Source organism: Astatotilapia calliptera, chromosome 22 (assembly GCF_964374335.1).
Source record: "Astatotilapia calliptera chromosome 22, fAstCal68.1, whole genome shotgun sequence".
In the NCBI taxonomy this organism is placed as follows: domain Eukaryota; kingdom Metazoa; phylum Chordata; class Actinopteri; order Cichliformes; family Cichlidae; genus Astatotilapia; species Astatotilapia calliptera.
Window position 1 is genome coordinate 7,918,631 of NC_137442.1, and position 72,089 is coordinate 7,990,719.

At 36.8% G+C, this 72,089-nt stretch overlaps 2 long non-coding RNA genes and 1 pseudogene across 3 annotated transcripts; 2 read left to right on the forward strand and 1 right to left on the reverse strand.

The window, feature by feature from the left end:
- Positions 1–11,801: 11,801 nt before the first annotated feature.
- Positions 11,802–23,463, forward strand: LOC145423622 (uncharacterized). The gene is made up of 4 exons (XR_013904677.1): positions 11,802–13,424; positions 14,384–14,415; positions 20,208–20,234; positions 22,810–23,463. It is a non-coding gene; the product is annotated as an uncharacterized LOC145423622 (long non-coding RNA).
- LOC145423623 (uncharacterized) lies at positions 22,288–26,435 on the reverse strand. The gene is made up of 2 exons (XR_013904678.1): positions 24,302–26,435; positions 22,288–23,633 (listed from the first exon to the last, which is right to left on the reverse strand). It is a non-coding gene; the product is annotated as an uncharacterized LOC145423623 (long non-coding RNA).
- A 1,535-nt stretch (positions 26,436–27,970) lies between these two features.
- LOC145423730 (uncharacterized) lies at positions 27,971–36,335 on the forward strand (annotated as a pseudogene). Its single transcript, XR_013904768.1, has 5 exons — positions 27,971–28,113; positions 28,834–29,215; positions 29,942–30,380; positions 30,510–30,664; positions 33,310–36,335. The product of XR_013904768.1 is annotated as an uncharacterized LOC145423730 (transcript).
- The last annotated feature ends 35,754 nt before the right edge of the window (positions 36,336–72,089 follow it).

The window sequence follows — 72,089 nt, forward strand, 5'->3', positions numbered from 1 at the left end:
CAATATATTTAGACTGGTTGACTGAATTGGATCTTGTGTGTGTGTGTGAGAGAGAGAGAGAGAGAGAGAGAGACCCTCTTTAGGGCAGCATCTCATTGTTGGAAAAAATATAATATATTCAGACTGGTTGACTGGCATAGACCCTCTGTGTGTGTCTCTCTCTCTGTGCATTTGTGTATACATATTTGATTTTGTGTGTATCTGTTGGCTGTTCCTTCTTGTTTTTTAAATTTATTTTTATTTCTTTATTTTTTTTTCACAGGTGAATAACAATTAGTTTTGAGGGAACTTAACCATGTTCCGTTTTTTTTTTCAGCTTGTCATCTTACATTTTCCAGTATTTTCACTTAAGTTATTACTATTCTGTTCAATCATAGTATTTGTTCTAAATCATTGTTATTATGCTATATTGTAGTATTTCTGCTAAATCATACTATTTCTACTATACTATATTTTTCTTTCTAAATATAGCATTTCTGCTATATAATTGTATTTCTGCTATGTTATAATATTTGTGCTAAACCAGAGTATTTGTGCTGAAACATGGTATTTCTGCCAAATTATAGTATTTCTGTCAAATTATAGTATTTGTGCTGAAACATAGTATTGATTTAAAATTACAATATTCATAGTTCAACACAGTGTCTCTGGTAAATCACAGTATTTCTGCTCTGTTGTACTATTTTTCTAAATCATAGTGTTTCTGTAATGCTTAAGTATTTTTGGCTAAATACATTCTTTCTGTTATCTTATATTATTTCTCCTAAATTCTTGTATTTTTGAGAAGTTATCATGTTTCTGGTAAGTTACAATATTTCTGCTAAGTTCTGGTATGCTATTGTATTTCTGCCAAGTATTATGTTTCCTCTAAGATATTGCAGTTCTGCTAAGTTATTCCATTTTAGCAAAGTTCCTTTGCTTCTGCAAAGTTTTTACAATTTCTGCAACTTTTCAGCCTTTTCAGCTAGTTTTTGCATACAGCTTCAGCTTTAAAGCATCCACACTGCATTTTCGCAGGAAATGCTAATTTTTCTAGTTATTATTATTCTTAGGACTTCCGTACACTTTTCGCCGTTTAACTACTTCCACAATTTTCAGCCGATTTTCACCGTTCAAATTTTAAACTATTCAGCTATTTTTGCTCTTTCCTGCTATATCTTTTGCTATTTTTAACTATTATACTTTTTAAAATATTCCACTTTTTTCCTTTAATTTGTCCCATTGAAATGAATGGGAAACTTCAGCAATTCTGCTAAAATTTGCTTGTTTTTGAAACTTAACTACTTCCTCATACTTTCACCTAGAACAACCATTCAAATTTTAAAATGTTCACAAATTATTGGGCTATTCAGGTATAATTCAGCTTTTTCAAATCTTTTACTGTTTTACTTTTATGCCTCTTAAAGTTTTGAGTTGCAAAATTGTGATTTTTCACAAAATACATGCGTTGTTATGGTTGCTATGCTCTTGGCTTCCAGTGTGCCACTGAAGGTTTTGCAATTTTCACTTCATGTCCGAACAACTGTTTGCTACTTGCTCAATTTTCACTCAACTTCCACAAATTATACATCAAAACGTAGGTATTTTTGCTGGCTTTCAGAAAATGTCACCATCATTGTTGTGGGATTTATAGAATTTTTGCAAATCTCCTCAGACTAACACAAGGTCAGAAAACTCTCCATATAAAGTGAATGGAGAGCTTGTTCAAAATCACCGCTGGATTTCTGTAATGAGAGGCATATTCGAATCGTCATATCTCCTTAACGAAGCAAAGTTAAGACATGAGGCTTGTCCCCGAATATCTTCAGACACCCCTGACGCTCACAATTCAAGAATTTCTTTCTCACCTATTACCGTTCTGAAATGAGTTGGACTTGTTTGAGGGTAGGAAATTCGTCCTTCGCTCAGATTTCTTCAGATTTCAAACTGTGGAAATGAACCACTTTTTTCTCTCGTCATAACTTTTTGTTGGATTTCCACAGAGACCTGAAAATTTCCATGATTGTTCACCAAAGCCTGCTGTCTCTTACGGTGAAAGAATGATATCGATACTCCAAATAGATTTCAAGTCACAAAGCGTTGTTTGAGGGCAAGTCAAGGCAGTTTTTGCTTCGCTCTACTCAGTTATGGTGCATTACAAGTCAAATATCTTTAATAATTCATATTTTAATGATAAATTGTAAACACTGGAAGATTCCCCCATCTCTTCTGAACAAAACGGTGTAAGAATGACCGCTCTAGCCCCTACTGTTTGGAAATTATGGTCATTTGTTTGAGGGGAGTCCTCACTATGAGAAATAGGCTGCAATAATCCTGTGCCTCTCTGTGCTGCGTGTGTAAAAAGAGGCACATGTTTTGGCGGGAAAAAGTACACAGGCTCTCTGATTGGTGGATTCAAATTCAGCAGCTCCCAGGCTGACCTAGAAACTTACTTCTCTCTCCCTGTGCATTTTTTTGCTGATTTTTTTCATTTAACAAGTATATTTGAGGGACCCTCAGCATGTTCAGCATTTTTTCAGCTGTCCATTTTGCTTTTCCAATTTTTCTGTTTAACTTATTACTATTGTGCTAAATCATACTGTTTCTGCTATTTTATAAGATTTGTGCTTAATATAGTATTTCTGCTTTTAATAGGATTTGTGTTTAATATAGTATTTCTGCTTTTTATAGGATTTGTGCTTAATATAGTATTTCTGCTTTTTATAGAATTTGTGCTTAATATTGTATTTCTGCTTTTTATAGGATTTGTGCTTAATACAGTATTTGTGCTAAATTATAGTATTTCTGCTTTTTATAGTATTTGTGCTAAAACATAGTATTTCTACTAAATGTAGTATTTATGCTTAATCATAGTATTTCTATATATTTCTGCCTGGTCCCCAGGCAGCCAATCCTCTGTGAGGACTTAGACATTCAAATTTTCAAATCAGGTCCTGCACGGTTTCCCAGCCAATCATATATGTGTCCTGAGGCATTCAAATTTGCATTTTGGGGACTTCATGGCTTCTAAGCCAGCCAATCATATCTGAGGGCTGAGGAATTCAAATCCACAAATCAGGGCCTGCACAGCTTCCCAGCCAGCCAATCATGTATGTGGGCTCCAGGTATTCAAATTTGCATATTGGGGAATTCGTGGCTTCTAAGTCAACAAGTCATCGGTGTCATATATCTCTAAAAATTCATATTTTAATGATAAATTGTAAACACTGGAAGATTCCCCCATCTCTTCTGAACAAAACGGTGTAAGAATGACCGTTCTAGCTCCTACGGTTAGGAAATTATGGTCATTTGTTTGAGGGGAGTCGTCATTATGAGAAATAGACTGCAATGATCCTGTGTCTCTCTGTGCTGCGTGTGTAAAATGGATGCACCTGTTTTGGAGGGAAAGAGTGCACAGGCTCTCTGATTGGTGGATTCAAATTCAGCAGCTCCCAGGCTGACCTACAAACTCACTTTTCTCTCCCTGTGTGTGTGTGTGTGTGTGTGTGTGTGTGTGTGTGTGTGTGTGTGTGTGTGTGTGTGTGTGTGTGTGTGTGTGTGACAGAGAGAGAGAGAGAGAGAGACCAACTTTAGGGCAGCATCTCATTGTTGGAAAAACATATAATATATTTAGACTGGTTGACTGGCATAGACCCTCTGTGTGTCTCTCTCTCTGTGCATTTGTGTATACATATTTGATTTTATGTGTAATTGTTGGCTGTTCCTTCTTGTTTTTTAATTTATTTTTATTTCGTTTTTTTCCACATGTGAACAACAATTAGTTTTGAGGGAACTTAACCATATTCTGTTTTTTTTTTCATCTTGTCATTTAACTTTTCCAATATTTCTACTTCAGTTATTGCTATTCTGCTCAATCATAGTATTTGTTCTAAATCATTGTTATTATGCTATATTGTAGTATTTCTGCTAAATCATTGTATTTCTACTATATTATATTTTTCTTTCTAAATATAGCATTTCTGCTATATAATTGTATTTCTGCCAAATTATAATATTTGTGCTAAAACATAGTCTTAATTTAAAATTACAATATTCATAGGTCATCACAGTGTCTCTGGTAAATCACAATATTTCTGCTATGTTGTACTATTTTTCTAAATCATAGTGTTTCTGTAATGTTTAAGTATTTTTGGCTAAATATATTCTTTCTGTTATCTTATACTATTTCTCCTAAATTCTTGTATTTTTGAGAAGTTATCATGTTTCTGGTAAGTTACAATATTTCTGCTAAGTTCTGCTATGCTATTGTATTTCTGCCAAGTATTATGTTTCCTCTAAGATATTGCAGTTCTGCTAAATTATTCCATTTTAGCAATGTTCCTTTGCTTCTGCAAAGTTTTTACAATTTCTGCAACTTTTCAGCTTTTTCAGCTACTTTTTGCATACAGCTTCAGCTTTAAGCATCCACACTGCATTTTCGCAGGAAATGCAAATTTTTCTAGTTATTGTGTGGATGCTTTAAGCATCCACACTATTGAGTTCCTGTTTCTCTTTATTCTTTATTATTATTATTATTATTCTAGTTGCTTCCGTACACTTTTCGCCGTTAAACTACTTCCACAATTTTCAGCCGATTTTCACCGTTCCAATTTTAAACTATTCAGCTATTTTTGCTCTTTCCTGCTATGATTTTTGCTATTTTTAACTATTATACTTTTTAAAATATTCCACTTTTTTCCTTTAATTTGTCCCATTGAAATGAATGGGAAACTTCAGCAATTCTGCTAAAATTTGCTTGTTTTTGAAACTTAACTACTTCCTCATATTTTCACCTAGAACAACCATTCAAACTTTAAAATGTTCACAAATTATTGGGCTATTCAGGTATGATTCAGCGTTTTCAAATCTTTTACTGTTTTACTTTTATGCCTCTTAAAGTTTTGAGTTGCAAAATTGTGATTTTTCACAAAATACATGTGTTGTTATGGTTGCTATGCTCTTGGCTTCCAGTGTGCCACTGAAGCTTTTGCAGTCTTCTCTTCATGTCCGAACAACTGTTTGCTACTTGCTCAATTTTCACTCAACTTCCACAAATTATACATCAAAACGTAGGTATTTTTTCTGGCTTTCAGAAAATGTCACTATCATTGTTGTGGTATTCATAGAACTTTCGCAAATCTCCTCAGACTAACACAAGTTCAGAAAACTCTCCATATAAAGTCAATGGAGAGTTTGTTCAAAATCATCGCTGGATTTCTGTAATGAGAGGCATATTCGAATCGTCATATCTCCTTAACGAAGCAAAGTTAAGACATGAGGCTTGTCCCGGCATATCTTCAGACACTCCTGACGCTCACAATTCAAGAATTTCTTTCTCAACTATTACCGTTCTGAAATGAGTTGGACTTGTTTGAGGGTAGGAAATTCGTCCTTCGCTCAGATTTCTTCAGATTTCAAAGTCTGGAAATGAACCACTTTTTTCTCTCGTCATAACTTTTTGTTGGATTTCCACAGAGACCTGAAAATTTCCATGATTGTTCACCAAAGCCTGCTGTCTCTTACGGTGAAAGAATGATATTGATACTCCAAATAGATTTCAAGTTACAAAGCATTGTTTGAGGGCAAGTCAAGGCAGTTTTTGCTTCGCTCTACTCAGTTATGGTGCATTACAAGTCAAATATCTTTAATAATTCATATTTTAATGATAAATTGTAAACACTGGAAGATTCCCCCATGTCTTCTGAACAAAACGGTGTAAGAATGACCGTTCTAGCCCCTACGGTTAGGAAATTATGGTCATTTGTTTGAGGGGAGTCGTCACTATGAGAAATAGACTGCAATAATCCTGTGCCTCTCTCTGCTGCGTGTGTAAAAAGATGCACCTTTTTTGGCGGGAAAACGTAAACAGCCACTCTGATTGGTGGATTTAAATTCGGCAGCTCTCTCCCTCTGTGTCTGTCTGTGTGTGTGTGTGTGTGTGTGTGTGTGTGTGTGTGTGTGTGTGTGTGTGTGTGTGTGTGTGTGTGTGTGTGTGTTTAGTGGGAGAGAGAGAACCCTACCCTTATTTGGCAGCATGTCATTGTAGGATTTAAATTGAATATAGTTAGACTGATTGACTGGATTAGAGCCTGTGTTTGTGTGTCCCTCTCTGCATTTCTGTTTCAATATGCCTCCATATTTGTAATTTTGTAAGTTATTGCTATTCTGCTAAATCATACTATTTCTGGTACTTTTCGGTACTTGTGCTAAATACAGTATTTCTGCTAAATTATAGTATTTCTGCTTTATTATACTATTTGTGCTAAAATATAGTATTTCTACTAAATGTAGTATTTCTGCTTTTTATACTATTTGTGCTAAATTATAATATTTCTGCTTTTTATACTATTTGTGCTAAATTATAATATTTCTGCTTTTTATACTATTTGTGCTAAAACATAGTATTTCTACTAAATGTAGTATTTATGCTTAATCATACTATTTCTGCTTTTTATAGGATTTGTGCCTAATATAGTATTTCTGCTTTTTATAGGATTTGTGCTTAATATAGTATTTCTGCTAAATTATAGTATTTCTGCTTTTTATAGTATTTGTGCTAAAACATAGTATTTCTACTAAATGTAGTATTTATGCTTAATAATAGTATTTCTATATATTTCTGCCAGGTCCCCAGGCAGCCAATCCTCTGTGAGGACTTAGACATTCAAATTTTCAAATCAGGGCCTGCACGGTTTCCCAGCCAATCATATATGTGTCCTGAGGCATTCAAATTTGCATATTGGGGCCTTCATGGCTTCTAAGCCAGCCAATCATATCTGAGGGCTGAGGAATTCAAATCCACAAATCAGGGCCTGCACGGCTTCCCAGGCAGCCAATCATATATGTGGCCTCGGGCATTCAAATTTGCATATTGGGGGAATTCGTGGCTTCTAAGTCAACAAGTCATCCATGTCGTATATCTCTAAAAATTCACATTTTAATGATAAATTGTTAACACTGGAAGATTCCCCCATCTCTTCTGAACAAAACGGTGTAAGAATGACCGCTCTAGCCCCTACGGTTTGGAAATTATGGTCATTTGTTTGAGGGGAGTCCTCACTATGAGAAATAGGCTGCAATAATCCTGTGCCTCTCTCTGCTGCGTGTGTAAAAAGATGCACCTGTTTTGGCGGGAAAAAGTACACAGGCTCTCTGATTGGTGGATTCAAATTCAGCAGCTCCCAGGCTGACCTAGAAACTTATTTCTCTCTCCCTGTGCATTTTTTTGCTGATTTTTTCATTTAACAAGTATATTTGAGGGACCCTCAGCATGTTCAGCATTTTTTCAGCTGTCCATTTTGCTTTTCCAATTTTTCTGTTTAACTTATTACTATTGTGCTAAATCATACTGTTTCTGCTATTTCATAAGATTTGTGCTTAATATAGTATTTCTGCTTTTAATAGGATTTGTGCTTAATATAGTATTTCTGCTTTTTATAGAATTTGTGCTTAATATAGTATTTCTGCTTTTTATAGGATTTGTGCTTAATATAGTATTTCTGCTAAATTATAGTATTTCTGCTTTTTATAGTATTTGTGCTAAAACATAGTATTTCTACTAAATGTAGTATTTATGCTTAATCATAGTATTTCTATATATTTCTGCCAGGTCCCCAGGCAGCCAATCCTCTGTGAGGACTTAGACATTCAAATTTTCAAATCAGGGCCTGCACGGTTTCCCAGCCAATCATATATGTGTCCTGAGGCATTCAAATTTGCATATTGGGGCCTTCATGGCTTCTAAGCCAGCCAATCATATCTGAGGGCTGAGGAATTCAAATCCACAAATCAGGGCCTGCACGGCTTCCCAGATAGCCAATCATATATGTGGCCTCAGGCATTCAAATTTGCATATTGGGGGAATTCGTGGCTTCTAAGTCAACAAGTCATCCATGTCGTATATCTCTAAAAATTCACATTTTAATGATAAATTGTTAACACTGGAAGATTCCCCCATCTCTTCTGAACAAAATGGTGTAAGAATGACCGCTCTAGCCCCTACGGTTAGGAAATTATGGTCATTTGTTTGAGGGGAGTCCTCACTATGAGAAATAGGCTGCAATAATCCTGTGCCTCTCTCTGCTGCGTGTGTAAAAAGATGCACCTGTTTTGGCGGGAAAAAGTACACAGGCTCTCTGATTGGTGGATTCAAATTCAGCAGCTCCCAGGCTGACCTAGAAACTTACTTCTCTCTCCCTGTGCATTTTTTTGCTGATTTTTTCATTTAACAAGTATATTTGAGGGATCCTCAGCATGTTCAGCATTTTTTCAGCTGTCCATTTTGCTTTTCCAATTTTTCTGTTTAACTTATTACTATTGTGCTAAATCATACTGTTTCTGCTATTTCATAAGATTTGTGCTTAATATAGTATTTCTGCTTTTAATAGGATTTGTGCTTAATATAGTATTTCTGCTTTTTATAGAATTTGTGCTTAATATAGTATTTCTGCTTTTTATATGATTTGTGCTTAATATGGTATTTCTGCTAAATTATAGTATTTCTGCTTTTTATAGTATTTGTGCTAAAACATAGTATTTCTACTAAATGTAGTATTTATGCTTAATCATACTATTTCTATATATTTCTGCCAGGTCCCCAGGCAGCCAATCCTCTGTGAGGACTGAGACATTCAAATTTTCAAATCAGGGCCTGCACGGTTTCCCAGCCAATCATATAAGTGTCCTGAGGCATTCAAATTTGCATATTGGGGCCTTCATGGCTTCTAAGCCAGCCAATCATATCTGAGGGCTGAGGAATTCAAATCCACAAATCAGGGCCTGCACAGCTTCCCAGCCAGCCAATCATATATGTGGCCTCAGGCATTCAAATTTGCATATTGGGGAATTCGTGGCTTCTAAGTCAACAAGTCATCCATGTCATATATCTCTAAAAATACATATTTTAATGATAAATTGTCAACACTTGAAGATTCCCCCATCTCTTCTGAACAAAACGGTGTAAGAATGACCGTTCTAGCCCCTACGGTTAGGAAACTATGGTCATTTGTTTGAGGGGAGTCGTCACTATGAGAAATAGACTGCAATAATCCAGTGTCTCTCTCTGTGCTGCGTGCACCTGTTTTGCTGGGAAAAAGTACACAGCCTCTCTGATTGGTGGATTCAAATTCAGCAGCTCACAGGCTGCTTGACTGAAAACTTGCTTCTCTCTCCCTGTGTGTGTGTGTGTGTGTGTGTGTGTGTGTGTGTGTGTGTGTGTGTGTGTGTGCGTGTGTGTGACAGAGAGAGAGAGAGAGAGAAAGCTTCTTTAATGGGATGATCTCATTCTAAGATTCAAATTCAATATATTTAGACTGGCCGACTGAATTGGATCTTGTGTGTGTGTCTCTCTGTGCATGTGTGTTTCCTTATGTGTACATATTTGTGATTGTGTGGCTATTATATTTTTTTTTGCTGATTTTTTTCATTTAACAAGTATATTTGACGGACCCTCAGCATGTTCAGCATTTTTTCAGCTGTCAATTTTGCTTTTCCATTTTGTCTGTTTAAGTTATTACTATTGTGCTTAATTTACTATTTCTGCTTTTTATAGGATTTCTGCTTAATATAGTATTTCTGCTAAATGTAGTATTTATGCTTAATCATACTATTTCTATACATTTCTTCTCTTCTGAACAAAACGGTGTAAGAATTAAGAATGACCGTTCAAGCCCTTACGGTTAGGAAATTATGGTCATTTGTTTGAGGGGAATCCTTACTGGATAAGGTTTATATATATATATATATATATATATATATATATATGTATATATATATATATATATATATATGTGGTAGCACAAGTTACCATCAAGTGCGGGATCTACCAAGGAGATGCTCTGTCCCCACTGCTGTTCTGCATAGGCCTGAACCCCCTCAGTGAGATCATTAACAAGACTGGCTACGGATACCGACTACGGAACGGAGCAGTTGTCAGCCACCTCCTGTACATGGATGACATCAAGCTGTATGCCAAGAGTGAACGAGACATCGATTCACTGATCCACACTACCAGGCTATACAGCAATGACATTGGAATGTCGTTCGGACTGGAGAAGTGTAGTCGGATGGTAACAAAGAGAGGGAAGGTAGTCAGAACTGAGGGGATTGAACTACCAGAAGGCAACATTGCAGACATAGAGGACAGTTACAAGTACCTGGGGATCCCGCAGGCAAATGGGAACCATGAAGAGGCCGCTAGAAAAGCTGCAACCACCAAGTACCTGCAGAGGGTCAGGCAAGTCCTGAGGAGTCAGCTGAATGGTAAGAACAAGATCCGGGCCATCAACACATACGCCCTGCCCGTGATCAGGTACCCTGCTGGGGTAATAAGCTGGCCAAAGGAGGAGATAGAAGCCACTGACATAAAGACAAGAAAGCTCCTGACCATGCATGGAGGGTTTCACCCCAAGTCCAGCACCCTGAGGCTGTACGCTAAGCGGAAGGAAGGGGGCCGGGGACTGGTGAGTGTCAGCACCACAGTCCAGGATGAGACAACGAACATCCAAGAATACATTGGGAAGATGGCCCCAACTGACCGAGTGCTCAGTGAATACCTCAGGCAGCAGAAACCCAAGAAAGAGGAGGGAGACGAGGAACCATCATGGAAGGACAGGCCCCTGCACGGTATGTACCACCGGCAGATAGAGGAGGTGGCTGATATCCAGAAATCCTACCAGTGGCTGGACAAAGCTGGACTGAAAGACAGCACAGAGGCACTAATCATGGCAGCACAAGAACAAGCTCTGAGTACAAGATCCATAGAGGCTGGGGTCTATCACACCAGGCAAGACCCCAGGTGCAGGCTGTGTAAAGATGCCCCAGAAACAATCCAGCACATAACAGCAGGGTGCAAGATGCTAGCAGGCAAGGCATACATGGAACGCCATAACCAAGTGGCCGGCATAGTGTACAGGAACATCTGTGCCGAGTATAACCTGGAAGTCCCGAGGTCAAAATGGGAGATGCCCCCAAGGGTGGTGGAGAATGACCAAGCTAAGATCCTGTGGGACTTCCAGATACAGACGGACAAAATGGTGGTGGCTAACCAACCGGACATAGTGGTGGTAGACAAACAGAAGAAGACGGCCGTAGTGATCGATGTAGCGGTTCCGAATGACAGCAATATCAGGAAGAAGGAACACGAGAAGCTGGAGAAATACCAAGGGCTCAGAGAAGAGCTCGAGAGGATGTGGAGGGTGAAGGTAACGGTGGTCCCCGTGGTAATCGGAGCACTAGGTGCGGTGACTCCCAAGCTAGGCGAGTGGCTCCAGCAGATCCCGGGAACAACATCGGAGATCTCTGTCCAGAAGAGCGCAGTCCTGGGAACAGCTAAGATACTGCGCAGGACCCTCAAGCTCCCAGGCCTCTGGTAGAGGACCCGAGCTTGAAGGATAAACCGCCCGCAGGGGCGTGCTGGGTGTTTTTTTTTTTTTTATGTATATATATATGTATATATATATATATATATATATATATATATATTGTCTTTAAAACATCTTTGCAGACTGTCCTGGACTGGTTGTCTTTTTTGTTTGTTTTTTTAGGTCTGGTGAACTCTATCACCAGCTATTTGGTGTGGGTGTTCAGGAGAAGAGCCTTCTAATAATATTTATTTAACTTATAGAATTAAAGTTCTGCTAGTTTTTAGCAAATAGATATTGTATAAAATATTTAAAAATCACCTACATTTTTTATGTTTACAATGCCCATTGTGTGTAATACTGGAATTTCCTATGACCCGTGAACGCCTCATCTTTTACCTGACTGCCGGACATCCGCCTTTCTGCACACTTCGTTGAGTCCGCTCTGGGTGAGTGCTGCTCCTCTGCTTGTCCTCTTCTCTTCTAAATGTCTATACTCTGTTTGCGCGATGTAACAAGTTCTTGTTAGTGATTTATAAAGCCAGCCGAGGTATAACTCATGTTAAAGTAACACAATGGTTGCTTTTTAGTGAAAAGTTGTCATTTTTGTATGTAAAAGCAGTGTTTGATGAGCTAAAGCTAACAAACCAATGCTAACGACTAGCGTTCTTATGAGCCCAGTGTGAAATGAAGATTTGACGGTAAACCACGGTTATTGTGTTGTTTTATTAATTACATTTGGTGTGTTCGTGTTTGTCAGTCTGTTACATAAGGTGCAGTTAGTTCTCTTCACAAATCAGTTGGTTAAAACAGCCTCATTCTTTATGCTGTAAAGTTTTTAACGAACCGCCATCTTAGATTCAGTGTCAGCTGTCGGCAAGATCAAAGGAGCCATTTTACCGCCTCTGACCGAACACGGGAGAAAAAGAGTCGCGTGTGTGCAGGTCTTGTGGATTAATTAAGAGAAAGGAGGGGGGGAGAAACTGAGGATTAAACATAGGCTATGTCCCCACATACACGGGTATTTTTGAAAACTGAGACTTTACGTTTTCATTTTAAAAAACAATCCCGTCCACACATGAATGCAGAAATGAAGGAAAACTCTGCTAGGAACATACCAAAGCAGCAGGTGGCGATATATTCCTAACCGTGTAGAAATGTTGGCCAATCAGAAGTCTAGAAGCCTCGGTGGGAAATGGCAAACAAAGATGGGGCATAAAAGCAGAACAGGGCCATATGTGTGGGGGGGACAGTAACTGTGTGCGTATATGTAAGCATTTAAACACTGCAGAGAGAACAATTAACAGTAACCGTATTGTAGAAATGCATTTCACTGAAACAATAACGTGGCGCACAGTGTGACGGCAAAAAAGGCGCTGCGTTTTCTCCGTGTCCCTGTCCACACATAAATGCAAAAACGGAGTTTTCAAAAATATCCTGGCAAGCGTTTTTAGTTTTTCAGTGACCGAAAACGCCGTTTAAGTGTGGACGAAAGGTGCAAACGCATAGAAAAATCTCCATTTTCAAAAGTACGTGTGGACATAGCCCAAGAATAATAAGAACTCCTAATATGTAGACTTTAATTTTTAAGAACTGTTTAACAAAGGCTTGTTTTTGCCAACCTAAATCTGCAGCACAGTTTAAATTCTCACTTTGTGGGAAATTAATGAAATAAACAACAGCCCACCTTCACATAAATAAAATATGGCAGTATATTATTATTAGTATGGTACATAGATATTTATTTTAAAACTACAGCATATTTAATGATACTATGTGCAGTTGGTAATATTTTAGGAAGTAGAATTTGAATGCAGACCACCTCAAATATTAAAGCCTTAAAAATATGTCGTGCAGTTTTTCATGTATGAGTGTTTTGCAATCTTAAATGAGATGTAGACCAAAGAAAACAGAGGAGAGTTGTTGTTTGTATTCCAGCTGTAGTAAACAAAGAAGTTTAGTGAATCTTTTTGACAACAGAGAGTGATGCAGTATTGATGCTGATTTGAGTTTTCTGATCCTGTATTTTTGTTCTTTGTCTTTTGTTACACAGAGTGAACTAGAAGCTTGGTTTTGCCTTTGCTGGTAAGTAAACAGTGATTGTAACTGAAGCAATATGAAATTGGGATTGTGTAACATTTTTAGCAATTTATATACAATAGTTTGGCTTTTTGTGATATCTTGCCATTTGCTCATGGGCAAAAACACATTTAGGATTTATAAGCAGTAAAGCCCCCCCCCCCCCCCCCACTAGATCTCTGAGTGTCCCTAAAAATGTCCCTGAAGTTTAATAGGCCATTTATGTCTAATTTTAAAGGCTTATCAAAGCATTTCTGTAGTAATTATTGTTTTTATTACACATGTTAAGGCCATTTGAGACTCTGCAATTAAATTTTGCCCTCTTTAGACTAAAGTGAGTTCATTTTGTCTGAGGTACAGTGCTGGGAAAAGTCTTTCTTCCTTGCAGATTTATTTTGTTCATGCTTTTTTGTCACATGTTTCAAATCATCTAACAGGGATGATATGAATAAATACAAAAAAGCATTTTAAAGTGATGATTTCACGTATGAAGCAGAGAAAACCAAACCAGAGCTATCTGTTCTAATGTGAGAACATGCTGGTCTCTAATACCCAGCTGTGGAAGTCCTGATACGAAGAACTACCATCAAGCATTTATAGTATCAAGTATTATTTGTGATTGTTGCACGCTTTGAAACTGTGATGTTATCATTTGATCAAGTGTGCAGTGCGAGCAAATCCTTGCTTGTGGTATCTGATGTGTTATGTAATAGCACCAAAGTATTAGAGCTTTACGTTAATGGGGAATTTCTGTGGCTTATTGCAGATTGATAAAACGACACATCACCTTAATAAAGACAGAAATCTTTAATAAGGTGCAGAAAGAGAAGATGGGGTGTTTATAGTAAAGCTGTTGTAAACAAAGAATTTAACAGATTTTTTTTCCCACTACAGATTGTGATGCAGTATTGACTCTGATGCTGATTTTAGTTGTCTGATTCTGTATTTTTGTTCTTTTGTTACAGAGTGAAACAGAACTTTGGTTTTGCCTTTGCTGGTAAGTAAGCAGCAATTGTAACTGCAGTAATATGACATTGTCACTGTGTAACATGTTTAGCAACTTACCTAACGTAGTTTGGTTTTTGTGACATTACCATTTATTGATGGGCAAAATCAAATGGTCAGAATTTATACCTTGTAGCAGCAAAGGCCCCACACATGACCTCTGACTGTCCCTGAAGTTTAACAGGCCATTTGTGTCTGATTTTTATGTTTGAACACAAACAACTGTTTTTATACAGTTGTTCATGTTCTCCGTTTGTTTATGGATTTACCTAGCAGACATAACTATGAACGCATTTTAGGTGAGTTAGTGTAAGTGGTAGCTTAAACACTTAAGAGCACCACAGTTGTTGATTTATATCTTCACTCATATTCTGCTTATGTATTACATTAAAGTCAGACCACTATAGAAGTATTTTTGCCTGAGTGAACAGAAGTGGTAGGTTAAACATTTAAGCAATAATAAAAAACTCAGAGGACCAGAGTTGTGAGTAGGCAATGTTGTGTATGTTAAAGCCTGTGTGTAATTTATATACAATAAGTTTAAATCAGTTTCTTAATAATTTGCTTGATACAATGTGTTTAAAATTTTATATAAAAGGGAAATATTGAAAAATACAAAAAGATTCCTGCCAACAGGTACAATGGAAGGACTCTTTATTATAATTTTTGTAATTGCAAAAATGGTGTGCCACTGTTGTTACTATAACATGTCAGAATTTACATGTATTTTAGGATTTACATATTCAGATCAGAACTAAAACCTAATGAGGTTTTCCGTTGATTCTAACAGTTGTGGTTTTTTCACACTTTATTAAGCACTGACTTGTGATAGAAAATGATGGAGCTAAAAAGCCATAATCTGTACCAACAAATATTGGTGCCTCTTTTTTGCACTTCTGTAGTATGCATGCCTTTATTGTGTGGATGCTTTAAGCATCCACACTATTGAGTTCCTGTTTCTCTTTATTCTTTATTATTATTATTATTCTTCAAGTTGCTCATTTTTCGTCCTTTAACTACTTCCACAATTTTTGTGCTATTTTCACCGTTCAAACTTTAAACTATTCTGCTATTTCTGCTAATTTGCGCTATGATTTTTGCTATTTTTTGCTATTATACTTTTTAAAATATTAAGCTTTTTTCCTTTAATTTGTCCCATTGAAATGAATGGAAAACTTCTGCAATTCTGCTAAATTTTGCTTGTTTTTGAAACTTAACTACTTCCTCATACTTTCGCCTAGAAAAACCATTCAAACTTTAAAATGTTCACAAATTATTGGGCTATTCATGTATGATTCAGCTTTTTCAAATCTTTTACCGTTTTACTTTTATGCCTCTTAAAGTTTTGAGTTGCAAAATTGTGATTTTTCACAAAATACATGCGTTGTTATGGTTGCTATGCTCTTGGCTTCCAGTGTGTCACTGAAGGTTTTGCAATTTTCACTTCATGTCCGAACAACTTCTTGCTACTTGCTCAATTTTCACTCAACTTCCACAAATTATACATCAAAACGTAGGTATTTTTGCTGGCTTTCAGAAAATGTCACTATCATTGTTGTGGGATTTATAGAATTTTTGCAAATCTCCTCAGACTAACACAATGTCAGAAAACTCTCCATATAAAGTGAATGGAGAGCTTGTTCAAAATCATCGCTGCATTTCTGTAATGAGAGGCATATTCGAATCGTCATATCTCCTTAACGAAGCAAAGTTAAGACATGAGGCTTGTCCCGGTATATCTTCAGACACTCCTGACGCTCACAATTCAAGAATTTCTTTCTCACCTATTACCGTTCTGAAATGAGTTGGACTTGTTTGAGGGTAGGAAATTTGTCCTTCGCTCAGATTTCTTCAGATTTCAAACTGTGGAAATGAACCACTTTTTTCTCTCGTCATAACTTTTTGTTGGATTTCCACAGAGACCTGAAAATTTCTCTGACTGTTCACCAAAGCCTGCTGTCTCTTACGGTGAAAGAATGATATCGATACTCCAAATAGATTTAGAGTTAGAAAGCGTTGTTTGAGGGCAAGTCAAGGCAGTTTTTGCTTCGCTCTGCTCAGTTATGGTGCATTAGAAGTCTAATATCTTTAATAATTCATATTTTAATGATAAATTGTTAACACTGGAAGATTCCCCCATCTCTTCTGAACAAAACGGTGTAAGAATGACCGCTCTAGCCCCTACGGTTAGGAAATTATGGTCATTTGTTTGAGGGAAGTCCTCACTATGAGAAATAGGCTGCAATAATCCTGTGCCTCTCTGTCCTGCGTGTGTAAAAAGATGCACCTGTTTTGGCGGGAAAACGTAAACAGCCACTCTGATTGGTGGATTTAAATTCGGCAGCTCTCTCCCTCTGTGTCTGTCTGTGTGTGTGTGTGTGTGTGTGTGTGTGTGTGTGTGTGTGTGTGTGTTTAGTGGGAGAGAGAGGACCCTGCCCTTATTTGGCAGCATGTCATTGTAGGATTTAAATTGAATATAGTTAGACTGGTTGACTGGATTAGAGCCTGTGTTTGTGTGTCCCTCTGTGCATTTGTGTTTCAATATGCCTTCATATTTGTAATTTTGTAAGTTATTACTATTCTGCTAAATGATACTATTTCTGCTTTTCATAAGATTTGTGCCTAACATAGTATTTCTGCTAAATTATAGTATTTATTATTTTTATAGGATTTGTGCCAAACATAGTATTTCTGTTAAATTATAGTATTTCTGCTTTTTATACTATTTGTGCCTAATATAGTATTTCTGCTTTTTATAGGATTTGTACCTAATATAGTATTTATGCTTTTTATAGGATTTGTGCTTAATATAGTATTTCTGCTAAATTATAGTATTTCTGCTTTTTATAGTATTTCTGCTAAAACATAGTATTTCTACTAAATGTAGTATTTATGCTTAATCATAGTATTTCTATATATTTCTGCCAGGTCCCCAGGCAGCCAATCCTCTGTGAGGACTTAGACATTCAAATTTTCAAATCAGGGCCTGCACGGTTTCCCAGCCAATCATATATGTGTCCTGAGGCATTCAAATTTGCATATTGGGGCCTTCATGGCTTCTAAGCCAGCCAATCATATCTGAGGGCTGAGGAATTCAAATCCACAAATCAGGGCCTGCACAGCTTCCCAGCCAGCCAATCATGTATGTGGGCTCCAGGTATTCAAATTTGCATATTGGGGAATTCGTGGCTTCTAAGTCAACAAGTCATCCATGTCATATATCTCTAAAAATTCATATTTTAATGATAAATTGTCAACACTTGAAGATTCCCCCATCTCTTCTGAACAAAACGGTGTAAGAATGACCGCTCTAGCCCCTATGGTTAGGAAATTATGGTCATTTGTTTGAGGGGAGTCCTCACTATGAGAAATAGGCTGCAATAATCCTGTGCCTCTCTGTGCTGCGTGTGTAAAAAGAGGCACCTGTTTTGGCGGGAAAAAGTACACAGGCTCTCTGATTGGTGGATTCAAATTCAGCAGCTCCCAGGCTGACCTAGAAACTTACTTCTCTCTCCCTGTGCATTTTTTTGCTGATTTTTTCATTTAACAAGTATATTTGAGGGACCCTCAGCATGTTCAGCATTTTTTCAGCTGTCCATTTTGCTTTTCCAATTTTTCTGTTTAACTTATTACTATTGTGCTAAATCATACTGTTTCTGCTATTTTATAAGATTTGTGCTTAATATAGTATTTCTGCTTTTAATAGGATTTGTGCTTAATATAGTATTTCTGCTTTTTATAGAATTTGTGCTTAATATAGTATTTCTGCTTTTTATAGAATTTGTGCTTAATATAGTATTTCTGCTTTTTATAGGATTTGTGCTTAATATAGTATTTCTGCTTTTTATATGATTTGTGCTTAATATAGTATTTCTGCTAAATTATAGTATTTCTGCTTTTTATAGTATTTGTGCTAAAACATAGTATTTCTACTAAATGTAGTATTTATGCTTAATCATAGTATTTCTATATATTTCTGCCTGGTCCCCAGGCAGCCAATCCTCTGTGAGGACTTAGACATTCAAATTTTCAAATCAGGTCCTGCACGGTTTCCCAGCCAATCATATATGTGTCCTGAGGCATTCAAATTTGCATATTGGGGACTTCATGGCTTCTAAGCCAGCCAATCATATCTGAGGGCTGAGGAATTCAAATCCACAAATCAGGGCCTGCACGGCTTCCCAGCCAGCCAATCACATATGTGGTCTCAGGCATTCAAATTTGCATATTGGGGAATTCGTGGCTTCTAAGTCAACAAGTCATCCATGTCATATATCTCTAAAAATTCATATTTTAATATTAAATTGTCAACACTTGAAGATTCCCCCACCTCTTCTGAACAAAACGGTGTAAGAATGACCGTTCTAGCCCCTACGGTTAGGAAATTACGGTCATTTGTTTGAGGGAGTCGTCACTATGAGAAATAGACTGCAAAAATCCTGTGTCTCTCTGTGCTGCTGCGTGTGTAAACAGATGCACCTGTTTTGGTGGGGAAAAGTGCACAGGCTCTCTGATTGGTGGATTCAAATTCAGCAGTTCCCAGGCTGACCTAGAAACTTAGTCCTCTCTCCCTGTGTGTGTGTGTGTGTGTGTGTGTGTGTGTGTGTGTGTGTGTGTGTGTGTGTGTGTGTCTGTGACAGAGAGAGAGAGAGAGAGAGAGAGAGAGAGAGAGAGAGAGAGAGAGGCTTTTAATGGGATGATCTCATTCTAAGATTTAAATTCAATATATTTAGACTGGTTGGCTGAATTGGATCTTGTGTGTGGGTCTCTATGTGCATGTGTGTTTCCTCATGTGTACATATTTGTGATTGTGTGGCTGTAATAAATTTTTTTGCAGATTTTTGTCATTTAACAAGTATATTTGAGGGACCCTCAGCATGTTCAGCATTTTTTCAGCTGTCCATTTTGCTTTTCCAATTTTTCTGTTTAACTTATTACTATTGTGCTAAATCATAGCATTTCTGCTATTTTATAAGATTTGTGCTTAATATACTATTTCTGCTTTTAATAGGATTTGTGCTTAATATAGTATTTCTGCTAAATTTAGTATTTATGCTTAATCATGCCATTTCTGCTTTTTATAGGATTTGTGCTTAATATAGTATTTCTGCTAAATTATAGTATTTCTGCCAAATTATAATATTTGTGCTAAAACATAGTCTCAATTTAAAATTACAATATTCATAGTTCATCACAGTGTCTCTGGTAAATCACAATATTTCTGCTCTGTTGTACTATTTTTCTAAATCATAGTGTTTCTGTAATGTTTAAGTGTTTTTGGCTAAATATATTCTTTCTGTTATCTTATACTATTTCTCCTAAATTCTTGTATTTTTGAGAAGTTATCATGTTTCTGGTAAGTTACAATATTTCTGCTAAATTCTGCTATGCTATTGTATTTCTGCCAAGTATTATGTTTCCTCTAAGATATTGCAGTTCTGCTAAGTTATTCCATTTTAGCAAACTTCTTTTGCTTCTGCAAAGTTTTTACAATTTCTGCAACTTTTCAGCTTTTTCAGCTACTTTTTGCATACAGCTTCAGCTTTAAGCATCCACACTGCATTTTCGCAGGAAATGCAAATTTTTCTAGTTACACATGTTATCACCATGTGAGACTCTGTAACTGAAGTTTGTCCTCTTTAGACTACAGTGAGTTCATAAAGGCTTGAAGAAATTGAGGATTTTACTAGTTATTTCATGTCACAGTAAATTGGATTGTGTGCGAAGAGGTTCAACAGTGTAAGTCATTAAACAGTGATCTGATGTGTTGTTTCCTTTCTCTAGGATACTGATCTGATCGTCGCAAGTCTGGTAAGTAAAGGTTTTGTCTGCGGTACAGTGCTGAGAAAGGTCTTTCTTCCTTGCAGATTTATTTTGTTTATGCTTTTTTCACATGTTTCAAATCATCTAACAAGGATGACCTGGATAAATACAAAAAGCAGTTTTAAAGTGATGATTTCATTTTTGAACCAGAACAACCTGGTCTAATGTAAAAACATGTTGGTCTCTAATACCCAGCTGTGGATGCCCTGATAGCAACAATTACCATCAAGCATTTACAGTAACTGGTAATGACTGGTTTACATCACTGGTTGATTTTGGTCCACTATAATTTCAGAATTGTCATAATTAGATCCAAACAGGACAGGCAAAAAAAGAAAAGAAAAAAGTCTTAATTAAGGCCCAATATAGGGTTTTCAAGTCATGCCAAGTATCTTAATTTCATTAAAGTCCAGACTGATTCGTTTACACCAAGTGTTTTGTTTCATTCATTCAATTGGACTTGCTTGTGTGCTTCAGATCCTAAGTGTGATTAAACTTAAGCCCAGGACCTGATGAGTTGATGTAGGTCCTGAAGTAGTAAAGGAACTCTGGGACATCACAGTAACAGCACCATGTTTGACTTTAATGCTGGTGTTTTTCTCTCACTATAGATGATTCAGTTTAGTGCAGTTAGTCAGCACAGCTCTTGGTTATCATCGAGATATTATTAGGCAACTTGTTTTTGCATGTTCAGCTACAACATCTGGGAGGGTTTCTGTTTTCTGAGGTCTCCAGATCCTTAGTAGTCTCTTTGTAAACCTTTACAGAACTATATGTGTTTGTTTCACATTAGAGCAGCTCACGACTAGCAGTTTAGGGACAATTAAATATTCACATAGGACAGGGGTCTCAAACTCCACTCTTCAAGTGCCGGTGTCCTGAAGCTTTTCCACGTGTCCCTGTTACAAAACACCTGAATAACATTTGTAGGTCATTAGTGAGAGTATAGAATTTGACTGTGTGCTGAAGTGGCATCCCCTAAGACTACTCAAATGTAAGTAATTTAAGTGTTTGGAAAAATGTACTTCTAAAAGTACTTTCATTGCATCATGTTCATTCACTCATGAGCTGCTATAACATGAATCAAATTCCTGAATTACCACCTCAGCATGCAGTCAGGTTCTGTAGAGTTTTGCTAATGACCTACTAATGTTATTCAGGTGTGTTGCAACAGGGACACATAGAAAAGTTTCTGGACACCAGGCCTTAAGGACCAGAGTTTGAGACCACTGGTGGTAGGGCATTGTGGATTTCAAAAGCTTCTTCCCTTAAATCACTGCCTAAAAACTGCTTTTTGTAATTTGTCATAATGACTTGCAAAGTATAGGTGGGATGAAAACATAAACATAAGACATTTTATAGTGGCCTGATATTTTTATCAAGGCTGTTTTTTGAAAATAATCCTGGCCTAATTTACAAAAGATGAACTGTCTGAAAGTCATGTTTGTTTGTTTGTTTGTTTGTTTAAGAAATGTGGGAATGTCCAGCAAAGATCTTACATGCAACAGCTCAGATACAGCACTCACTTCTGTTCTTTTTATCATGAAATGATCTACAAAGAAATGATCATCATACTAAATTTTGCTAATTAGGCCTTTATATCAGCTATGATAAGTTTATTATAGATTTAGTGTAGTGCTTATTGCTGTGCATCAAACATGCCCCAAATGTGACTGAAATATGTAGAAACTAGCTGTCTCCAAATTTCTCATTTTGCCAAAATTCATACAGAGTGACCTGAAACTGTGCTGTAACCTCAGTGTGTTGGTTTTGTTGGACCATTTAATATTTACAGTAAGTTACTGTAGCAGCACGTCTTAGTTTGAGTTTATAGACTTAGTTTATTGTTTTAATAGAATGTAAAAATGTCCTTATAACAGTTCCACCATCATTTGTTAAACATTGTCATTCTGTTCAGTCCAATAATTTACTGTAGAAGTCTTTAGTATTTAAAGCCCTACATGTATTGTATTTTTGAGATTATAAGGCATAATGTCAATAAACAAGCCTGTTTTTAAGGCAGATTAAGCCAAACAAACAGTCAGATAAGTCAAACTTTATTCAAGTCATTCACAAACAACTCTCAACACTGTTCAGTTGTAACACATAAAATACAGAACAATACACTCACTTTTTCAGTTCATTCCTCATCCACAAATCCATCAAACTCTTCATGGGTTGATCAGTTTGAAATCTGCTTCATAAGCATGTCTCTTAGCACGTGCCAGGTCCTTGTACACACACCATAATGTTATGTTGAAGCACCGTACGAATTACTCTGCGAGGGTCCTGACTATGGTAGCCATAATGCTCTGACAATACATCAAGCAGCGCAGCTTTGTAGCTTACGAAGTCTTACTAAAATATTTGACAGAATTTTGAGCGCTGTGTACCACAGAAATCCCGTTTGAGGTCAGTAAGCATAACCAGAATCGATACGCTAGGCACATTGTATGTTTTTGAGATAATGACAGGATTTTAGGTATGCCATATAGTCTGAAGAATATGGTAAATCCAAGCATGTTGGAAATATGACTAATTCCATGCCTTTTGTGTCTTACAGGTGACCTGCTGCAGAAGATCCTCTCTCTCTCTCTATCATTATAAGCAATTCTGTCTATCCTATCACTCTCCCAACTCTATCTAATTTGAAAGCCATTCTATCTTGTATCCCTCTATCCCTACTGCTCTATCTAATTTGAAAGCCATTCTATCTTGTATCCCTCTATCTCTACTGCTCTATCTAATTTGAAAGCCATTCCATCTTGTATCCCTCTATCTCTACTGCTCTATCTAATTTGAGAATCCAAGTTTTGAGAATCTTTTCAGAATCCAATTTTCAGAAATCCAAGTTACCAGAACTTGATCTATCTGTTACAGAATTCTGAGAGATCTCTGCTCTCACTGCTCTTTCTTTCCTGTCATTAAGCTCTCTCACATTCAGTCATTTTGCTTTAAATTACAAGTTGAATATACAGTAGTAGAATTACAGTACAGTAGAACTTATAGTAGAAACTACTTACACAGCCCTACATTTGTCATTTTAATTTTCCATTAGACTTTAGTTTGGACTGCTAGTTTGGCTTACTTTGATCAATTGTATAAAATATCACCTTTTTATAAGTTCATTTGTAATAAGATAATCTGGTTATTTTGTAATACATACATTCAGATAAATAATAAATCAGATCCAGTCTGTTAGTCTGTTTCATTGGCTATAACATTTGACTGCAAGTTTATAGTATTATTATTTAAGGACAAACCCATTTTCTCACTCAGTGTAAGTATTCAGTCAGTATTGTCATCGAGAAGTGCCTGAGGACCCAGACTTCCTGTTTCCTGACTGCTGCAGAACATCCAGCTGAAGAAACCCCGTTTCTAAAAGAGCTACAATAAAACGGACCAAATTGTTTCCAGAGAACTTTGAATTTCCTTTATTTTGAGTTTGGAGTACAAATCAGCTTTTTAACATCTATTCATATATTCATAAAAACATTTTATAGTATAATAGTACATTTCTCAGATTTAACAGTAACTTAAGGAGTTATAAGTTTTTCTGTGTTTCAAGGTTCAGTTTTGTTTATATTTGTGTATAACCACATATAAGCTCCAGATTGTACTTCAGCAAAATGCCAAGAAAAAGTCAAAGGTCGCAGTCCCAGAAGCTTAGATGGCAAAAGCAGAAAGAACAGGTGAATGTTTCTCAGAGCAGTGAGCAGGTAAAGGTGTGTGTTTCAGCTTTTCCCAGCACAGAAGTGCAGAGCAGTGTTCAGACAGCCACAGTGTCTTATGCAGATGTGGTAAAGAGAAGTGTTCCCTCAGTGTCTGTCCCAGAGCCTGGAGTTATGCAGGTAATCCAGACTAAACCCCAGCTAACTGTACAAACACAGCATGATGGACAAGCTCCAGGACAGTCTCATGTACAGGTTACAAACAGTGAAAGTCCACGAGTGAGTAGCGTCTGTGCTTCCCGAAGCCAGGCCGCTCCTAGGTATGGAAAGTACCGGAATCAGCAATGCATGGCTAACAGTTTGGTTTTCCTGTCATTCTTACACGAGGATGAATTTATTACCAGAGCAGATCTAAACCGTGTGTTGGACAAAGGCCATGCCGTCTATTCAGATGCCAGACTGAGGTTTGTGAACAGTGTGTTTCTAGCCTGCGATGAACTTCCCTCAGTTGTTACCAGCCGCACACACGAGTATCAAGTCGACATGTCTCAGTTTGCTCATTACGGCACATTTGATGGTACAGATCACTTTCCGAGCCTTGAACAGGGATTACAGTGTTTGGCTTCAGACGTTCGCTATGCTTTGCTAGTCATGGGAGGAACAGTCATCGCTGTTAGCAGGCTGAATTCAGGTGAATATGCATATTTTGACCCTCACCCACGTAAGTCTACTGGTATGCCATTGTCGCTAAGTGTAAGTGGTGGAACTGCAGTTATGTTGAAATTCACACGTCTTAATGACATGATTGACAGGATCAAACGTTTGTACAGAATGTTTAGCATCGCACCAAGCTGTACTTATGAACTACAGCCCATCGAGTTTCACAGTGAAAACGCTGCTGACCAAAGAGATGCTAATCAAACCACCGAATACAGACAAACAGCTACAACTGTTACAGCACCAGCTTTAAATGAAGCCGTTCATGAAATAAACTCCCAAAGATCTACTGACCAGACACAGAAGGCTGTGAGAGACACTTTAACGACTGAAGTGACATCATCCAGAGTGGATTATTCAAATGAGACAGCTGCTACTGAAAACAACCATCTTCCTTCTGAGTATTTAGAAAAAGAAACATCTGCATCTTCTGTAAGAGACACTCAGGTAACATCAGATTCTGTTCCTCAGAATGATTCAAACAGTGCCTCCAGTTCAACTAAGATAACAGAGGAACTCTCAGATAAACTGCTGAAATATAGTAAACATGAAAGGCAAAAAATGAGGAGAAGATTATTGACCCAACAAAAGCTACCACAGAGAAAGGAAAATCAGAAGACGAAAGAAAGGCAGATGTACAGGTTTGATGAAAGCTTCAAGACAAAGAAAAAAAACTCAACTAAGAAGTGTAATGATCCTGATCACAGACAGAAAAAGAGCATGTACAAAAATGAACTGTATAAATTAAATGCTACCTATAAGGAGAAACAGAGAGAACATTTTAGAAAGATGTATAGAGAAAGTGCTAAAATTAGAGAGAGAAAAAGAGAATGTGTCATAAGGACATATAAAGACAATCCCCTATTCAGAGAAAAGCAGAAGGAACGTATAACAAGAACATATAGAGAGTCTCCCATATTCAGAGAAAAGCAGAAGGAACGTGTAACAAGAACATATAGAGAGTCTCCCATATTCAGAGAAAAGCAGAAGGAACGTGTAACAAGAACATATAGAGAGTCTCCCATATTCAGAGAAAAGCAGAAGGAACGTGTAACAAGAACATATAGAGAGTCTCCCATATTCAGAGATAAGCAGAAAGAGCGTATAAGAAGAATATACAGAACTTGTGCTGAATTCAGAGAAAAACATAAAGCTTACATGAGGTCATATGTATATAACCTATATAAAGAAAGTGAAGAATTTAAAAAGAAAAAACTATCTTACATGACTAAGCGTTATGGAGAAGAGAGACGATTTCAGCAACAACACAAGGACAATATGAGAGAACGAATGAGAGTAAAATATTGGAATGGTTTTTCTTTCAGACAGATGCATAATATCAGATGTGCAATGAATATAAAACGGAAATATCGCCAGATGCATCGACCAGCTGAGACTTTACAGTGTCATCCAGAGAACACTTTAATGAATGAGGCCATATCTCGTTTCAGATCAAACATTAAGTCAGCACCATCTTATGTTTGTACTGTTTGTCTAAAAGCTTCTTTTCCTAATCAGGTGAAAATCTGCAAAAGACAAAATTACTCAAAACACCAGACTGTAGCTCATCAGTGTCTAACTGGTAAATATGTTCATGTGTGTGATGAAGCATGTCATGATCACTGCAGCTTTCCTGTTGAGAGAAAAAAAGAGTATATCTGTCACACATGTCACAGTTCCCTCAAAAGTGGATGCATGCCCAGGCTTGCTGCTGTTAATGGTTTAGAACTGCAGGATATTCCAGCTGAACTGTGTGATCTCAACATTCTGGAGAGACATCTGATTGCCAAATGCATACCATTTGCTAAGATTATTCCTCTTCCAAAGGGGAGACAGAGACTTATACGTGGTAATGTGGTATGTGTACCATCTGAGGTCCAACAAACAGTTGACAGTTTACCGAGGATCAGAAGCCAATCACAGATCATGAGGATAAAGCTGAAAAGACGACTGTGCTACAAAGGCCATCAGCTGTTCCAGACTGTCACCTGGTCTAAACTCATTCAAGCTCTGCGTAAACTGAAACAAATTCATCCACAGTACACAGATATTATTATCAGAGATGATGCATTGCTTTGTGATCCAACGTTACCTGATGATGACAGCAGTGATGAAGCCAGCATGGCAAGTGATGATTATAATGAAGCAGATTTAATGGAAATTGACAACTATGAAAAAGATGCCCTTTTGTGCGAAAGTGAGTCTCAAAGTGACCAAGATATTAATATGCAATCCTGTGATGAACAACCAGAGGAACAAAATCCAGATGAACCAGAAAGTGATTTGAGCAATGGAGGTTTTGCTCTAGAAAGTTGTCTGCAGCCTGTAGACATTTCAGAAGAGATTCTCTGTTTCACTGATAACACATATTGTGTGGCTCCTGCAGAAAGAAACAATCCTGTTAGCTTCTTCAGAACTCCTCATTTGGAAGCCATGGCATTTCCTGTGCAGTTTCCTACTGGTCAGAATACACTGGATGAAAAGAGACGTCTCAAGCTCACACCAAGTGCTTACTTCAAGTCAAGGCTTTTCAACATTGATGCAAGATTTGCTAAAGGCACAAATTACTTGTTTTTCTCACAGTTTGTCACTGAAATACATTTGGCTAATTCCAGCATGACAATACAGCTAAGGAAAGGTAAAACTATGACCAAAGATGGACGCAAAATCACATCAGGAATGTTACAAAGTAAGACAGAAGTAGAGAAGCTGGTAAGAAATAAAGATGCAATCAGATTTATGCAGCCACTCAGAGGAACTCCAGCTTACTGGCAGAAAACTACCAGAGATCTATTCAGCATGGTTCGCCAAATAGGAACACCTCAGTTCTTTGTCACTTTCTCTGCTGCTGAGATGAGATGGCCTGAAGTGATTCAAGCAATAAAGAGACAGCAAGGTGAAGAGGTTGATTTTGAAGCCCTGGACTGGTCAGAAAAGTGTGAAATTCTAAGATCAAATCCAGTAACCACCATGCGAATGTTTGATAAACGTGTTGAGGCTTTGTTCAGAGATTTGCTTTTTTCTCCTGCACAGCCCCTTGGTGAGATCATTGATTACTTTTACAGAGTTGAGTTCCAGCACAGAGGTAGTCCACATATACACATGTTGCTGTGGATTCGAGAAAAGGTAGAAGCAGATGTGGATGATGACCAAACTGTCTGTGACTTTGTGGACAGATACATCTCAGCTCAACTCCCTGATCCAGAAAAACAACCTGAACTGCACAAAAAAGTCACTGAGCTACAAAAGCACAGCAAAAACCACACAAAGACATGCTTTAAGAGTGTGAACTCTGGTTGTAGATTTGGGTTTCCAAAACCACCAGCCACAAGAACAATGATTGTGAGACAGGATGAGGATTCAGACACTGAAGCTGCAAAAGCCAAACTCAGACCTTTGTTGAACCTGCTGAAGGAACCTGAAGCTGCTTCCCTCACCATAGAGCAGATTCTGTCACGATGCAACTTAACAATGAATGAGTATGAACAATGCCTCCAAGACATAAACAAGAAAACAGCTCTGATTCTGAAACGTGACCCAAATGAGTGTTGGATCAACAATTACAACCCAGACCTGCTTGAAGCCTGGAACTCTAATTTAGATGTCTCATTCATTTTGAATGCCTATTCATGTATAGAATACCTCTGTAAATATATAACAAAGAAAGAATCTGGCCTCTCTGAATACCTGAAGACAGTTATTGACAACTCTGATAAGAACACCGTCAATGAATGTGATGAAATGAGAGCTGTGATGCAAGCTTACTCAAAAAAGAGAGAGATCAGCGCACAGGAGTGTGTGACTCGAGTCTGTGGCCTAAAAATGAAAAAATGTTCCCGCAGTGTTGTATTTGTACCAACAGATGATAACCCAGTAAAAATGAGTCGGCCCATGAGCTTCCTGGAAAGCACAACACACGACAGTTGTAATATTTGGATGACAAGTTTGAGTGATAAATACAAATGCAGACCTGAGACCCCAGAATATGAGGAAATGTCACTGGCTGATTTTGCTGCCTTGTGCAGGTTGGTGAGTGGTCCAAATGAAGGAAAAGATGTGCTTCCTCTTCTAAACCAGCTTGGATTTGTACAAAGGCGAAAAAATGATAAACCAGCTATAATCAGATATTACCACTGTTCACAGGAAAAAGATCCTGAGCAATATTATGGTCGACTGTTGAGACTTTACCTTCCACACAGATCAGAGCAGGAACTGAAACCACAAGGGTTCCAAACCTATCAGTCCTTCTACAACTCAGGTTTTGTACGACTTCCATGTTCAGACCACAGTGAGTCTGTGAAAAGGGTTGTGAAAAGAAATAAAGACAAGTATGAGAAGAACTCTGAGGATATTGAGAGTGCACTGGAAGAGTTTGAACAAAATAGGGATGTTGTGATTGATGAATGGTGTAATCTGGCTCCTGAATCTGAAGTTGTGAGGCTGCAATGCGATGAGAATCTTCCTGAGAGACATTCTGATGATGAGAACGAACAGGAGAATGTTCCCGACTACAGTCGTCAGTCTGATGCTGTAACAAAGATCAGAGCCGTCAGAGAACAACCTGCAGTAGATCCAGCCGTGGTACGTGTAATGTATCAGAATCTGAACCAGAAGCAGGCCTGCGTGTTCTATACTATAAGAGACTGGTGTATTCAGCGAGTTTGTGGTTTGAACCCAGATCCATTTTTCTTCTATATCAACGGTGGTGCAGGAACTGGAAAGTCACATCTGATTAAGTGTATTCATTCTGAAGCATCAAAGATCCTGAGCAGACTGCCTGCTAATGCAGAAGAAGCTGACATATCAAATCCAACTGTTTTACTGACTTCATTTACCGGTACAGCAGCTTTTTCTATCAGTGGCTCTACGTTACATTCTCTACTGAAACTACCCAGGAGTCTGAAACCACCCATTCAAGGACTTGGTAACCAACTGGATGAAGTCAGATCTGAGCTGATGAATGCTGAAATTATTGTTATTGATGAAATTTCAATGGTTTCAAAACCCCTTTTTGCTTATGTGGATGCAAGACTGAAACAAATCAAAGGCACTCAGAGACCTTTTGGTGGAATGTCAGTTTTAGCTGTTGGAGATTTTTACCAGCTGCCACCAGTGCGACAGTCTAAACCTCTCTGTGTTTACGATCCAGAACAGATTGACCTATGGCAGGAGCATTTTCAGATGATCACTCTAACCGAGATCATGCGTCAGAAAGATGATGTGGCCTTTGCAGAGATGCTGAACAGGATTAGAGTCAAAGAAAAGACAGATGAGCTTTCTCAGTGCGACAGAGATTTGTTGTCACAGGCTGTGACTGCACCAGAAGAATGTCCAACTGAGGTCTTACACATTTATGCCACCAACAAGAATGTGGAATCCCACAACACAGATACCCTGAAGAAGCTTCATTCAAACATCATAATCATCAATGCAGACGATTTCCAGAAGGATAAATGTACAGGCAGAATGGAACGAAGAGACAAACCATTTACAGGTGGGCGAAATGATTTACCTGACACTCTGAATGTTGCTGAAGGAGCTCGAGTCATGCTGACCAGAAACTTGGACACACTAAACGGTTTAGTCAACGGTGCTTTTGGTATACTGGTAAAGGTGGTGAGATCTGAAAATGATGGACACATAATTAAACTGGGGCTCAGGATGGACAACCGGCAGCCTATGAGACACAACCGCAGTGCTAATGCAGCATCTGATGATCTGGTTTACATTGAGAGAGCAGAGGAGAGTCTGAAGTTTAAAGGAGCAGTACGCAGACAGTTTCCTGTAAAGCTAGCATTCGCTTGCACAATTCACAAAACTCAGGGTCTTACAACACAGACAGCTGTAGTTTCAATGAAGAACATTTTTGAACCAGGTATGGCTTACGTTGCTCTCAGCAGGGTGACGTCTCTCAGTGGACTCTATTTGCAGGACTTGGATGAGAAAAAGATTTACGCCAATCCCGAGGTAACTGCAGCGCTCCAAACCATGAGACAAGCCAGTGTTGAAGAAATGATGCCTCTTCTTCAGGTCAGAGAAACAGCCAGCAGACTTGACACTCTTACACTGATCCATCACAATACGGAGGGTTTGCCATCTCACATCAGTGACATCAAGAGTCATCATGAAATGTGTTTAGCAGATGTTTTGTGTCTCACTGAGTCTCACCTTCAAGGCTCCTTTGTTGCAGACAGTCTTCATTTGGACGGCTACACCATGTTCAAACGCAACAGACATGTGTCCTACACAAACTTTCCTCACATGGCCAGCAGAAGTGGTGGGGGAGTTGTTGTGTATTTGAGGAATCATTTTCAGGTTCAGGTAAAACAGTATCTGCATAATGTCACTGATCTTGAGTTTTTAGTGTTGAAGGTTCAGGCTCCATTCCCTGCACTCATTGCTGTTGTGTACAGACCCCCTGACTACAGTTTGACACCATTCATGCAAAACCTGGTAAGTCTTTTAGATTCACTTGAAATAATGGACTGTCACCCAATCATTGTGTGTGGAGATTTTAATGAGAACCAGTTGCAGAGTGGAAGAAAACAGATTCTGGAGCAGTTTCAGTCGAGAGGGTATTCACAGCTGATCACTTCTGCCACTACAGACAAGAACACCCTGCTTGACCTCATTTTTATTTCTCAGCCACAGAAATGTCTGTATTCAGGTGTTCTGAGATCATATTACAGTTACCACAACCCTGTCTTTTGTGTCCTGTCCTCGAGCCAATCATGAAGTCGTCTGGTGAGTTTTGAAACAATTACAGATCATGTTTGTTACAGAGTTTACTGATTGTAGAGCATGAAAAAGATTTTTCATTGAAAAAAGGGTCTTCCCTACTCTGTCTGTCAGAAGACCCTTTCTTATTGCAATGTTATTAATCATTTCACCAAATCATTGCTGAACTTCATGCAGAGCAGAGAACATCTGCTATCATGCACCTCTGATCTGAAATGTGCTGCAACATTTATTAAACCAACATCATTTCTTTTATTCTCATGTTTTAAATGACTAAATCTTTTTACTGTGACGTATGTAGCTCAACAAACGAGATCTTCCCCTCCAAGGGCTTGAAAATATGAAATAGTAAATAAATAAATCCCACATAAATGCAGGTATTTATTATGGCTCACATGAATAAATACAGACAATTATATTTTCTTGATTATAGTAGCTTTTGTAGAATCAAAAGTTTTTGTGATGAATGAGGTTTTGCTTATCATGTTTTACAGGTAAAAAATGTCAAAAGTTATAAACTATCTTTAGGCTACCAGAGATGTCTATAATGATACATTATGTAGAGAAAAACATTAGTACAGCTTACAGAATATGTATAAAAACTGATTTAGAAGTAAATGGATAGTTTTCTGAAAGTTCCCGACTACAGTTTAACACCACCCACCCAGATCAGCCCCCAAGTGTCTATGCAATGCTGGTATGGTGTGTGAGTTTGACTTGGCCTTTATCCGGGTGGGTTTGGGTTTGGGTGGATAAAGGCCAAGTCAGAATTCTCTGAGCAGCTGGAAAAAGCTGCTAATAAACAAAGACATCAAAAAGTGTGGGCTTTAGGTGTAGCCCCCGCTTTCTGATGCACTAATTAGACTTAGTAACCGACACCCCATACCAGCATTACATAGACACTTGGGGGCTGAGCTGGGTGGGTGGTGTTATAAGCACGTGTTTTGTTAGATATATTTTTTCAGACACCATCTTCATGAACTGCTGAGCCAAACCTGATCCATCAGTGCTGGACTGCACAGATAACTACATGCCACAAGGAGACTGCTGTGTTATGAATTGCCATACCAGTGTGTCTTCAATGGAGAAGATGACACACCCATCACCTGACCTCCTGCCTGATCTGGAGACCATCATCATGCTACCACACTACACACCTCTGAGACCATCAATGATGACTCATACTGAGGAAACTGTATTTCCTGTCAGAGATGCTCAGTGATCCTCAGAGCAGAGAGAGGTATCATTCTTTATCTTTGATAAAAAAAAATGTCAGTGTTTTTAATTCAATTAATTAATTAAAATCCTGTTTATTGCATAAATAATTCCACACTCAAATGATTATACTTGTTGACACTTTTTGAGTTTTAATTCACATTATGGATTACAAATCTATGCTTTTTCTACTCTGTCTCTCTGTGCAGGTATTGCTTGTCTTCTGAGTTCTTCCGTGTCCCAACTGAGGCCTTCAAACCTCATTGCAGAGCTCATGTCTTTCCTCACCATCATGTGAGTGTGAGATTGCTCTGGATTCTGGTTATGTGGCCTGCAGCACCTATAAGGTATTTCAATATTGTTCATTGTATAACTTATTTGTAGTTTTTAGGGTTTCTACAGACAAAAAAAATGTTCCTTTTTCTGTATTTTTTAGAACAAGCTCGTCCAGTGTGCCTGCATTCCAGCTTCTTAGACTCTACGCAAGTGGACAGAGTATCAGTGTTTGGCCACTCTTACAGACACTGACTTCTGTCAATTCACTTCTACTGATCGGGCACCTCACTCCAGGAAGACAGAGGGCTGCAAGCCTGTCATCATTTCCAGTGTGGCTTTGTATTCTTGGGGTAGCATCAGATTTTTCCCACAAATATTCAAAGGTAACACTTGTTTTAAGCTTAGTTATTAAATCAAAAGTCTTCCCTTGTGTCATGTCTGTGAAGGTTCTCATGATGTCCTTTGATGTAGTCTCTCTCTTCACTTGCATACCCACTACAGAGGCAGTGGAGACAGTCAGAAAACGACTGCAAGAAGACAGCTCCTTGGAAGACAGGACCAACTTCACACCCGATCAGATGTGCACACTGTTAGACCTCTGCCTCACCACTACATATTTCAAATACAACGAGGGTTTCTACAGACAAAAACATGGCTGTGCCATGGGTTCCCCTGTGTCACCTGTTGTAGCCAACCTTTACATGGAGGAAGTGGAAAGGAAGGCTCTTGGCTCTTTCAAAGGAAGAGTACCCAGCCACTGGTACAGATATGTAGATGACACCTGGGTCAAAATCAAAAGGCAAAAAGTGGAATCCTTCACTGCGCACATCAACGCTGTGGATAAAAACATCAAGTTCACCAGGGAAGACACAAAGGACGACTGTTTGCTTTTCCTGGACTGCGCTGTGCACATTGAAGAGAACGGCAAACTCAACATCGAAGTTTACCGGAAGCCCACACACACGGACCAGTACCTCCTCTTTGACTCCCATCACCCTCTGGAACACAAACTTGGAGTAATTAGGACACACATTTTTTAGAATAAGCTCGTCCAGTGTGCCTGCATTCCAGCTTCACAGAAAAGAACATCAGACACCAGCGAGGGAGGATAAGAAAGACAGACACAACAACATTGTCATCCCCTATGTAGCCGGTGTATCAGAAAAACTCAGGAGAGTTTTCTCCAAATACGACATCCCAGTGTACTTCAGACCCAGTAACACACTCAGACAGAAACTGGTTCACCCGAAAGACAAAACTCCTAAACACAAACTTAACAATGTGGTGTACGCTGTACAGTGCAGCGAGGAATGCCCAGACTTCTACATCGGAGAGACCAAACAGCCACTTCACAAGCACATGGCACAACATAGAAGAGCCACCTCCACGGGACAAGACTCAGCAGTTCATCTGCATCTAAAGGACAAAGGTCAGTCTTTGAGGATGCCAATGTTCACATTTTGGACAGATGGAGGAGTGAAAGAAGCCATTTACGTCCACTGTGAGCGACCATCTTTAAACAGAGGCGGTGGTTTACGACACCAACTGTCTGCCATCTATAATCCAGTTTTGAGTTCCCTCCCCAGACACCGTAACGTCCACTCACATCCTGGGAGTGGGCGTGGGTGATTTCCTGACCTCGGGAAATCACATGATAGGGTGGGGCCAGGTTTCACAATGAGCTCACCCGAAACCCTGGCTGATTGGGACCCACACCCACTTTCACACCTTGGCTCATGTGATTAGGTAGAGGATCATCAGGGGGTTCTTTGTCCCTCTTTGGGGGGAAACTCCCACTGGGTTTAAATCTGGGACTCTCCACCATTGACCCTTAGAACTGAAGAAGCTTCTCGGATGAGAGGTGAAACGTCTTCAAGGAACTCAAAGAAGTCCAGACGCTTTTCTTTCCAAGCTCCTTAGACTTCACTTGTGTTAATTACATTTTATTTGTTGTTGTTTTCTTTTAGATTTATATGCAGTGATTGGATGTGGTGGAGCTTTGTTAACCGTGTGGAAAACATCTGTTTGTGATGATATTTACAATGAGGCTTTAAGGTGACAGTTTCCATGTAATTTCAATCCTCTTACTAAGCAAAAACATGTTTGCAATTAACATATTTTTTCAGTTTTGTCTTTTGGATTTATGGTTAACATTCCTCTGTGACAGCAAATACTAAACTGGTCCAAGTAACCAGCATATCATTGGTCAAAGGCAAAAAGGACCACATGTCACACTAGCAATGAATTTTTGACTGTGTTTGTGTTAGTATAGAGTAGGTCTAACAGTGGTTTTCCACATCTGCTCTAATATATATAGATAATGGGTCAGACATATAAAGTCATTTTGAAAAGTTCATAAAGGTCATTTATATGTGTTCCTCTTTATCATTTTATATCAGGTCACACAGCTGACTTGAGTTTTGATCAGAGTAGAACCATAACATTCATGCTAATGGTTCTACTGTTTACAGTTTATGATGGATTTCACCCTGGTCACAGCACTATGTGAAAACCTGTTAGAGGTAAAGTTAAGCCAATTAATACATCATCATAAGTCACTCTCTAACGCAGGGCAGTGATTATTATTCACTGTAATTTATTCCACAACAATGTTCTTTATTTGATTCTTTAAATATGCACATCGATTGTTTAGCTCTGTGACTCTCCACACCTGAAATATATCACAATGTGGACTTCATTTCGACAGTATTTTGTAGATTGGTACCATATTTATCATCGAATCATCTTGTGCACTTATTAACTAAATGTTGTTTGTTTGTTTTTTTTGTTTGTTTGTTTGGGGGGTTTTTGTTGCCATTTTTACCTTTCACCAACTGTGTAAATTCTGCAATTTTACCTTGGTTTTGTTTCACATCAGTTTATCTGCTGGCTGGTATTCCTGTCTTCCTTCTCTCACCCCAACCGGTCGCAGCAGATGGCCGCCCCTCCCTGAGCCTGGTTCTGCTGGAGGTTTCTTCCTGTTAAAAGGGAGTTTTTCCTTCCCACTGTCGCCAAAGTGCTTGCTCATAGGGGGTCATATGTCATATGATTGTTGGGTTTTTCTCTGTATCTATGAAGCGCCTTAAGGCGACTTTTGTTGTGATTTGTTGCTATATAAATTGAATTGAATTGGTTTTCTTTCTTTTCTAATGTTTCTGGTCATTTTTCACAGTTAAACAAGTAACTTTGAGGTTACGTCATCGTTTTCAGCTGTTATCTGTATACATTTTTTTCCTAATAATTACATTTCTGCAAAATTATAGCAGTTCTGGTAAGTTGTAATATTTCTGCCAAGTTATTAATTTTTTAATAAATTATTACATTTCTGCTAAGTTGTAGCTTCTGGTAAACTACAACATTTCTGCTGAATTGTTATGTTTCTTCTAAGTTATTGCATTTCTGCTAAGTTATTACATTTTTGCTAACTTGATGTTCTTCTGCAAAGTTATTAAAATTTCAACAACTTTTTAAACACTGACTTTGATTTCTTCAGCTTCTTCAGCTATTTTCAACTATTTTCAGCAGACAGCTTCAGCTTTACAGTTTCCTCTAAGTGATTGCAGTTCTGCTAAGTTATTCCATTTTAGCAAAGTTCCTTTGCTTCTGCAAAGTTTTTACAATTTCTGCAACTTTTCAGCTTTTTCAGCTACTTTTTGCATACAGCTTCAGCTTTAAGCATCCACACTGCATTTTCGCAGGAAATGCAAATTTTTCTAGTTATTGTGTGGATGCTTTAAGCATCCACACTATTGAGTTCCTGTTTCTCTTTATTCTTTATTATTATTATTCTAGTTGCTTCCGTACACTTTTCGCCGTTTAACTACTTCCACAATTTTTGTGCTATTTTCACCGTTCAAACTTTAAACTATTCAGCTATTTTTGCTAATTCCTGCTATGATTTTTGCTATTTTTAACTATTATACTTTTTAAAATATTAAGCTTTTTTCCTTTAATTTGTCCCATTGAAATGAATGGGAAACTTCTGCAATTCTGCTAAATTTTGCCTGTTTTTGAAACTTAACTACTTCCTCATATTTTCACCTAGAACAACCATTCAAATTTTAAAATGTTCACAAATTATTTGGCTATTCAGGTATGATTCAGCTTTTTCAAATCTTCTACTGTTTTACTTTTATGCCTCTTAAAGTTTTGAGTTGCAAAATTGTGATTTTTCACAAAATACATGTGTTGTTATGGTTGCTATGCTCTTGGCTTCCAGTGTGCCACTGAAGGTTTTGCAATTTTCACTTCATGTCCGAACAACTTCCTGCTACTTGCTCAATTTTCACTCAACTTCCACAAATTATACATCAAAACGTAGGTATTTTTGCTGGCTTTCAGAAAATGTCACCATCATTGTTGTGGGATTTATAGAATTTTTGCAAATCTCCTCAGACTAACACAAGGTCAGAAAACTCTCCATATAAAGTGAATGGAGAGCTTGTTCAAAATCACTGCTGGATTTCTGTAATGAGAGGCATATTCGAATCGTCATATCTCCTTAACGAAGCAAAGTTAAGACATGAGGCTTGTCCCCGAATATCTTCAGACACCCCTGACGCTCACAATTCAAGAATTTCTTTCTCACCTATTACCGTTCTGAAATGAGTTGGACTTGTTTGAGGGTAGGAAATTCGTCCTTCGCTCAGATTTCTTCAGATTTCAAACTGTGGAAATGAACCACTTTTTTCTCTCGTCATAACTTTTTGTTGGATTTCCACAGAGACCTGAAAATTTCCATGATTGTTCACCAAAGCCTGCTGTCTCTTACGGTGAAAGAATGATATCGATACTCCAAATAGATTTCGAGTTAGAAAGCGTTGTTTGAGGGCAAGTCAAGGCAGTTTTTGCTTCGCTCTACTCAGTTATGGTGCATTACAAGTCAAATATCTTTAATAATTCATATTTTAATGATAAATTGTAAACACTGGAAGATTCCCCCATCTCTTCTGAACAAAACGGTGTAAGAATGACCGCTCTAGCCCCTACGGTTTGGAAATTATGGTCATTTGTTTGAGGGGAGTCCTCACTATGAGAAATAGGCTGCAATAATCCTGTGCCTCTCTGTGCTGCGTGTGTAAAAAGAGGCACATGTTTTGGCGGGAAAAAGTACACAGGCTCTCTGATTGGTGGATTCAAATTCAGCAGCTCCCAGGCTGACCTAGAAACTTACTTCTCTCTCCCTGTGCATTTTTTTGCTGATTTTTTCATTTAACAAGTATATTTGAGGGACCCTCAGCATGTTCAGCATTTTTTCAGCTGTCCATTTTGCTTTTCCAATTTTTCTGTTTAACTTATTACTATTGTGCTAAATAATACTATTTCTGCTATTTTATAAGATTTGTGCCTAATATAGTATTTCTGCTAAATTACAATATTTCTGCTTTTTATACTATTTGTGCTAAAACATAGTATTTCTACTAAATGTAGTATTTATGCTTAATCATACTATTTCTGCTTTTTATGGGATTTGTGCCTAATATAGTATTTCTGCTTTTTATAGTACTTTTGCTCAAACATAGTATTTCTACTAAATGTAGTGTTTATGCTTAATCATCCTATTTCTGCTTTTTATAGGATTTGTGCTTAATATAGTATTTCTGCTAAATTATAGTATTTCTGCTTTTTATAGTATTTGTGCTAAAACATAGTATTTCTACTAAATGTAGTATTTATGCTTAATCATAGTATTTCTATATATTTCTGCCAGGTCCCCAGGCAGCCAATCCTCTGTGAGGACTGAGAAATTCAAATTTTCAAATCAAGGCCTGCACGGCTTCCCAGCCAATCATATATGTGTCCTGAGGCATTCAAATTTGCATATTGGGGCCTTCATGGCTTCTAAGCCAGCCAATCATATCTGAGGGCTGAGGAATTCAAATCCACAAATCAGGGCCTGCACGGCTTCCCAGCCAGCCAATCATATATGTGGTCTCAGGCATTCATATTTGCATATTGGGGAATTCGTGGCTTCTAAGTCAACAAGTCATCCATGTCATATATCTCTAAAAATTCACATTTTAATGATAAACTGTTAACACTGGAAGATTCCCCCATCTCTTCTGAACAAAACAGTGTAAGAATGACCGCTCTAGCCCCTACGGTTAGGAAATTATGGTCATTTGTTTGAGGGGAGTCCTCACTATGAGAAATAGGCTGCAATAATCCTGTGCCTCTCTGTGCTGCTGCGTGTGTAAAAAGATGCACCTGTTTTGGCGGGAAAACGTAAACAGCCACTCTGATTGGTGGATTTAAATTTGGCAGCTCTCTCCCTCTGTGTGTGTGTGTGTGTGTGTGTGTGTGTGTGTGTGTGTGTGTGTGTGTGTTTAGTGGGAGAGAGAGGACCCTGCCCTTATTTGGCAGCATGTCATTGTAGGATTTAAATTGAATATAGTTAGACTGGTTGACTGGATTAGAGCCTGTGTTTGTGTGTCCCTCTGTGCATTTGTGTTTCAATAAGTTATTACTATTCTGCTAAATCATAGTATTTCTGGTACTTTTCGGTACTTGTGCTAAATACAGTATTTCTGCTAAATTATAGTATTTCTGCTTTTTATAGGATTTGTGCCTAACATAGTATTTCTGCTAAATTATAGTATTTCTGCTTTTTATAGGATTTGTGCTTAACATAGTATTTCTGCTAAATTATAGTATTTCTGCTTTTTATACTATTTGTTCTAAATTATAGTATTTCTGCTTTTTATAGTACTTTTGCTCAAACATAGTATTTCTACTAAATGTAGTGTTTATGCTTAATCATCCTATTTCTGCTTTTTATAGGATTTGTGCTTAATATAGTATTTCTGCTAAATTATAGTATTTGTGCTAAAACATAGTATTTCTACTAAATGTAGTATTTATGCTTAATCATAGTATTTCTATATATTTCTGCCAGGTCCCCAGGCAGCCAATCCTCTGTGAGGACTGAGAAATTCAAATTTTCAAATCAGGGCCTGCACGGCTTCCCAGCCAATCATATATGTGTCCTGAGGCATTCAAATTTGCATATTGGGGCCTTCATGGCTTCTAAGCCAGCCAATCATATCTGAGGGCTGAGGAATTCAAATCCACAAATCAGGGCCTGCACAGCTTCCCAGCCAGCCAATCATGTATGTGGGCTCCAGGTATTCAAATTTGCATATTGGGGAATTCGTGGCTTCTAAGTCAACAAGTCATCCATGTCATATATCTCTAAAAATTCATATTTTAATATTAAATTGTCAACACTTGAAGATTCCCCCATCTCTTCTGAACAAAACGGTGTAAGAATGACCGTTCTAGCCCCTACGGTTAGGAAATTACGGTCATTTGTTTGAGGGGAGTCGTCACTATGAGAAATAGACTGCAATAATCCTGTGTCTCTCTGTGCTGCTGCGTGTGTAAACAGATGCACCTGTTTTGGTGGGGAAAAGTGCACAGCCTCTCTGATTGGTGGATTCAAATTCACCAGCTCCCAGGCTGACCTAGAAACTTACTTCTCTCTCCCTGTGTGTGTGTGTGTGTGTGTGTGTGTGTGTGTGTGTGTGTGTGTGTGTGTGTGTGTGTGTGTGTGTGTGTGTGTGACAGAGAGAGAGAGAGAGAGAGAGAGAAAGGCTTTTAATGGGATGATCTCATTCTAAGATTTAAATTCAATATATTTAGACTGGTTGACTGAATTGGATCTTGTGTGTGGGTCTCTCTGTGCATGTGTGTTTCCTCATGTGTACATATTTGTGATTGTGTGGCTGTAATAAATTTTTTTGCAGATTTTTGTCATTTAACAAGTATATTTGAGGGACCCTCAGCATGTTCAGCATTTTTTCAGCTGTCCATTTTGCTTTTCCAATTTTTCTGTTTAACTTATTACTATTGTGCTAAATCATACTATTTCTGCTATTTTATAAGATTTGTGCTTAATATACTATTTCTGCTTTTATAGGATTTGTGCTTAATATAGTATTTCTGCTAAATGTAGTATTTATGCTTAATCATACTATTTCTGCTTTTCATAGTATTTGTGCTTAATATAGTATTTCTGCTAAATTTAGTATTTCTGATTAATTATAGTTTTTCTACTAAATCATAGTACAGTATTTCTGCTTTTTATGGGATTTGTGCTAAAACAAAGTATTTCTACTAAATGTAGTATTTGTGCTTAATCATACCATTTCTGCTTTTTATAGGATTTGTGCTTAATATAGTATTTCTGCTAAATTATAGTATTTCTGCCAAATTATAATATTTGTGCTAAAACATAGTCTCAATTTAAAATTACAATATTCATAGTTCATCACAGTGTCTCTGGTAAATCACAATATTTCTGCTCTGTTGTACTATTTTTCTAAATCATAGTGTTTCTGTAATGTTTAAGTATTTTTGGCTAAATATATTCTTTCTGTTATCTTATACTATTTCTCCTAAATTCTTGTATTTTTGAGAAGTTATCATGTTTCTGGTAAGTTACAATATTTCTGCTAAATTCTGCTATGCTATTGTATTTCTGCCAAGTATTATGTTTCCTCTAAGATATTGCAGTTCTGCTAAGTTATTCCATTTTAGCAAACTTCTTTTGCTTCTGCAAAGTTTTTACAATTTCTGCAACTTTTCAGCTTTTTCAGCTACTTTTTGCATACAGCTTCAGCTTTAAGCATCCACACTGCATTTTCGCAGGAAATGCAAATTTTTCTAGTTATTATTATTCTGGGTGTTTCCGTACACTTTTCGCCGTTAAACTACTTCCACAATTTTCAGCCGATTTTCACCGTTCAAATTTTAAACTATTCAACTATTTTTGCTAATTTCTGCTATGATTTTTGCTATTTTTAACTATTATACTTTTTAAAATATTCCACTTTTTTCCTTTAATTTGTCCCATTGAAATGAATGGAAATCTTCCAAAATTCTGCTAAATTTTGCTTGTTTTTGAAACTTAACTACTTCCTCATACTTTCACCTAGAACAACCATTCAAACTTTAAAATGTTCACAAATTATTGGGCTATTCAGGTATGATTCAGCTTTTTCAAATCTTTTACTGTTTTACTTTTATGCCTCTTAAAGTTTTGAGTTGCAAAATTGTGATTTTTCACAAAATACATGCGTTGTTATGGTTGCTATGCTCTTGGCTTCCAGTGTGTCACTGAAGCTTTTGCAGTCTTCTCTTCATGTCCGAACAACTTCCTGCTACTTGCTCAATTTTCACTCAACTTCCACAAATTATACATCAAAACGTAGGCATTTTTGCTGGCTTTCAGAAAATGTCACTATCATTGTTGTGGTATTCATAGAACTTTCGCAAATCTCCTCAGACTAACACAAGGTCAGAAAACTGTCCATATAAAGTCAATGGAGAGCTTGTTCAAAATCACCGCTGGATTTCTGTAATGAGAGGCATATTCGAATCGTCATATCTCCTTAACGAAGCAAAGTTAAGACATGAGGCTTGTCCCGGTATATCTTCAGACACTCCTGACGCTCACAATTCAAGAATTTCTTTCTCACCTATTACCGTTCTGAAATGAGTTGGACTTGTTTGAGGGTAGGAAATTCGTCCTTCGCTCAGATTTCTTCAGATTTCAAAGTCTGGAAATGAACCACTTTTTTCTCTCGTCATAACTTTTTGTTGGATTTCCACAGCGACCTGAAAATTTCCATGATTGTTCACCAAAGCCTGCTGTCTCTTACGGTGAAAGAATGATATCGATACTCCAAACAGATTTCAAGTTACAAACCGTTGTTTGAGGGCAAGTCAAGGCAGTTTTTGCTTCGCTCTACTCAGTTATGCTGCATTACAAGTCAAATATCTTTAATAATTCATATTTTAATGATAAATTGTTAACACTGGAAGATTCCCCCATCTCTTCTGAACAAAACGGTGTAAGAATGACCGCTCTAGCCCCTACGGTTAGGAAATTATGGTCATTTGTTTGAGGGGAGTCGTCACTATGAAAAGTAGGCTGCAATAATCCTGTGCCTCTCTGTGCCTGCGTGTGTAAAAAGGTGCACCTCTTTTGGCGGGAAAACGTAAACAGGCACTCTGATTGGTGGATTCAAATTCAGCAGCTCCCAGGCTGACCTAGAAACTTACTTCTCTCTCCCTGTGTGTCTGTGTGTGTGTGTGTGTCTGTGTGTGACAGAGAGAGAGAGAGAGAGAGAGAGAGAAAGCCTTTTAATGGGATGATCTCATTCTAAGATTCTAATTTAATATATTTAGACTGGGTGACTGAATTTGATCTTGGTAGTGTGTCTCTCTGTGCATGTGTGTTTCCTTATGTGTACATATTTGTGATTGTGTGGCTGTTATAGATTTTTTTGCTAATTTTTTTCATTTAACAAGTATATTTGAGGGACCCTCAGCATGTTCAGCATTTTTTCAGCTGTCCATTTTGCTTTTCCAGTTTTTCTGTTTAAGTTATTACTATTGTGCTAAATCATACTGTTTCTGCTATTTTATAAGATTTGTGCTTAATATACTATTTCTGCTTTTATAGGATTTGTGCTTAATATAGTATTTCTGCTAAATTTAGTATTTCTGATTAATTATAGTTTTTCTACTAAATCATAGTACAGTATTTCTGCTTTTTATGGGATTTGTGCTAAAACAAAGTATTTCTACTAAATGTAGTATTTGTGCTTAATCATACCATTTCTGCTTTTTATAGGATTTGTGCTTAATATAGTATTTCTGCTAAATTATAGTATTTCTGCCAAATTATAATATTTGTGCTAAAACATAGTCTCAATTTAAAATTACAATATTCATAGTTCATCACAGTGTCTCTGGTAAATCACAATATTTCTGCTCTGTTGTACTATTTTTCTAAATCATAGTGTTTCTGTAATGTTTAAGTATTTTTGGCTAAATATATTCTTTCTGTTATCTTATACTATTTCTCCTAAATTCTTGTATTTTTGAGAAGTTATCATGTTTCTGGTAAGTTACAATATTTCTGCTAAATTCTGCTATGCTATTGTATTTCTGCCAAGTATTATGTTTCCTCTAAGATATTGCAGTTCTGCTAAGTTATTCCATTTTAGCAAACTTCTTTTGCTTCTGCAAAGTTTTTACAATTTCTGCAACTTTTCAGCTTTTTCAGCTACTTTTTGCATACAGCTTCAGCTTTAAGCATCCACACTGCATTTTCGCAGGAAATGCAAATTTTTCTAGTTATATTTTATTCTGTATTCCGTACGTTTTTTGTAATCCTACTCCTTCAAAACCGTTCAACTTAGAAAAACCATTCCAACACCGTTAGATTCCTATTCTTTTGGACAACACTGCTTCCATTTTTCATATTTTTAACATTTATATTTTTAATTTTATTCAACTTTATTCAACAAAAATTTATAATGTATTTCAATGGGGAGACCCTTCAAATCCTCATTCAACTTACTCATTTTTAAACTCTTACTACTTCCACATACATTGACATAGAGCCACCATTCAAACTTTAAAACGAAGACAAGACATTCAACTATTCAACTTGCATTTATCTTTTCAATATCTATTATACTTTTTCTTCAGTTCCAGTTTAAGTTTCATGATGTTTTTTCACCCGTTTCAGAGTTTATAATGGGTGTGTATGGGACGGAATGTTGGGGCTAGAGTGAGGCAGCTCAACTGCTAGAGTGAGAGGAGCAAAAAAAATAATCTTAAAATCTTTTTTAAAACTGCTGCTGTGTCCGCAGCGTTTGCTCTACAGGTATGATTTTACCCTCAAAACGTAGCCATGGCTGTCCTCTTTCATCCAATGTGTTTACTATTGTACTAGGTGTTATGGTTCTTTCATAAATGTCACCAATGCACAGCCTCCTCCCTCCAACTCTTCCATAGACTCTAATGTTAAAATGGCTCAGAAGGTTCGTTTGAAAATCAGAAGAGCATGGTGTCTTTCCACTGTCACCACGTCCATATAATAAACTCCACAGACATGAAAACTGAGAATTTGGTAGACTAGACATTGCTGTCGCTCACAGTGAAAGAATTTTGTCAATACGACTTTTACTTTTCATTTGGGAACGATTTGTTTCGGCCTGACTTTTCTGTTCATTTTAAGCAGCAAAAGTGAGGTGCATGTCTGTGTCCGTGTGTATGGAGCCATTGGGTGCGGTCACTATAGCAACCAGGCTCACACCTGCCTGCTTAACGAGCTCTCTCTCTCACTCTGCCAAGATTCATCTTAAACACTTCTCTTTCAACTGCTGCTGTGTCCACAGTGTTAAAGCCATCATTTTACCCTCAAAACGTCGCCATCGTTGTTCTTTTTCCAACATCTTGTCTTTCAAAGCTCAGAGATGTAAACTTTTTAAACTGTGTGGGTCCAAGTGGAGGGATCACATTTTAGTCATTCAGTGATTCAAAGAATATGACCTTTTAATATTCTTTCAGATGTTTTCTGACTCTAAATGTTCTTTTCTCATTTCTTAGGTTTTTCTAATTTACAATTAAAACATTTTCAGCTTTTTTCCAACTTCTTCTTCTGTGTAACCTTCAGCTTTTAGCAGTTCAGCACTTTTGTTTTCAGGTTAAATTCGGGTTTTTTTTTTATCTCATTCAAAATTTTTAACTTAAATTCAGTAATTATTTCATTTCAATGCATACATTCAGATTCAAGCATTCACACTGCAGTTTCTTCAGAAAATGCACTTTCTAGTTATTAGTGTGAATGCTTGAAAAGCATTCACAGTATTGTTCTTCTAATCTTTATTATTATATCATCTTCCGTACGTTTTTTGGCATCTAACTCCTTCAAAACCGTTCAACTTAGAAAAACCATTCAAACACCGTTAGATTCCTATTATTTTGGACATGACTGCTTCTATTTTTCTCATTTCTAACATTTATATTTTAAATTTTATTCAACTTTTTTCAACAAAAATTTATAATGTATTTCAATGGGGAGACCCTTCAAATTCTCATTCAAATTCCTCCTCTTTAAACTGTATCTACTTCCACATACATTGACATAGAGCCACCATTCAAACTTTAAAACGAAGACAAGACATTCAACTATTCAACTTGTATTTATCTTTTCAATATCTATTATACTTTTTCTTCAGTTCCAGTTTAAGTTTCATGATGTTTTTTCACCCGTTTCAGAGTTTATAATGGGTGTGTATGGGACGGAATGTTGGGGCTAGAGTGAGACAGCTCAACTGCTAGAGTGAGAGGAGCAAAAAAATTAATCTTAAAATCTTTTTTAAAACTGCTGCTGTGTCCGCAGCGTTTGCTCTACAGGTATGATTTTACCCTCAAAACGTAGCCATCGCTGTCCTCTTTCATCCAATGTGTTTACTATTGTACTAGGTGTTATGGTTCTTTCATAAATGTCACCAATGCACAGCCTCCTCCCTCCAACTCTTCCATAGACTCTAATGTTAAAATGGCTCAGAAGGTTGGTTTGAAAATCAGAAGAGCATGGTGTCTTTCCACTGTCACCACGTCCATATAATAAACTCCACAGGCATGAAAACTGAGAATTCAGTAGACTAGAAGCTGCTGTCGCTCACGGTGAAAGAATTTCGTCAATACGACTTTTACTTTTCATTTGGGAACGATTTGTTTCGGCCTGACTTTTCTGTTCATTTTAAGCAGCAAAAGTGAGGTGCATGTCTGTGTGCGTGTGTATGGAGCCATTGGGTGCAGTCACTATAGCAACCAGGCTCACACCTGCCTGCTTAACGACCTCTGCCTGCCACTCTGCCAAGATTCATCTTAAACACTTCTCTTTCAACTGCTGCTATGTCCACAGTGTTACAGCCATCATTTTACCCTCAAAACGTCGCCATCGTTGTTCTTTTTCCAACATCTTGTCTTTCAAAGCTCAGAGATGTAAACTTTTTAAACTGTGTGGGTCCAAGTGGAGGGATCACATTTTAGTCATTCAGTGATTCAAAGAATATGACCTTTGAATATTCTTTCAGATGTTTTCTGACTCTAAATGTTCTTTTCTCATTTCTTAGGTTTTTCTAATTTACAATTAAAACATTTTCAGCTTTTTTCCAACTTCTTCTTCTGTGTTACCTTCAGCTTTTAGCAGTTCAGCACTTTTGTTTTCAGGTTAAATTTGGGGTTTTTTTTTAATCTCATTCAAAATTTTTAACTTAAATTCAGTAATTATTTCATTTCAATGCATACATTCAGATTCAAGCATTCACACTGCAGTTTCTTCAGAAAATGCACTTTCTAGTTATTATTATCTATTCCGTACGTTTTTTGTAATGCTATAACTTCAAAACCGTTCAACTTAGAAAAACCATTCAAACACCGTTAGATTCCTATTCTTTTGAACAACACTGCTTCTATTTTTCATATTTTTAACATTTATATTTTTAATTTTATTCAACTTTATTCAACAAAAATTTATAATGTATTTCAATGGGGAGACCCTTCAAATCCTCATTCAACTTACTCATTTTTAAACTCTTACTACTTCCACATACATTGACATAGAGCCACCATTCAAACTTTAAAACGAAGACAAGACATTCAACTATTCAACTTGTATTTATCTTTTCAATATCTATTATACTTTTTCTTCAGTTCCAGTTTAAGTTTCATGATGTTTTTTCACCCGTTTCAGAGTTTATAATGGGTGTGTATGGGACGGAATGTTGGGGCTAGAGTGAGGCAGCTCAACTGCTAGAGTGAGAGGAGCAAAAAAATTAATCTTAAAATCTTTTTTAAAACTGCTGCTGTGTCCACAGCGTTTGCTCTACAGGTATGATTTTACCCTCAAAACGTAGCCATGGCTGTCCTCTTTCATCCAATGTGTTTACTATTGTACTAGGTGTTATGGTTCTTTCATAAATGTCACCAATGCACAGCCTCCTCCCTCCAACTCTTCCATAGACTCTAATGTTAAAATGGCTCAGAAGGTTCGTTTGAAAATCAGAAGAGCATGGTGTCTTTACACTGTCACCACGTCCATATAATAAACTCCACAGGCATGAAAACTGAGAATTAGGTAGACTAGACATGGCTGTCGCTCACGGTGAAAGAATTTTGTCAATACGACATGTACTTTTCATTTGGGAAGAATTTGTTTGGGCCTGACTTTTCTGTTCATTTTAAGCAGCAAAAGTGAGGTGCATGTCTGTGTACGTGTGTATGGAGCCATTGGGTGCGGTCACTATAGCAACCAGGCTCACACCTGCCTGCTTAACGAGCTCTGCCTGCCACTGTGCCAAGATTCATCTTAAGCACTTCTCTTTCAACTGCTGCTGTGTCCACAGTGTTACAGCCATCATTTTACCCTCAAAACGTTGCCATCGTTGTTCTCTTTCCAACATCTTGTCTTTCAAAGCTCAGACATTTAAACTTTTTAAACTGTGTGGATCCAAGTGGAGGGATCACATTTGAGTCATTCAGTGATTCAAAGAATATGACCTTTTAATATTCATTCAGATGTTTTCTAACTCTAAATGTTCTTTTCTCATTTCTTAGGGTTTTCTAATTTACATTTAAAACATTTTCAGTTTTTTTCCAACTCCTCCTTCTGTGTAACCTTCAGCTTTTAGCAGTTCAGCACCTTTGTTTTCAGGTTAAATTCGTTTTTTTTTTTTGTTTTTTTTAAATCTCATTCAATATTTTTAACTCAAAATTCAGCAATTAATTCATTTCAGTGCATACATTCAGATTCAAGCATTCACACTGCAGTTTCTTCAGAAAATGCACTTTCTAGTTATTAGTGTGAATGCTTGAAAAGCATTCACAGTATTGTTCTTCTAATCTTTATTATTCCATTTTATTAGTGTGAATGCTTGAAAAGCATTCACAGTATTGTTATTCGAATCTTTATTATTATTATTATATTTTATTATTCTTCCGTACGTTTTTTGTAAGCCTACTCCTTCAAAACCGTTCAACTTAGAAAAACCATTCAAACACCGTTAGATTCCTATTCTTTTGGACAACACTGCTTCTATTTTTCATATTTTTAACATTTATATTTTTAATTTTATTCAACTTTATTCAAGAAAAATTTATAATGTATTTCAATGGGGAGACCCTTCAAATCCTCATTCAACTTACTCATTTTTAAACTCTTACTACTTCCACATACATTGACATAGAGCCACCATTCAAACTTTAAAACGAAGACAAGACATTCAACTATTCAACTTGTATTTATCTTTTCAATATCTATTATACTTTTTCTTCAGTTCCAGTTTAAGTTTCATGATGTTTTTTCACCCGTTTCAGAGTTTATAATGGGTGTGTATGGGACGGAATGTTGGGGCTAGAGTGAGGCAGCTCAACTGCTAGAGTGAGAGGAGCAAAAAAATTAATCTTAAAATATTTTTTAAAACTGCTGCTGTGTCCACAGCGTTTGCTCTACAGGTATGATTTTACCCTCAAAACGTAGCCATGGCTGTCCTCTTTCATCCAATGTGTTTACTATTGTACTAGGTGTTATGGTTCTTTCATAAATGTCACCAATGCACAGCCTCCTCCCTCCAACTCTTCCATAGACTCTAATGTTAAAATGGCTCAGAAGGTTCGTTTGAAAATCAGAAGAGCATGGTGTCTTTCCACTGTCACCACGTCCATATAATAAGCTCCACAGGCATGAAAACTGAGAATTAGGTAGACTAGACATTGCTGTCGCTCACGGTGAAAGAATTTTGTCAATACGACTTTTACTTTTCATTTGGGAGCGATTTGTTTCGGCCTGACTTTTCTGTTCATTTTAAGCAGCAAAAGTGAGGCGCATGTCTGTGTACGTGTGTATGGAGCCATTGGGTGCGGTCACTATAGCAACCAGGCTCACACCTGCCTGCTTAACGAGCTCTGCCTGCCACTGTACCAAGATTCATCTTAAGCACTTCTCTTTCAACTGCTGCTGTGTCCACAGTGTTACAGCCATCATTTTACCCTCAAATTGTCGCCATTATTGTTCTCTTTCCAACACCGTATCTTTGAAAGCTCAGGCATTTAAACTTTTTAAACTGTGTGGATCAAAGTGGAGGGATCACATTTTAGTCATTCAGTGATTCAAAGAATATGACCTTTTAATATTCATTCAGATGTTTTCTGACTCTAAATGTTCTTTTCTCATTTCTTAGGGTTTTCTAATTTACATTTAAAACATTTTCAGTTTTTTTCCAACTTCTTCTTCTGTGTAACCTTCAGCTTTTAGCAGTTCAGCACCTTTGTTTTCAGGTTAAATTCGGTTTTTTTTTTGTTTTGTTTTTTATCTCATTCAATATTTTTAACTCAAAATTCAGCAATTAATTCATTTCAGTGCATACATTCAGATTCAAGCATTCACACTGCAGTTTCTTCAGAAAATGCACTTTCTAGTTATTATTATCTATTCCGTACGTTTTTTGAAAGCCTACTCCTTCAAAACCATTCAACTTAGAAAAACCATTCAAACACCGTTAGATTCCTATTCTTTTGGACACTGTTGCTTGTATTTTTCTCATTTTTAACATTTATATTTTTAATTTTATTCAACTTTTTTCAACAAAAATTTCCCATGTATTTCAATGGGGAGACCCTTCAAATTCTCATTCAACTTCCTCCTCTTTAAACTGTATCTACTTCCACATACATTGACATAGAGCCACCATTCAAACTTTAAAACGAAGACAAGACATTCAACTATTCAACTTGTATTTATCTTTTCAATATCTATTATACTTTTTCTTCAGTTCCAGTTTAAGTTTCATGATGTTTTTTCACCCGTTTCAGAGTTTATAATGGGTGTGTATGGGACGGAATGTTGGGGCTAGAGTGAGACAGCTCAACTGCTAGAGTGAGAGGAGCAAAAAAATTAATCTTAAAATCTTTTTTAAAACTGCTGCTGTGTCCGCAGCGTTTGCTCTACAGGTATGATTTTACCCTCAAAACGTAGCCATCGCTGTCCTCTTTCATCCAATGTGTTTACTATTGTACTAGGTGTTATGGTTCTTTCATAAATGTCACCAATGCACAGCCTCCTCCCTCCAACTCTTCCATAGACTCTAATGTTAAAATGGCTCAGAAGGTTGGTTTGAAAATCAGAAGAGCATGGTGTCTTTCCACTGTCACCACGTCCATATAATAAACTCCACAGGCATGAAAACTGAGAATTCAGTAGACTAGACATTGCTGTCGCTCACAGTGAAAGAATTTCGTCAATACGACTTTTACTTTTCATTTGGGAACGATTTGTTTCGGCCTGACTTTTCTGTTCATTTTAAGCAGCAAAAGTGAGGCGCATGTCTGTGTACGTGTGTATGGAGCCATTGGGTGCGGTCACTATAGCAACCAGGCTCACACCTGCCTGCTTAACGAGCTCTGCCTGCCACTGTGCCAAGATTCATCTTAAGCACTTCTCTTTCAACTGCTGCTGTGTCCACAGTGTTACAGCCATCATTTTACCCTCAAATTGTCGCCATTATTGTTCTCTTTCCAACACCGTATCTTTCAAAGCTCAGGCATTTAAACTTTTTAAACTGTGTGGATCAAAGTGGAGGGATCACATTTGAGTCATTCAGTGATTCAAAGAATATGACCTTTTAATATTCATTCAGATGTTTTCTGACTCTAAATGTTCTTTTCTCATTTCTTAGGGTTTTCTAATTTACATTTAAAACATTTTCAGTTTTTTTCCAACTCCTTCTTCTGTGTAACCTTCAGCTTTTAGCAGTTCAGCACCTTTGTTTTCAGGTTAAATTTGTTTTTTTTTTGTTTTTTTTTAATCTCATTCAATATTTTTAACTCAAAATTCAGCAATTAATTCATTTCAGTGCATACATTCAGATTCAAGCATTCACACTGCAGTTTCTTCAGAAAATGCACTTTCTAGTTCTATTTTATTATTATTATCTATTCCGTACGTTTTTTGAAAGCCTACTCCTTCAAAACCGTTCAACTTAGAAAAACCATTCAAACACCGTTAGATTCCTATTCTTTTGGACAACACTGCTTCTATTTTTCATATTTTTAACATTTATATTTTTAATTTTATTCAACTTTATTCAACAAAAATTTATAATGTATTTCAATGGGGAGACCCTTCAAATCCTCATTCAACTTACTCATTTTTAAACTCTTACTACTTCCACATACATTGACATAGAGCCACCATTCAAACTTTAAAACGAAGACAAGACATTCAACTATTCAACTTGTATTTATCTTTTCAATATCTATTATACTTTTTCTTCAGTTCCAGTTTAAGTTTCATGATGTTTTTTCACCCGTTTCAGAGTTTATAATGGGTGTGTATGGGACGGAATGTTGGGGCTAGAGTGAGAGAGCTCAACTGCTAGAGTGAGAGGAGCAAAAAAATTAATCTTAAAATCTTTTTTAAAACTGCTGCTGTGTCCGCAGCGTTTGCTCTACAGGTATGATTTTACCCTCAAAACGTAGCCATGGCTGTCCTCTTTCATCCAATGTGTTTACTATTGTACTAGGTGTTATGGTTCTTTCATAAATGTCACCAATGCACAGCCTCCTCCATCCAACTCTTCCATAGACTCTAATGTTAAAATGGCTCAGAAGGTTTGTTTGAAAATCAGAAGAGCATGGTGTCTTTCCACTGTCACCACGTCCATATAATAAACTCCACAGGCATGAAAACTGAGAATTCAGTAGACTAGAAGCTGCTGTCGCTCACGGTGAAAGAATTTTGTCAATACGACTTTTACTTTTCATTTGGGAACGATTTGTTTCGGCCTGACTTTTCTGTTCATTTTAAGCAGCAAAAGTGAGGTGCATGTCTGTGTACGTGTGTATGGAGCCATTGGGTGCGGTCACTATAGCAACCAGGCTCACACCTGCCTGCTTAACGAGCTCTGCCTGCCACTGTACCAAGATTCATCTTAAGCACTTCTCTTTCAACTGCTGCTGTGTCCACAGTGTTACAGCCATCATTTTACCCTCAAAACGTCGCCATCGTTGTTCTCTTTCCAACACAGTGTCTTTCAAAGCTCAGAAATGTCAACTTTTTAAACGGTGTGGATCAAAGTGGAGGGATCACATTTGAGTCATTCAGTGATTCAAAGAATATGACCTTTTAATATTCTTTCAGATGTTTTCTGACTCTAAATGTTCTTTTCTCATTTCTTAGGTTTTTCTAATTTACAATTAAAACATTTTCAGCTTTTTTCCAACTTCTTCTTCTGTGTAACCTTCAGCTTTTAGCAGTTCAGCACTTTTGTTTTCAGGTTAAATTCGGTTTTTTTTTTGGTTTTTTTTAATCTCATTCAATATTTTTAACTCAAAATTCAGCAATTAATTCATTTCAGTGCATACATTCAGATTCAAGCATTCACACTGCAGTTTCTTCAGAAAATGCACTTTCTAGTTATATTTAGTGTGAATGCTTGAAAAGCATTCACAGTATTGTTCTTCTAATCTTTATTATTAGTGTGAATGCTTGAAAAGCATTCACAGTATTGTTCTTCTAATCTTTATTATTCCATTTTATTATTATTATCTATTCCGTACGTTTTTTGAAAGCCTACTCCTTCAAAACCATTCAACTTAGAAAAACCATTCAAACACCGTTAGATTCCTATTCTTTTGGACACTGTTGCTTGTATTTTTCTCATTTTTAACATTTATATTTTTAATTTTATTCAACTTTATTCAACAAAAATTTCCCATGTATTTCAATGGGGAGACCCTTCAAATTCTCATTCAACTTACTCATTTTTAAACTCTTACTACTTCAACATACGTTCACATAGAGCCACCATTCAAACTTTAAAACGAAGACAAGACATTCAACTATTCAACTTGTATTTATCTTTTCAATATCTATTATACTTTTTCTTCAGTTCCAGTTTAAGTTTCATGATGTTTTTTCACCCGTTTCAGAGTTTATAATGGGTGTGTATGGGACGGAATGTTGGGGCTAGAGTGAGGCAGCTCAACTGCTAGAGTGAGAGGAGCAAAAAAAAAAATCTTAAAATCTTTTTTAAAACTGCTGCTGTGTCCGCAGCGTTTGCTCTACAGGTATGATTTTACCCTCAAAACGTAGCCATGGCTGTCCTCTTTCATCCAATGTGTTTACTATTGTACTAGGTGTTATGGTTCTTTCATAAATGTCACCAATGCACAGCCTCCTCCCTCAAACTCTTCCATAGACTCTAATGTTAAAATGGCTCAGAAGGTTCGTTTGAAAATCAGAAGAGCATGGTGTCTTTCCACTGTCACCACGTGCATATAATAAACTCCACAGACATGAAAACTGAGAATTTGGTAGACTAGACATTGCTGTCGCTCACAGTGAAAGAATTTTGTCAATACGACTTTTACTTTTCATTTGGGAACGATTTGTTTCGGCCTGACTTTTCTGTTCATTTTAAGCAGCAAAAGTGAGGTGCATGTCTGTGTACGTGTGTATGGAGCCATTGGGTGCGGTCACTATAGCAACCAGGCTCACACCTGCCTGCTTAACGAGCTCTCTCTCTCACTCTGCCAAAATTAATCTTAAACACTTCTCTTTCAACTGCTGCTGTGTCCACAGTGTTAAAGCCATCATTTTACCCTCAAAACGTCGCCATCGTTGTTCTTTTTCCAACATCTTGTCTTTCAAAGCTCAGAGATGTAAACTTTTTAAACTGTGTGGGTCCAAGTGGAGGGATCACATTTGAGTCATTCAGTGATTCAAAGAATATGACCTTTTAATATTCTTTCAGATGTTTTCTGACTCTAAATGTTCTTTTCTCATTTCTTAGGTTTTTCTAATTTACAATTAAAACATTTTCAGCTTTTTTCCAACTTCTTCTTCTGTGTAACCTTCAGCTTTTAGCAGTTCAGCACTTTTGTTTTCAGGTTAAATTCAGGTTGTTGTTTTTTAATCTCATTCAAAATTTTTAACTTAAATTCAGTAATTATTTCATTTCAGTGCATACATTCAGATTCAAGCATTCACACTGCAGTTTCTTCAGAAAATGCACTTTCTAGTTAGTGTGAATGCTTGAAAAGCATTCACAGTATTGTTCTTCTAATCTTTATTATTATATTTTATTATTATTATCTATTCCGTACGTTTTTTGTAATCCTACTACTTCAAAACCGTTCAACTTAGAAAAACCATTCAAACACCGTTAGATTCCTATTCTTTTGGACATGACTGCTTCTATTTTTCTCATTTTTAACATTTATATTTTTAATTTTATTCAACTTTATTCAACAAAAATTTATAATGTATTTCAATGGGGAGACCCTTCAAATTCTCATTCAACTTACTCATTTTTAAACTCTTACTACTTCCACATACATTGACATAGAGCCACCATTCAAACTTTAAAACGAAGACAAGACATTCAACTATTCAACTTGTATTTATCTTTTCAATATCTATTATACTTTTTCTTCAGTTCCAGTTTAAGTTTCATGATGTTTTTTCAGCCGTTTCAGAGTTTATAATGGGTGTGTATGGGACGGAATGTTGGGGCTAGAGTGAGACAGCTCAACTGCTAGAGTGAGAGGAGCAAAAAAATTAATCTTAAAATCTTTTTTAAAACTGCTGCTGTGTCCACAGCGTTTGCTCTACAGGTATGATTTTACCCTCAAAACGTAGCCATGGCTGTCCTCTTTCATCCAATGTGTTTACTATTGTCCTAGGTGTTATGGTTCTTTCATAAATGTCACCAATGCACAGCCTCCTCCCTCCAACTCTTCCATAGACTCTAATGTTAAAATGGCTCAGAAGGTTCGTTTGAAAATCAGAAGAGCATAGTGTCTTTCCACTGTCACCACGTCCATATAATAAGCTCCACAGGCATGAAAACTGAGAATTAGGTAGACTAGACATTGCTGTCGCTCACGGTGAAAGAATTTTGTCAATACGACTTTTACTTTTCATTTGGGAGCGATTTGTTTCGGCCTGACTTTTCTGTTCATTTTAAGCAGCAAAAGTGAGGCGCATGTCTGTGTACGTGTGTATGGAGCCATTGGGTGCGGTCACTATAGCAACCAGGCTCACACCTGCCTGCTTAACGAGCTCTGCCTGCCACTCTGCCAAGATTCATCTTAAGCACTTCTCTTTCAACTGCTGCTGTGTCCACAGTGTTACAGCCATCATTTTACCCTCAAATTGTCGCCATTATTGTTCTCTTTCCAACACCGTGTCTTTCAAAGCTCAGGCATTTAAACTTTTTAAACTGTGTGGATCAAAGTGGAGGGATCACATTTGAGTCATTCAGTGATTCAAAGAATATGACCTTTTAATATTCTTTCAGATGTTTTCTGACTCTAAATGTTCTTTTCTCATTTCTTAGGGTTTTCTAATTTACATTTAAAACATTTTCAGTTTTTTTCCAACTCCTTCTTCTGTGTAACCTTCAGCTTTTAGCAGTTCAGCACCTTTGTTTTCAGGTTAAATTCGTTTTTTTTTTGTTTTTTTTTAATCTCATTCAATATTTTTAACTCAAAATTCAGCAATTAATTCATTTCAGTGCATACATTCAGATTCAAGCATTCACACTGCAGTTTCTTCAGAAAATGCACTTTCTAGTTCTATTTTATTATTATCTATTCCGTACGTTTTTTGAAAGCCTACTCCTTCAAAACCGTTCAACTTAGAAAAACCATTCAAACACCATTAGATTCCTATTCTTTTGGACACTGTTGCTTGTATTTTTCTCATTTTTAACATTTATATTTTTAATTTTATTCAACTTTATTCAACAAAAATTTCCCATGTATTTCAATGGGGAGACCCTTCAAATTCTCATTCAACTTACTCATTTTTAAACTCTTACTACTTCAACATACGTTGACATAGAGCCACCATTCAAACTTTAAAACGAAGACAAGACATTCAACTATTCAACTTGTATTTATCTTTTCAATATCTATTATACTTTTTCTTCAGTTCCAGTTTAAGTTTCATGATGTTTTTTCACCCGTTTCAGAGTTTATAATGGGTGTGTATGGGACGGAATGTTGGGGCTAGAGTGAGGCAGCTCAACTGCTAGAGTGAGAGGAGCAAAAAAAATAATCTTAAAATCTTTTTTAAAACTGCTGCTGTGTCCGCAGCGTTTGCTCTACAGGTATGATTTTACCCTCAAAACGTAGCCATGGCTGTCCTCTTTCATCCAATGTGTTTACTATTGTACTAGGTGTTATGGTTCTTTCATAAATGTCACCAATGCACAGCCTCCTCCCTCCAACTCTTCCATAGACTCTAATGTTAAAATGGCTCAGAAGGTTCGTTTGAAAATCAGAAGAGCATGGTGTCTTTCCACTGTCACCACGTCCATATAATAAGCTCCACAGGCATGAAAACTGAGAATTAGGTAGACTAGACATTGCTGTCGCTCACGGTGAAAGAATTTTGTCAATACGACTTTTACTTTTCATTTGGGAGCGATTTGTTTCGGCCTGACTTTTCTGTTCATTTTAAGCAGCAAAAGTGAGGCGCATGTCTGTGTACGTGTGTATGGAGCCATTGGGTGCGGTCACTATAGCAACCAGGCTCACACCTGCCTGCTTAACGAGCTCTGCCTGCCACTGTACCAAGATTCATCTTAAGCACTTCTCTTTCAACTGCTGCTGTGTCCACAGTGTTACAGCCATCATTTTACCCTCAAATTGTCGCCATTATTGTTCTCTTTCCAACACCGTATCTTTCAAAGCTCAGGCATTTAAACTTTTTAAACTGTGTGGATCAAAGTGGAGGGATCACATTTTAGTCATTCAGTGATTCAAAGAATATGACCTTTTAAAATTCATTCAGATGTTTTCTGACTCTAAATGTTCTTTTCTCATTTCTTAGGGTTTTCTAATTTACATTTAAAACATTTTCAGTTTTTTTCCAACTTCTTCTTCTGTGTAACCTTCAGCTTTTAGCAGTTCAGCACCTTTGTTTTCAGGTTAAATTCGGGTTTTTTTTGTTTGTTTTTTTAAAATTTCATTTAATATTTTTAACTCAAAATTCAGCAATTAATTCATTTCAGTGCATACATTCAGATTCAAGCATTCACACTGCAGTTTCTTCAGAAAATGCACTTTCTAGTTTATTATTAGTGTGAATGCTTGAAAAGCATTCACAGTATTGTTCTTCTAATCTTTATTAGTGTGAATGCTTGAAAAGCATTCACAGTATTGTTATTCGAATCTTTATTATTATTATTATATTTTATTATTCTTCCGTACGTTTTTTGTAATCCTACTCCTTCAAAACCGTTCAACTTAGAAAAACCATTCAAACACCGTTAGATTCCTATTCTTTTGGACAACACTGCTTCTATTTTTCATATTTTTAACATTTATATTTTTAATTTTATTCAACTTTATTCAAGAAAAATTTATAATGTATTTCAATGGGGAGACCCTTCAAATCCTCATTCAACTTACTCATTTTTAAACTCTTACTACTTCCACATACATTGACATAGAGCCACCATTCAAACTTTAAAACGAAGACAAGACATTCAACTATTCAACTTGTATTTATCTTTTCAATATCTATTATACTTTTTCTTCAGTTCCAGTTTAAGTTTCATGATGTTTTTTCACCCGTTTCAGAGTTTATAATGGGTGTGTATGGGACGGAATGTTGGGGCTAGAGTGAGGCAGCTCAACTGCTAGAGTGAGAGGAGCAAAAAAATTAATCTTAAAATATTTTTTAAAACTGCTGCTGTGTCCGCAGCGTTTGCTCTACAGGTATGATTTTACCCTCAAAACGTAGCCATGGCTGTCCTCTTTCATCCAATGTGTTTACTATTGTACTAGGTGTTATGGTTCTTTCATAAATGTCACCAATGCACAGCCTCCTCCCTCCAACTCTTCCATAGACTCTAATGTTAAAATGGCTCAGAAGGTTCGTTTGAAAATCAGAAGAGCATGGTGTCTTTCCACTGTCACCACGTCCATATAATAAGCTCCACAGGCATGAAAACTGAGAATTAGGTAGACTAGACATTGCTGTCGCTCACGGTGAAAGAATTTTGTCAATACGACCTATACTTTTCATTTGGGAGCGATTTGTTTCGGCCTGACTTTTCTGTTCATTTTAAGCAGCAAAAGTGAGGCGCATGTCTGTGTACGTGTGTATGGAGCCATTGGGTGCGGTCACTATAGCAACCAGGCTCACACCTGCCTGCTTAACGAGCTCTGCCTGCCACTGTACCAAGATTCATCTTAAGCACTTCTCTTTCAACTGCTGCTGTGTCCACAGTGTTACAGCCATCATTTTACCCTCAAATTGTCGCCATTATTGTTCTCTTTCCAACACCGTATCTTTGAAAGCTCAGGCATTTAAACTTTTTAAACTGTGTGGATCAAAGTGGAGGGATCACATTTTAGTCATTCAGTGATTCAAAGAATATGACCTTTTAATATTCATTCAGATGTTTTCTGACTCTAAATGTTCTTTTCTCATTTCTTAGGGTTTTCTAATTTACATTTAAAACATTTACAGTTTTTTTCCAACTTCTTCTTCTGTGTAACCTTCAGCTTTTAGCAGTTCAGCACCTTTGTTTTCAGGTTAAATTCGGTTTTTTTTTTTGTTTTGTTTTTTATCTCATTCAATATTTTTAACTCAAAATTCAGCAATTAATTCATTTCAGTGCATACATTCAGATTCAAGCATTCACACTGCAGTTTCTTCAGAAAATGCACTTTCTAGTTATTATATTTTATTATTATTATCTATTCCGTACGTTTTTTGTAATCCTACTACTTCAAAACCGTTCAACTTAGAAAAACCATTCAAACACCGTTAGATTCCTATTCTTTTGGACATGACTGCTTCTATTTTTCTCATTTTTAACATTTATATTTTTAATTTTATTCAACTTTATTCAACAAAAATTTATAATGTATTTCAATGGGGAGACCCTTCAAATTCTCATTCAACTTACTCATTTTTAAACTCTTACTACTTCCACATACATTGACATAGAGCCACCATTCAAACTTTAAAACGAAGACAAGACATTCAACTATTCAACTTGTATTTATCTTTTCAATATCTATTATACTTTTTCTTCAGTTCCAGTTTAAGTTTCATGATGTTTTTTCACCCGTTTCAGAGTTTATAATGGGTGTGTATGGGACGGAATGTTGGGGCTAGAGTGAGACAGCTCAACTGCTAGAGTGAGAGGAGCAAAAAAATTAATCTTAAAATCTTTTTTAAAACTGCTGCTGTGTCCACAGCGTTTGCTCTACAGGTATGATTTTACCCTCAAAACGTAGCCATGGCTGTCCTCTTTCATCCAATGTGTTTACTATTGTCCTAGGTGTTATGGTTCTTTCATAAATGTCACCAATGCACAGCCTCCTCCCTCCAACTCTTCCATAGACTCTAATGTTAAAATGGCTCAGAAGGTTCGTTTGAAAATCAGAAGAGCATGGTGTCTTTCCACTGTCACCACGTCCATATAATAAGCTCCACAGGCATGAAAACTGAGAATTAGGTAGACTAGACATTGCTGTCGCTCACGGTGAAAGAATTTTGTCAATACGACTTTTACTTTTCATTTGGGAGCGATTTGTTTCGGCCTGACTTTTCTGTTCATTTTAAGCAGCAAAAGTGAGGCGCATGTCTGTGTACGTGTGTATGGAGCCATTGGGTGCGGTCACTATAGCAACCAGGCTCACACCTGCCTGCTTAACGAGCTCTGCCTGCCACTCTGCCAAGATTCATCTTAAGCACTTCTCTTTCAACTGCTGCTGTGTCCACAGTGTTACAGCCATCATTTTACCCTCAAATTGTCGCCATTATTGTTCTCTTTCCAACACCGTATCTTTCAAAGCTCAGGCATTTAAACTTTTTAAACTGTGTGGATCAAAGTGGAGGGATCACATTTGAGTCATTCAGTGATTCAAAGAATATGACCTTTTAATATTCATTCAGATGTTTTCTGACTCTAAATGTTCTTTTCTCATTTCTTAGGGTTTTCTAATTTACATTTAAAACATTTTCAGTTTTTTTCCAACTCCTTCTTCTGTGTAACCTTCAGCTTTTAGCAGTTCAGCACCTTTGTTTTCAGGTTAAATTCGTTTTTTTTTTTTTTTTTTTTAATCTCATTCAATATTTTTAACTCAAAATTCAGCAATTAATTCATTTCAGTGCATACATTCAGATTCAAGCATTCACACTGCAGTTTCTTCAGAAAATGCACTTTCTAGTTATTATTATTATATTTTATTCTGTATTCCGTACGTTTTTTGTAATCCTATAACTTCAAAACCGTTCAACTTAGAAAAACCATTCAAACACCGTTAGATTCCTATTCTTTTGGACAACACTGCTTCTATTTTTCATATTTTTAACATTTATATTTTTAATTTTATTCAACTTTATTCAACAAAAATTTATAATGTATTTCAATGGGGAGACCCTTCAAATCCTCATTCAACTTACTCATTTTTAAACTCTTACTACTTCCACATACATTGACATAGAGCCACCATTCAAACTTTAAAACGAAGACAAGACATTCAACTATTCAACTTGTATTTATCTTTTCAATATCTATTATACTTTTTCTTCAGTTCCAGTTTAAGTTTCATGATGTTTTTTCACCCGTTTCAAAATTTATAATGGGTGTGTATGGGACGGAATGTTGGGGCTAGAGTGAGACAGCTCAACTGCTAGAGTGAGAGGAGCAAAAAAATTAATCTTAAAATCTTTTTTAAAACTGCTGCTGTGTCCGCAGCGTTTGCTCTACAGGTATGATTTTACCCTCAAAACGTAGCCATGGCTGTCCTCTTTCATCCAATGTGTTTACTATTGTCCTAGGTGTTATGGTTCTTTCATAAATGTCACCAATGCACAGCCTCCTCCCTCAAACTCTTCCATAGACTCTAATGTTAAAACGGCTCAGAAGGTTGGTTTGAAAATCAGAAGAGCATGGTGTTTTTACACTGTCACCACGTCCATATAATAAACTCCACAGGCATGAAAACTGAGAATTAGGTAGACTAGACATTGCTGCCGCTCACGGTGAAAGAATTTCGTCAATACGACCTATACTTTTCATTTGGGAGCGATTTGTTTCGGCCTGACTTTTCTGTTCATTTTAAGCAGCAAAAGTGAGGCGCATGTCTGTGTACGTGTGTATGGAGCCATTGGGTGCAGTCACTATAGCAACCAGGCTCACACCTGCCTGCTTAACGAGCTCTGCCTGCCACTCTGCCAAAATTCATCTTTAGCACTTCTCTTTCAACTGCTGCTGTGTCCACAGTGTTACAGCCATCATTTTACCCTCAAATTGTCGCCATTATTGTTCTCTTTCCAACACCGTATCTTTCAAAGCTCAGGCATTTAAACTTTTTAAACTGTGTGGATCAAAGTGGAGGGATCACATTTGAGTCATTCAGTGATTCAAAGAATATGACCTTTTAATATTCTTTCAGATGTTTTCTGACTCTAAATGTTCTTTTCTCATTTCTTAGGTTTTTCTAATTTACAATTAAAACATTTTCAGCTTTTTTCCAACTTCTTCTTCTGTGTAACCTTCAGCTTTTAGCAGTTCAGCACTTTTGTTTTCAGGTTAAATTCGGGTTTGTTTTTTTTTATCTCATTCAATATTTTTAACTCAAAATTCAGTAATTAATTCATTTCAGTGCATACATTCAGATTCAAGCATTCACACTGCAGTTTCTTCAGAAAATGCACTTTCTAGTTATTATTATTATCTATTCCGTACGTTTTTTGTAATCCTATAACTTCAAAACCGTTCAACTTAGAAAAACCATTCAAACACCGTTAGATTCCTATTCTTTTGGACAACACTGCTTCTATTTTTCATATTTTTAACATTTATATTTTTAATTTTATTCAACTTTATTCAACAAAAATTTATAATGTATTTCAATGGGGAGACCCTTCAAATCCTCATTCAACTTACTCATTTTTAAACTCTTACTACTTCCACATACATTGACATAGAGCCACCATTCAAACTTTAAAACGAAGACAAGACATTCAACTATTCAACTTGTATTTATCTTTTCAATATCTATTATACTTTTTCTTCAGTTCCAGTTTAAGTTTCATGATGTTTTTTCACCCGTTTCAGAGTTTATAATGGGTGTGTATGGGACGGAATGTTGGGGCTAGAGTGAGACAGCTCAACTGCTAGAGTGAGAGGAGCAAAAAAATTAATCTTAAAATCTTTTTTAAAACTGCTGCTGTGTCCACAGCGTTTGCTCTACAGGTATGATTTTACCCTCAAAACGTAGCCACGGCTGTCCTCTTTCATCCAATGTGTTTACTATTGTACTAGGTGTTATGGTTCTTTCATAAATGTCACCAATGCACAGCCTCCTCCCTCCAACTCTTCCATAGACTCTAATGTTAAAATGGCTCAGAAGGTTGGTTTGAAAATCAGAAGAGCATGGTGTCTTTACACTGTCACCACGTCCATATAATAAACTCCACAGGCATGAAAACTGAGAATTAGGTAGACTAGAAGCTGCTGTCGCTCACGGTGAAAGAATTTTGTCAATACGACTTTTACTTTTCATTTGGGAACGATTTGTTTCGGCCTGACTTTTCTGTTCATTTTAAGCAGCAAAAGTGAGGCGCATGTCTGTGTACGTGTGTATGGAGCCATTGGGTGCGGTCACTATAGCAACCAGGCTCACACCTGCCTGCTTAACGAGCTCTCTCTCTCACTCTGCCAAGATTCATCTTAAGCACTTCTCTTTCAACTGCTGCTGTGTCCACAGTGTTACAGCCATCATTTTACCCTCAAATTGTCGCCATTATTGTTCTCTTTCCAACACCGTATCTTTCAAAGCTCAGGCATTTAAACTTTTTAAACTGTGTGGATCAAAGTGGAGGGATCACATTTGAGTCATTCAGTGATTCAAAGAATATGACCTTTTAATATTCATTCAGATGTTTTCTGACTCTAAATGTTCTTTTCTCATTTCTTAGGGTTTTCTAATTTACATTTAAAACATTTTCAGTTTTTTTCCAACTCCTTCTTCTGTGTAACCTTCAGCTTTTAGCAGTTCAGCACCTTTGTTTTCAGGTTAAATTCGGGGGTTTTTTGTTTGTTTTTTTTTTAATCTCATTCAATATTTTTAACTCAAAATTCAGCAATTAATTCATTTCAGTGCATACATTCAGATTCAAGCATTCACACTGCAGTTTCTTCAGAAAATGCACTTTCTAGTTAGTGTGAATGCTTGAAAAGCATTCACAGTATTGTTATTCTAATCTTTATTATTATTAGTGTGAATGCTTGAAAAGCATTCACAGTATTGTTGTTGTAATCTTTATTATTATTTTCTATTCCGTACGTTTTTCGCCGACTATCTCCTTCAAAACCGTTCAACTTAGAAAAACCATTCAAACACCATTAGATTCCTCTTCTTTTGGAATGGTGTGCTTCTATTTTTCTCATTTTTAACATTTATATTTTTAATTTTATTCAACTTTTTTCAACAAAAATTTCCCATGTATTTCAATGGGGAGACCCTTCAAATCCTCATTCAACTTACTCATTTTTAAACTCTTACTACTTCCACATACATTGACATAGAGCCACCATTCAAACTTTAAAACGAAGACAAGACATTCAACTATTCAACTTGTATTTATCTTTTCAATATCTATTATACTTTTTCTTCAGTTCCAGTTTAAGTTTCATGATGTTTTTTCACCCGTTTCAGAGTTTATAATGGGTGTGTATGGGACGGAATGTTGGGGCTAGAGTGAGAGAGCTCAACTGCTAGAGTGAGAGGAGCAAAAAAATTAATCTTAAAATCTTTTTTAAAACTGCTGCTGTGTCCACAGCGTTTGCTCTACAGCCACCATTTTACCCTCAAAACGTAGCCATCGCTGTCCTCTTTCATCCAATGTGTTTACTATTGTCCTAGGTGTTATGGTTCTTTCATAAATGTCACCAATGCACAGCCTCCTCCCTCCAACTCTTCCATAGACTCTAATGTTAAAATGGCTCAGAAGGTTCGTTTGAAAATCAGAAGAGCATGGTGTCTTTCCACTGTCACCACGTCCATATAATAAACTCCACAGGCATGAAAACTGAGAATTCAGTAGACTAGACATTGCTGTCGCTCACGGTGAAAGAATTTTGTCAATACGACTTGTACTTTTCATATGGGAACGATTTGTTTCGGCCTGACTTTTCTGTTCATTTTAAGCAGCAAAAGTGAGGTGCATGTCTGTGTCCGTGTGTATGGAGCCATTGGGTGCGGTCACTATAGCAACCAGGCTCACACCTGCCTGCTTAACGAGCTCTCTCTCTCACTCTGCCAAGATTCATCTGAAACACTTCTCTTTCAACTGCTGCTGTCTCCACAGTGTTACAGCCATCATTTTATCCTCAAAACGTCGCCATCGTTGTTCTCTTTCCAACATCTTGTCTTTCAAAGCTCAGAGATGTAAACTTTTTAAACTGTGTGGATCCAAGTGGAGGGATCACATTTGAGTCATTCAGTGATTCAAAGAATATGACCTTTTAATATTCTTTCAGATGTTTTCTGACTCTAAATGTTCTTTTCTCATTTCTTAGGTTTTTCTAATTTACAATTAAAACATTTTCAGCTTTTTTCCAACTTCTTCTTCTGTGTAACCTTCAGCAGTTCAGCACTTTTGTTTTCAGGTTAAATTCAGGTTGTTGTTTTTTTATCTCATTCAAAATTTTTAACTCAAAATTCAGCAATTAATTCATTTCAGTCCATACATTCAGATTCAAGCATTCACACTGCAGTTTCTTCAGAAAATGCACTTTCTAGTTAGTGTGAATGCTTGAAAAGCATTCACAGTATTGTTATTCGAATCTTTATTCTATTTTATTATTATCTATTCCGTACGTTTTTTGTAATCTATCTCCTTCAAAACCGTTCAACTTAGAAAAACCATTCAAACACCATTAGATTCCTATTCTTTTGGACATGACTGCTTCTACTTTTCTCATTTTTAACATTTATATTTTTAATTTTATTCAACTTTATTCAACAAAAATTTCCCATGTATTTCAATGGGGAGACCCTTCAAATTCTCATTCAAGTTACTCATTTTTAAACTCCTACTACTTCCACATACGTTGACATAGAGCCACCATTCAAACTTTAAAACGAAGACAAGACATTCAACTATTCAACTTGTATTTATCTTTTCAATATCTATTATACTTTTTCTTCAGTTCCAGTTTAAGTTTCATGATGTTTTTTCACCCGTTTCAGAGTTTATAATGGGTGTGTATGGGACGGAATGTTGGGGCTAGAGTGAGGCAGCTCAACTGCTAGAGTGAGAGGAGCAAAAAAATTAATCTTAAAATCTTTTTTAAAACTGCTGCTGTGTCCGCAGCGTTTGCTCTACAGGTATGATTTTACCCTCAAAACGTAGCCATCGCTGTCCTCTTTCATCCAATGTGTTTACTATTGTACTAGGTGTTATGGTTCTTTCATAAATGTCACCAATGCACAGCCTCCTCCCTCCAACTGTTCCATAGACTCTAATGTTAAAATGGCTCAGAAGGTTCGTTTGAAAATCAGAAGAGCATGGTGTCTTTCCACTGTCACCACGTCCATATAATAAACTCCACAGACATGAAAACTGAGAATTTGGTAGACTAGACAGTGCTGTCGCTTACGGTGAAAGAATTTTGTCAATACGACTTTTACTTTTCATTTGGGAACGATTTGTTTCGGCCTGACTTTTCTGTTCATTTTAAGCAGCAAAAGTGAGGTGCATGTCTGTGTGCGTGTGTATGGAGCCATTGGGTGCGGTCACTATAGCAACCAGGCTCACACCTGCCTGCTTAACGAGCTCTCTCTGCCACTCTGCCAAAATTCATATTAAACACTTCTCTTTCAACTGCTGCTGTGTCCACAGTGTTAAAGCCATCATTTTACCCTCAAAACGTCGCCATCGTTGTTCTTTTTCCAACATCTTGTCTTTCAAAGCTCAGAGATGTAAACTTTTTAAACTGTGTGGGTCCAAGTGGAGGGATCACATTTGAGTCATTCAGTGATTCAAAGAATATGACCTTTTAATATTCTTTCAGATGTTTTCTGACTCTAAATGTTCTTTTCTCATTTCTTAGGTTTTTCTAATTTACAATTAAAACATTTTCAGCTTTTTTCCAACTTCTTCTTCTGTGTAACCTTCAGCTTTTAGCAGTTCAGCACTTTTGTTTTCAGGTTAAATTAGGGTTTTATTTTTTTATCTCATTCAAAATTTTTAACTTAAATTCAGTAATTATTTCATTTCAATGCATACATTCAGATTCAAGCATTCACACTGCAGTTTCTTCAGAAAATGCACTTTCTAGTTATTATTATTATTATATTTTATCTATTCCGTACGTTTTTTGTAATCCTACTCCTTCAAAACCGTTCAACTTAGAAAAACCATTCAAACACCGTTAGATTCCTATTCTTTTGGACAACACTGCTTCTAAATTTCATATTTTTAACATTTATATTTTTAATTTTATTCAACTTTATTCAACAAAAATTTATAATGTATTCCAATGGGGAGACCCTTCAAATCCTCATTCAACTTACTCATTTTTAAACTCTTACTACTTCCACATACATTGACATAGAGCCACCATTCAAACTTTAAAACGAAGACAAGACATTCAACTATTCAACTTGTATTTATCTTTTCAATATCTATTATACTTTTTCTTCAGTTCCAGTTTAAGTTTCATGATGTTTTTTCACCCGTTTCAGAGTTTATAATGGGTGTGTATGGGACGGAATGTTGGGGCTAGAGTGAGGCAGCTCAACTGCTAGAGTGAGAGGAGCAAAAAAATTAATCATAAAATCTTTTTTAAAACTGCTGCTGTGTCCGCAGCGTTTGCTCTACAGGTATGATTTTACCCTCAAAACGTAGCCATGGCTGTCCTCTTTCATCCAATATGTTTACTATTGTCCTAGGTGTTACGGTTCTTTCATAAATGTCACCAATGCACAGCCTCCTCCCTCCAACTCTTCCATAGACTCTAATGTTAAAACGGCTCAGAAGGTTGGTTTGAAAATCAGAAGAGCATGGTGTTTTTACACTGTCACCACGTCCATATAATAAACTCCACAGGCATGAAAACTGAGAATTAGGTAGAGTGGACATTGCTGCCGCTCACGGTGAAAGAATTTCGTCAATACGACCTATACTTTTCATTTGGGAGCGATTTGTTTCGGCCTAACTTTTCTGTTCATTTTAAGCAGCAAAAGTGAGGCGCATGTCTGTGTACGTGTGTATGGAGCCATTGGGTGCAGTCACTATAGCAACCAGGCTCACACCTGCCTGCTTAACAAGCTCTGCCTGCCACTGTGCCAAGATTCATCTTAAGCACTTCTCTTTCAACTGCTGCTGTGTCCACAGTGTTACAGCCATCATTTTACCCTCAAATTGTCGCCATTATTGTTCTCTTTCCAACACCGTGTCTTTCAAAGCTCAGGCATTTAAACTTTTTAAACTGTGTGGATCAAAGTGGAGGGATCACATTTGAGTCATTCAGTGATTCAAAGAATATGACCTTTTAATATTCATTCAGATGTTTTCTGACTCTAAATGTTCTTTTCTCATTTCTTAGGGTTTTCTAATTTACAATTAAAACATTTTCAGCTTTTTTCCAACTTCTTCTGTGTAACCTTCAGCTTTTAGCAGTTCAGCACCTTTGTTTTCAGGTTAAAATCGTTTTTTTGTTGTTGTTTTTTTTAAATCTCATTGAATATTTTTAACTCAAAATTCAGCAATTAATTCATTTCAGTCCATACATTCAGATTCAAGCATTCACACTGCAGTTTCTTCAGAAAATGCACTTTCTAGTTATTAGTGTGAATGCTTGAAAAGCATTCACAGTATTGTTATTCTAATCTTTATTAGTGTGAATGCTTGAAAAGCATTCACAGTATTGTTCTTCTAATCTTTATTATTATATTTTATTATTTTTCCGTACGTTTTTTGAAAGCCTACTCCTTCAAAACCGTTCAACTTAGAAAAATCATTCAAACATCGTTAGATTCCTATTATTTTGGACATGACTGCTTCTATTTTTCTCATTTTTAACATTTATATTTTTAATTTTATTCAACTTTATTCAACAAAAATTTCCCATGTATTTCAATGGGGAGACCCTTCAAATTCTCATTCAACTTACTCATTTTTAAACTCTTACTACTTCCACATACATTGACATAGAGCCACCATTCAAACTTTAAAACGAAGACAAGACATTCAACTATTCAACTTGTATTTATCTTTTCAATATCTATTATACTTTTTCTTCAGTTCCAGTTTAAGTTTCATGATGTTTTTTCACCCGTTTCAGAGTTTATAATGGGTGTGTATGGGACGGAATGTTGGGGCTAGAGTGAGACAGCTCAACTGCTAGAGTGAGAGGAGCGAAAAAATTAATCTTAAATTTTTTTTTTAAAACTGCTGCTGTGTCCGCAGCGTTTGCTCTACAGGTATGATTTTACCCTCAAAACGTAGCCATGGCTGTCCTCTTTCATCCAATGTGTTTACTATTGTCCTAGGTGTTATGGTTCTTTCATAAATGCCACCAATGCACAGCCTCCTCCCTCCAACTCTTCCATAGACTCTAATGTTAAAATGGCTCAGAAGGTTCGTTTGAAAATCAGAAGAGCATGGTGTCTTTCCACTGTCACCACGTCCATATAATAAGCTCCACAGGCATGAAAACTGAGAATTAGGTAGACTAGACATTGCTGTCGCTCACGGTGAAAGAATTTTGTCAATACGACTTTTACTTTTCATTTGGGAGCGATTTGTTTCGGCCTGACTTTTCTGTTCATTTTAAGCAGCAAAAGTGAGGCGCATGTCTGTGTACGTGTGTATGGAGCCCTTGGGTGCAGTCACTATAGCAACCAGGCTCACACCTGCCTGCTTAACGAGCTCTCTCTCTCTCTCTGCCAAGATTCATCTTAAACACTTCTCTTTCAACTGCTGCTGTGTCCACAGTGTTACAGCCATCATTTTACCCTCAAAACGTCGCCATCGTTGTTCTCTTTCCAACACTGTTTTTCAAAGCTCAGACTTTTACATTTTTTAAACTGTGTGGATCCAAGCAGAGGGATCACATTTTAGTCATTCAGTGATTCAAAGAATATGACCTTTTAATATTCATTCAGATGTTTTCTGACTCTAAATGTTCTTTTCTCATTTCCTAGGGTTTTCTAATTTACATTTAAAACATTTTCAGCTTTTTTCCAACTTCTGCTTCTGTGTAACCTTCAGCTTTTAGCAGTTCAGCACCTTTGTTTTCAGGTTAAATTTGGTTTTTTTTGTTTGTTTTTTTAAAATTTCATTTAATATTTTTAACTCAAAATTCAGCAATTAATTCATTTCAGTGCATACATTCAGATTCAAGCATTCACACTGCAGTTTCTTCAGAAAATGCACTTTCTAGTTATTATTATATTTTATTTTTCCGTACGTTTTTTGAAAGCCTACTCCTTCAAAACCGTTCAACTTAGAAAAACCATTCAAACACCGTTAGATTCCTATTCTTTTGGACAACATTGCTTCTATTTTTCTCATTTTTAACATTTATATTTTTAATTTTATTCAACTTTTTTCAACAAAAATTTATAATGTATTTCAATGGGGAGACCCTTCAAATTCTCATTCAACTTACTCATTTTTAAACTCTTACTACTTCCACATACATTGACATAGAGCCACCATTCAAACTTTAAAACGAAGACAAGACATTCAACTATTCAACTTGTATTTATCTTTTCAATATCTATTATACTTTTTCTTCAGTTCCAGTTTAAGTTTCATGATGTTTTTTCACCCGTTTCAAAATTTATAATGGGTGTGTATGGGACGGAATGTTGGGGCTAGAGTGAGGCAGCTCAACTGCTAGAGTGAGAGGAGCAAAAAAATTAATCTTAAAATCTTTTTTAAAACTGCTGCTGTGTCCGCAGCGTTTGCTCTACAGGTATGATTTTACCCTCAAAACGTAGCCATCGCTGTCCTCTTTCATCCAATGTGTTTACTATTGTACTAGGTGTTATGGTTCTTTCGTAAATGTCACCAATGCACAGCCTCCTCCCTCCAACTCTTCCATAGACTCTAATGTTAAAATGGCTCAGAAGGTTCGTTTGAAAATCAGAAGAGTATGGTGTCTTTCCACTGTCACCATGTCCATATAATAAACTCCACAGGCATGAAAACTGAGAATTCAGTAGACTAGAAGCTGCTGTCACTCACGGTGAAAGAATTTCGTCAATACGACTTGTACTTTTCATATGGGAACGATTTGTTTTGGCCTGACTTTTCTGTTCATTTTAAGCAGCAAAAGTGAGGTGCATGTCTGTGTGCGTGTGTATGGAGCCATTGGGTGCAGTCACTATAGCAACCAGGCTCACACCTGCCTGCTTAACGACCTCTGCCTGCCACTCTGCCAAGATTCATCTTAAACACTTCTCTTTCAACTGCTGCTGTGTCCACAGTGTTACAGCCATCATTTTACCCTCAAAACGTCGCCATCGTTCTTCTCTTCCCAACACTGTGTCTGTCAAAGCTCAGACTTTTCAATTTTTTAAACTGTGTGGATCCAAGTGGAGGGATTTTAGTCATTCAGTGATTCAAAGAATAGGACCTTTTAATATTCTTTCAGATGTTTTCTGACTCTAAATTTTCTTTTCTCATTTCTTAGGTTTTTCTAATTTACAATTAAAACATTTTCAGCTTTTTTCCAACTTCTTCTTCTGTGTAACCTTCAGCTTTTAGCAGTTCAGCACTTTTGTTTTCAGGTTAAATTTGGTTGTTTTTTTTTTTTTTCTCATTCAAAATTTTTAACTTAAATTCAGTAATTATTTCATTTCAGTGCATACATTCAGATTCAAGCATTCACACTGCAGTTTCTTCAGAAAATGCACTTTCTAGTTATATTTTATTTTTCCGTACGTTTTTTGAAAGCCTACTCCTTCAAAACCGTTCAACTTAGAAAAACCATTCAAACATCGTTAGATTCCTATTCTTTTGGACAACATTGCTTCTATTTTTCTCATTTTTAACATTTATATTTTTAATTTTATTCAACTTTATTCAACAAAAATTTATAATGTATTTCAATGGGGAGACCCTTCAAATCCTCATTCAACTTACTCATTTTTAAACTCTTACTACTTCCACATACATTGACATAGAGCCACCATTCAAACTTTAAAACGAAGACAAGACATTCAACTATTCAACTTGTATTTATCTTTTCAATATCTATTATACTTTTTCTTCAGTTCCAGTTTAAGTTTCATGATGTTTTTTCACCCGTTTCAGAGTTTATAATGGGTGTGTATGGGACGGAATGTTGGGGCTAGAGTGAGACAG